This window comes from Schistocerca gregaria, chromosome X (genome assembly GCF_023897955.1).
Source record: "Schistocerca gregaria isolate iqSchGreg1 chromosome X, iqSchGreg1.2, whole genome shotgun sequence".
Lineage (NCBI taxonomy): Eukaryota > Metazoa > Arthropoda > Insecta > Orthoptera > Acrididae > Schistocerca > Schistocerca gregaria.
The window spans coordinates 183,298,765-183,370,853 of NC_064931.1; the positions used below are offsets into that span (position 1 = coordinate 183,298,765).

Genomic DNA, 72,089 nt, shown 5'->3' on the forward strand with positions numbered 1-72,089 from the left:
AACAATTTAGTTTTTTAAGGCAAACATGAAAAACCAAATCCTCTTTATTTGGACTATGTCCATCATTTTGTACCACAGAGGTAGATAAGTATCGTAAAAACATGAAAGACAGTCATATTCACAGCATCGAGCACATCATACAAATGCTGTATTTTTACATTTGCTTCTGGACCATTACAATATGAACCCAACAGAACTGATCTGCAGTCAAGCTGCGGGATTCGACCCGAGAAGTAACAAGACTGTTAAGCTGCCAGACGAATAGAACTAACGCACGCAGTAATTTCACACCTCACTGCCGAACGCCGGCGGGATACACAACGGCTCATCGTAAAAGAAGAAGAGAAAACGCTGCGCCTGGTTGGCTTCGTGGATTCTGTTGTTGGTAGGCTCGTTATCAACGCAGCAGGTGACATTTCCAGAACTGAAATGTATTTCTCGGATTCGGATAAGGAAGGAGCTAATAGATTATCAGACGACTGACTGTAAGTAATACTTCAGTGGCATCAATATTTAACTATACGGTGAAATCCTTCAATTCCCTCTTACGTTATACACAGCTTACGCCGAAAAATTACCCTGCGGTTAAGTCTAGACTTTTCATCATTCTTGTTTTCAATTATAATAGTACGTTAGCTAAAAACGATAACATGTTGCGGTTTTCGTCTAGTCGTCTAAGGAGCGTATTGTGGCAGGTATGTAGTGTATTATTTCTTTCTGCTTCAAAATTAAATGACATTCGAAGCTGTATTGCTCCTCTGCTCGTCTCTTTTTACGTGTGAACTGCAGCTAGCCACGTCATGCAGGCTGACTGTACCAGCTGACCGGCCAGTGCTGTTCAAGTTAAATGCGCCGGTAAAGCTGTTATCCTGTATTATCGCTAAGTTGATGTGCGGGTAACGCACAGCACAAAACGTACCCTTATCATCGTACTTGACAGTACTCGAGACAGCTTGGCTGCAGTCACACGTGAAACGGCAATGCAATGAGGCTCCAGCAAATACGGAAGAATACATAGTGCAATGTTTACATCAGGTTTATTCTTATGATGAACGGATTATAGAACACAATTGACGTCTGAGCTGGTCTCAACATGTTCTATTAGGTACAAACCTGGTGATCCTGCTGTCCTCGCGAGTACTTCAACACCACGAAAACGTTCATAGAGACTCATGCCATGGGTGAACGAGCATTGCGCTGTTGAAAAATGGCACAATGATATTGTCGCGTGACACATAACACATAAGGAGATTCATTGGAAGAATCCTAAGGAAATGCAATCCGAAAACAAAGGAAGTAGGTTACAATACACTTGTTCGCCCACTGCTTGAATACTGCTCAGCAGTGTGGGATCTGTACCAGAAAGGGGTGATAGAAGAGATAGAGAAGATCCAACGGAGAGCAGCGCGCTTCGTTACAGGATCGTTTAGTAATCGCGAAAGTGTTGCGGAGATGATAGATAAACTCCAGTGGTTGACTCTGCAGGAGGGACGCTCAGCAGCTCGGTACGGGCTTTTGTTAAAGTTTCGAGAACATACCTTCACCGAAGAGTCAAGCAGTATATTGCTCCCTCCTACGTATATCTCGCGAGGAGACCACGAGGATAAAATCAGAGGTATTAGAGCCCACACAGAAGCATACCGACAATCCTTCTTTCCACCAACAATACGAGACTAGAATAGAAGGAAGAACTAATAGAGGTATTCAAGGTACCCTCCGCCACACACCGTCAGGTGGCTTGCAGAGTATGGATGTAGATGTAGATGTAAATGTCAATGACTTACCGTTCTGCAGTCAGAGTTCCCTCAATCACTACCAGCAGTGAACTGAAGTCATACCCAATGGCTAGGGTGACCATACGTCCCGATTAATCGGGATTGTCCCGTTTCTTGAGACTCAAAAATTTGTCTCGACCTTTTTTAAAAAAACAAGCAATTTGTCCCGATTTTCAAGGATTATATTCAGCCATTTACAAAGTGGTTAAAATATTTTCTGAGTGTCGATTTTATAAACTATCGATTGAAACATACTACTTAAGTTGGCACCCCCTGATAATATACAGCTTAAGCACTATAATTGTTGCGTACCCTTATTTTCTTTGCTATTGCTTGCCATTGTTGTCAGCACTCAGTATCAGTTTCGTGAAGTGCTAGCACGTTGTGGCGATGCCGAAAAGAAAATCAAAATTTTCGGAAGAGCTTCAGAGGAAATTTCCTTGCTCCACTATACAGACAATGACTGTTCAGCAAAATGTAACGTGTGTAACTGTGTTGTATCCGTGTCTCATGGTGGTGCTGCAGATCTCAAGCATCATATGGAATCAGATAAACACAGGAAGAATCTTCGATCGGCAGGTTCCTCGCAAAAAATGACGAGATATTTTGTAACTTCAAATACACAGGAACAGAAAAACGTAGCTGCAGCAGAAGGAACCCTGTCATTCCATGTTGTTAAATACCACCAAAGCTATCGTTCTAATGACTGCAGTGTTCAACTAAACATAAAAATTTCCTGGTTCCAAGATCGCAGAAAATGTTTCGTGTGGAAGAACAAAGTGTGAAGCAATTATCAACAATGTTATAGCTCCGCATTCCCAGAAACAGGTAATAACTGCTGTAAATAATGTAAAATATTTTTCAATATCTACTGATGCTAGCAACCATGGGCATCAGAAAAGTTTTCCTGTAATAGTTCAGTATTTTTCTGTAACTGAGGGTGGACTGCAGACGAAATTGCTTGATCTTTATGAATTGCAGAACGAAAAGTCCGAAACAATTTCCAATTATCTTTCTCATGTTATACAGTCATTCAGTGTCATCTCAAAGTGTGTTGCATTTGGTGCAGACAATACTAAGTGTAATTTTGGGGGGTTAATGAAGAAAGAGGGTAATAATGTTTTCACACATCTGAAAGAAAAATGAAAAAACTCTAACATTGTTTGCATAGGTTGTCCAGCACATGTTCATAACACACTTCAAAGTGCTTGTGATGTTTTGCCTGTTGACATTCACTGCATTCTCATGAAGTTGTACAACCATTTTCATATTTTCTCTATTTGTGTTGCAGAAATCACTGAATTATGTGAATTTGTTGGTGTCACTTACAAAAATTTACTTTGCTTTTCCAAAACAAGGTGGCTTTCATTGTTGCCAGCCATAGAAAGGATCTCGAAAATGTATGAACCTTTGAAATCTTACTTTTTGTCACAGTCTATCTCAAAGTGCCCTGCAATCTTAAAGAGTTTTTTCAGTGTTCCAATAAATGAACGTTATTTACTTTTTGTACATTCACAAATGAGTGTTTTCCAACAATCCATTCTGAGCATTGAGAAACAGAATAATTCCATATGTGAAGTATTAGCAGCCTTAAATAAAGCTTTGACAAGTCTAAATTCAAGGAAACATGAACATTTTGCACCACTAAGTGTAAAAAAACTTCTGAATGATTGTGATGACCAATCTGTTAAGAAATTTGACATAGCAGTATCAAAGTTTTATGATGCTTCAGTAGACTATTTATCCTCATGGTTACAGGGAATAGCTGAGTTTTCTGTATTCTCATGGATGATGCTCACAGAACCACCAGAATGGTCAGTAATTGAAAATACTTTAATGTGGCTAAATTAAAAGGTCATTCTAGTAAATGACAGTCTCTTACTTGATGAAATAGTTCATATACAGTCATTTGTAAAACAACAAGTGGAAACAGACAGTGAACAATGGAATCAGTTGATGACACATGAAAAATGGTGTAGGTTTTTCAGATCTTGCCAGTGTAATGAACAGTTCAGAGAATCGCTTAATATAGCGCAGTACTTCTTTTCACTTCCTGCCCACAATGCAAATATTGAAAGAGTTTTCAGTTTACTATCGTCACAGTGGACAGATGAGAGGAATAGATTTACGATGAGGAGCGTCAAGTGTATTTTACTGACCTGTTTAAACTTCAGTAAATACAGTTGCACTGACTTCTATTCATAACTATTAGGCAAACCTGAGTTGCTGAATGAAATTTCAGCTTCGAAGAAATATGATTGCAGTGTTGAATCCACAAAACCATAAATTGCTTATGTTCACTAAGAACTTTTTTGTAGTGATTGTTACTGTATGTCTTTCTACATTCTGTGTTATAAATGTTACATTTCTTAATAACTAAATTTCTGTAAACTTGAAATGTACTTCTTTCTATTCTTTGTTTAGTTTTGTACACACACATACACACACACACACACACACACACAAATATCAGTGAAGGCTATATTTGCAGAGGAACAAGAAATGTTAGCATTAAAACATTAAAAGCGATATTTAACGAGAAATAAAAATTGTCCCACTTTTTGGCCAAGAAAATGTATGTAAGTCCCACTTTTGTCCGAAGAAAATATAGTCACCCTGCCCATGGCTCTCCACACAATGACGCCAGGCGTAACACCGCTGGGCATCTCCAAACATCTCACCGTGTCACTGCCGTACTCGTCGACGATCATTACCGGAAATAGCACAGAACCGCGATTCATCGCTGAACACCATATGATTTCATTGATCAGGGGCCCGAGTTTCCCAGTCTTGGTACCACTTCAAACACAGCCGGTTCTAGGTATTAATGGTAGCCTATGCATGGAATTGTAATTCCCTAGTCCGGCTGCTGCTAATCTCCGACCATTGATGTGGGACGGCAAATAATACTGCAGGAATTCCATTACCTTCTTGTCGCGAGTCAGGTGAAGATGGGAAGTCGTTACGACGTACTCGGTGCACAAAACAGAGAACCTCCCTTGTGGTGGTCTTACGTGGTCGACCGGTACGTTGGTGACGCGTATGTTTGCCCCCACATACCCATGCAGTCTAACATCGTGCCACTGTCCCACTGGAATGCTCCACAAATATGAATGCTGCACGATTCGACCAGCCTATGAAATGGACACCCACAAGGAGGCGTTTAGGTCTAGTAACTATACTAAACACGAACGACCCGCCAGGCTAGCCATGAGCGTTAATGCGCTGCTTTCTGGACTCGGGTAGGCGCGCCCGCACTGGATCGAATCTGCCTGGCAGCTTAACGACGGAGGTCGGTGTGTCAGCCAGCCTGGATGTGGTTTTTAGGCGGTTTTCCACATCCCACTACGTGAATACAGGGCTGGTCCCCATGTCCCGCCTCAGTTACACTGCTCGCAGACATCTGAACACATTCGCACTATTCCATGGATTACGCTAGACACAGACACTTGGGTACACTAATTCCGTCCTGGGGGTACGGGGTGGCGGCAGGGAGGACATCCAGCCACCCCTTAAATTAACCTTGCCAAATCCGATTAACCTTGCCGACCCTGCATCATTGTGGGAAAAAGACATAAGCAAAAGAAGAAGACTATACTAAACACGAACAACAGTAATGCACTTTGGTGCTCATTACATGTGCACACATAAACTGCAGGTCTTATCATTTACATACCTGCCGATGATGTGTCTTTGTACGAAGTTATATTGATATCTGACCACGACTTCTCTGCGCGTCACTTATTTTGTCAGGCTGTCTAAAATTCAAATGGCTCCAGGCACTATGGGACTTGACATCTGAGGTCATCAATCCCCTAGACTTAGAGCTACTTAAACCTAACTAACCTAAGGACATCACACACATCCATGTCCGAGGCAGGATTCGAACCTGCGACCATAGCAGCCGCGTGGTTCCGAACTGAAGCGCCTAGAACCGCTCGACCACAACGGCCGGCCCAGGCTGTCTGCTGTGTCGTAGCCATGTACTTATGTCGTATAAGTAGGGCCAAGAGGAAATACATTTTATCTGCGTGCTGAAATGTAGTTTTTTTTATTCGATTCTCAATATCGTGAATATTAATCGGTCGACTTTCCCGCTTCGCTGAAGCAAGTTGTAACACTCTGCTCCTAGAGTGCTCCGAATTGTAACGTGCAACATGGTGGCGTGTAAAGTAACTATGTCGGTCCTTGGTGGTGGTGGTGGTTAGTGTTTAACGTCCCGTCGACAACGAGGTCATTAGAGACGGAGCGCAAGCAAGGATTGGGAAGGAAATCGGCCGTGCCCTTTCAAAGGAACCATCCCGGCATTTGCCTGAAACGTTTCAGGGAAATCACAGAAAACCTAAATCAGGATGGCCGGAGACGGGATTGAACCGTCGTCCTCCCGAATGCGAGTCCAGTGTGCTAACCACTGCGCCACCTCGCTCGGTGTCGGCCCTTGAGCCGCGCGGGTTAGCCGCGGCTTCTATGGCGTCTTGTCACGGTTCGCGCGGCTCGCCCCATCGGAGGTTCGAGTCCTCGGGCGTAAGTGTGTGTGTTGTCCTTAGCGTAAGTTATTTTACGTTAAAGTCGTTTGTAAGCCTAGGGACCGATGACATCAGGAGTTTGGTCCTATAGTACCTAACCACAAATTTCTAAAATTTCGGTCCATGAGAAACACCGTGCTGTAATCGAGTTACTAAGCGCAGAAACCCTCCTTCCTGCCATAGAAGAATGAAAGCTGTGAGTAATGATGATTGTATCGACATCAGAAACTTTTGACATTGGCTTGTTCGTGTCTGTAATGAGGAAAAGGAAACAGAGGTGTTAATCTCAAGCGTTGTGGCTTAGCACGAAGTGGACGACCACGTACAGCAACCGATAAGACGCATCGGAGTCGGGTGGATGAGCTCATCAGAGGAAATAGCCGGATAACACAGACACAACTCTCAGGTAAGTATGGCATATGACGAGAGTGTGTACAGGCCATCACTGCAGAACTGCGGTACAGAAAACTGTGTACATGGTGGATGTCAAACACTCACTCCTGACATGAGACAGAGGAGCTTGGAAATACGTCAACAGTTTCTTTTGAGTTTTGAGCGTGAGAGTATTGGGTTCCTTAACAACGTTGTAACATGTAGTGAAAGCTAGGTTCAGTATTTTGGGCCGGAAAACAGGACAGCATCAGTGGAATTTCGCCACAAAGGATCAGAGACACCAAAAATGTTCAAGACCGTGGCATCAGCAGGCGAAGTCATGCTCACAGGCTTCTGGAATGTTCCAGGTGTGGGGCATTTGGAATTCATGCCTAAAGGCAGCACCATAAATTCTGCAAGGTACTGCGAGACCCTCAGAAAACTGAAAGCCCAAATTCGAATAGTTCGTCCACACAAGGAGTACTCTCTCCTTCGGCAAGACAACGCCAGACCACATACGAAGCCTGCGACATTTGCAACAATCCGACGCCTTAGTTTCACTATCATCGATCATCCTCCATATCGACCCGACTTGTCTCCATCTGATTTTCATCTGTTTCGTAAACTTAAAGAGCACCATGGAGGACTTCACTTTGATACTGATATGAACAAAGTCAAACATTATGTAGTCACATTATCAACAAACTGGTTTCTCGTTGGGAGAAATGTGTTCGTCGTTAGGGTGACAATGTTCAGAAATAAATACGTAGACAGGAAGAATAAATATTTAAAATGTTAGTAAAGATGGTTTTATTTTAAAAATATTAAGAGTTTTCACATGAAGAATTCGGAAGCATAACTGTTCAGCACGCCCTCGTAGTAGCGTAGCATACTGGATGATGTCATGATGACGTTACAAACTTTCAGGGATGATGGAGTAGGGTAAATATATCAATTTGAGGTCAGGGACCCTGGTCCGAGAACGATCGAGTCCAAAGTTATAAGCAAAAATCGTTGTGATACCTCTGAGAATAGACCTCTTTTACTGCAAGCTCTTTGCTTTCCATATTTTGAGTGGAAGTAGTATGGACCACAACAAAGAAAATGTCTGGTAAACATGGGCTCTAAAATATATACCTTAAGAGCTATGAGCATTCGTTCATCTTTGCTACTGTGAAACACAGCTCTTCTACTGAACAAGTATTCATAGCTCTTAAGGTATGCATTTTAGAGCCCATGTTAACGAGACATCCTTTCTTGTTTTGATCCATACTACCTCATCCCAAAATATGCAAAGCAAAGAGTTTGTAGTAGAAGAGGTTACCTGTACAAGGTATGAAGATCTTCGCTTGCAACTTTATACACTCCTGGAAATTGAAATAAGAACACCGTGAATTCATTGTCCCAGGAAGGGGAAACTTTATTGACACATTCCTGGCGTCAGATACATCACATGATCACACTGACAGAACCACAGGCACATAGACACAGGCAACAGAGCATGCACAATGTCGGCACTAGTACAGTGTATATCCACCTTTCGCAGCAATGCAGGCTGCTATTCTCCCATAGAGACGATCGTAGAGATGCTGGATGTAGTCCTGTGGAACGGCTTGCCATGCCACTTCCTCCTGGCGCCTCAGTTGGACCAGCGTTCGTGCTGGAAGTGCAGACCGCGTGAGACGACGCTTCATCCAGTCCCAAACATTCTCAATGGGGGACAGATCCGGAGATCTTGCTGGCCAGGGTAGTTGACTTACACCTTCTAGAGCACGTTGGGTGGCATGGGATACATGCGGACGTGCATTGTCCTGTTGGAACAGCAAGTTCCCTTGCCGGTCTCGGAATGGTAGAACGATGGGTTCGATGACGGTTTGGATGTACCGTGCACTATTCAGTGTCCCCTCGACGATCACCAGAGGTGTACGGCCAGTGTAGGAGATCGCTCCCCACACCATGATGCCGGGTGTTGGCCCTGTGTGCCTTGGTCGTATGCAGTCCTGATTGTGGCGCTCACCTGCACGGCGCCAAACACGCATACGACCATCATTGGCACCAAGGCAGAAGCAACTCTCATCGCTGAAGACGACACGTCTCCATTCGTCTCTCCATTCACGCCTGTCGCGACACCACTGGAGGCGGGCTGCACGATGTTGGGGCGTGAGCGGAAGACGGCCTAACGGTGTGCGGGACCGTAGCCCAGCTTCATGGAGACGGTTGCGAATGGTCCTCGCCGATACCCAAGGAGCAACAGTGTCACTAATTTGCTGGGAAGTGGCGGTGCGGTCCCCTACGGCACTGCGTAGGATCCTACGGTCTTGGCGTGCATCCGTGCGTCGCTGCGGTCAGGTCCCAGGTCGACGGGCACGTGCACCTTCCGCCGACCACTGGCGACAACATCGATGTACTGTGGAGACCTCACGCCCCACGTGTTGAGCAATTCGGCGGTACGTCCACTCGGCCTCCCGCATGCCCACTATACGCCCTCGCTCAAAGTCCGTCAACTGCACATACGGTTCACGTCCACGCTGTCGCGGCATGCTACCAGTGTTAAAGACTGCGATGGAGCTCCGTATGCCACGGCAAACTGGCTGACACTGACGGCGGCGGTGCACAAATGCTGCGCAGCTAGCGCCATTCGACGGCCAACACCGCGGTTCCTGGTGTGTCCGCTGTGCCGTGCGTGTGATCATTGCTTGTACAGCCCTCTCGCAGTGTCCGGAGCAAGTATGGTGGGTCTGACACACCGGTGTCAATGTGTTCTTTTTTCCATTTCCAGGAGTGTACATTTACCTTTCTCCACCATATCCGGAAGTTTCTAACATCTTCACAGAATCCCCCTCTATATCGAAGGAGCCTATTATGGAAGTCCCACTCGGTAGTGTTTACACCACAATAGCCATTTTGGGCGCTTTGTTTTTCAATTTTAGTATGTTTCTTGGGTATTTTTGCGTAATATTTAAATGGCAACATTATCAAGTGTCGCTTCACTGTACTCGTCTTTTCAAGCCCTTTCGAATGCCGTTAACAAAGGTACACTGTTTCAAATTTTTTAAAAAAATACGTTCGTTAATACCTTCGATGGTACGAGAGATGAGAGAACTAAACATACAACAGACAGAAGCGGTGTTACAATTTACGCAAATCAACCTGCATACGTAATCAAACAGCAACACATTTTACAACCAGCGCTGAAAATAATATAAGGTTAGTAATTGCGGTTAGAACAAACAAGAGAAGGCTCCGACGTTAGGCTCACGAATTTGTTTCAAACTTTGTTCACCTTTAGTAGACCATTAAAACAACATAATGTACTAGTAGCAAGGTGCACTTCTCTGGCAATTCTGGGAAAACGCAAGAGAAGTTTTATGCGTCTATTATGTACCTGATCAAAGACGCCGACTTATAAGAAATATTTGGCGTGCCCATACTGGAGGCCTAGCGCCAAGAAATTTTCTAAATTTTAGATAAAAACTGGGTGTTGTGTGATGTCCTTAGGTTAGTTAGTTTTAAGTAGTTCTAAGTTCTAGGGGACTGATGACCATAGATATTAAGTCCCATAGTGCTAAAAGCCATTTGAGCCATTTTTTTAGATGAAAAATCGTCAGTTCTAAAGATTTTTTAATCATTTTAGAGTCATATGATCAGCATTAAAACCGTGAAAACTGGACTCTCGATAACTCGACACTCCGGGAAACTAGACAAGCCTGACACATTTTTTAGCTTTGAAAAAAGAAACAAAATATAACACGCACGGTATTTCCGTAGAAAGCTAATTTAATTTACAGTAATAATCATGCTTATAGACTATTACAGAGCAGCAAATATATAGCTCTGAAAAGACTGAAATTATATTTAAATAAATCCTAAGCTACCGTTAAAAGAATAAAACATAAAATATTGGTGTCGCACAGTAGCAGCACTTTGATTAATAAGTGAAATAGCTAATTTAAGCTTATTTTGAATAAGGCTCAGTGCTCATTAAATAAAAACAATATCTCAAAGTTAATGCTTTAATACAGTTAATAAAGCATGCCTAATACTTTCAGTCAAAATATTATGTAAAGTATTATGTAAATAGTGGGTTTTAATTGGATTTTACACTCCAAAAATATTTAAGTATTTGAAAATAAATAATACAGTACGATAGTAATACAGTATTAAACTAGTACTAATATTTCGAAACTGAAAATTTAACATTATGTATGTATTTATTTAATTCTCTATTTTATACAGATTTTTAATATTGCTCTAAATGCCGTTATTATAGCTAGAGTCTCTTTAGAAAGGTGCAAATATCGACCGTCTGACTGGATTACTGAATATGAAGTCGCTGATGACTGGTCGGATTACCAATTCATCCAAAACATCTCGGTGGGCATGAAGAACAGCCAAGTTGTTCAATCGCTTCTGTCCCATTGTTGATCGGTGGTATGACTTCAGACGTCTAAGGGCGCTAAATGACCGTTCTGCTGTTGCTGTCGTGATTGCAACTACTTGGAGAAGCTTAATGCAGTTCACTACTTCACATAACATTTCTCCAACTGCAGGGTCTTGTGTAATGTACCTTCTTACATCACGCAGGTTTTTTAAGACCAGCTGTTTTTTATTAGCGATATCGGCTAACATATTCAAATGTAAGCGCAGTCTCTCAATGTCTAGGTCATTTTTTAAAAACGAAGTTGATTTTTCCAAATTTGTTTTACCTCTGTTTACTAAAAGCAAGCAAGCAACTGCAATGACCTGTGTGATTCCAGTTGAAGCAAACCGCTCAGTAATGCAAGATTGCACCGTTTCACACACTTCAATGTAAATAGCTTTGTAGTATTCCTTTGGGGTTTTGAAAGTGTACTTCCGATTCCAAGGCAGCGAAGGATCATCAGCTTGTGAAAATTTTTCTTTTAAATACAATTCCCAAAACTTCAAAACTATGACACCTTCCGTTCAATGTACAAACCAAGCCCTCAATATTTTTTCCAGATCAGGTACATTTAGATGAGGGCATTGAATTTTTTCATTGACATCCTCTACTGGGTTCATTGCATGGCAATAAAGACGTAAAAAGAAATACGTCTTGAATTGTAACATTGACTCAAGGTAGTCTGCACGTTTGTAACCTGCCTCTGTCTTGTCGTATACCAGCTTGGTCGTTGGTGCTCTCACAGCTTCTGATAAGTCCCATCCTTTTCTTGGATTTCCTTACGGTATCTATTAAGTCCTTGGCTAAAGCCATAATACCCTTCATAGACGTAAGATGGTGGAGACAGTCTACAACTACCGAGTCTAAACAGTGAGCAGTGCAGTGCACATAACATTCTTTTGGTTGTATATCCAAATCTAACAATTTTTAGTCATTTGAACTTACCTCTCATATTCGAGGCACCATCATAGCACTGTCCTGTTAAGTTATCCATTGACAAATCAAGACGAGAAAAAACTTCTTTTAAAATACTAAACAGAGTTTGTGATTTAGTGTTGGAGGTCTCGTATAAGCCAATAAAGTCTTCGTTGATGATTAAGGAATCATCGACAGTACGAATACAAAATGACACTTGTTCGTGAATCGAAGAATCACTTGTTTCACAACCATAATAGAAAAATGTTCAGTTTTCTTGATTGAAGCTGTGAGGGTACTGGTGTGTAGTATCTGTAAGTGGTTGTTCCTTGGAAGGCGACAGTGCCCAGTGGCGCAGAGAGTCGCAAGGAGAGGCAGTTGTTGAGAGGCTGTGGAAGGTGTAGGCTGCGTGAGCCAAAGGCGGTTGCGTAGCGAAGGATTTATCTCTGTGTTTAATAGTAATGGCACACAGTTTGAATAATAGCGTGTTTATGTTTGTGCAGTGTGATAAAGGAAATAAATTAAATCTTACCAGTTCTTAATGTGCCTCCATCAGTTAGTACCACACCATTGCATTTAACAATGAATGAAGTCTCGATATGCACCGTCAACTACAACAAGAGGATTGTAGCAAAATACTCATTATTTAACCCATATAATCTCCAAAGACGAAGGGAGCTTATATTTGGCGATGCGTGTGTCGGACGTCGATTCCTTCGCAATCTTCGGATCGTCAGAGAAGACGGCAGAACAAACGGTGAGTAAAGCTGCTAATTGCTACCGCGTCGCTTCGTTTCTAATTGTTTTCCACGTTGCACAGGAGAAATTAGGAAAGGACCTCTGAAGTATGTTAGAGACTGTGATATTTATAATATGATCTTTTAAATTAAGTGTTGGAACTAATTATTAATTGACAGTGATTTTTGTGAACACTGTCAACATGGCGGACACAACGCAAAACAATAGTGAAGATATTAATGAGGAGGGACAAGTTAATGCTTCAGTCAATGTAGAAAATGAGTTTGGACTTGAGAATACCGCACTTAACGTAATGGAAGATAGTGGTGTAGTTAGCTTCGATTGAACGACTCCTAGCTCAGCACCAATGAGTAGTCAACAAACGGGAATGAGTGTGAGCACTAACGATTTGATGTTGAGAGAAATCAAACAGGAAAGTAGGAACGCCAATGAAGAAATAAAGAATTTAGCAAATGCAATAGTTAACTTGCAAACTAAGCTCACTAATTCACTTAACCAGAAAGATAAGGAGCTCCAATTGGAATGTGATACCAAACTTGAAGAGCTTGAAAGTAAAATGCAAGACCTTAACACAAAAGTTAATGAACAAGGTAAACAATCGAGCACGTTAGTTAACAAAGTTCAAGAAACAGTTAAGGCTCAAAACGATGAAATTTTTAAAATTAAGAATACATGTAAAGGCAACAAAGAAACAATTGTTAAGTTAGTTCAAGGCGTACAGACACAAGGTACTGAACTGAGTGCCGAAGTAGGCGAAATTCGCCAAAAGATAATGTCATCCGATAATAGTTTGAAAAATGTCAATAAAGACCTTATACGTCAGGAAATCAATGCAGCGTTACGCGAAGTTGATAACAGTATGGTTAACGTGCCTCAAGTTATTGTAGATAATGGATTGAGCGTATGCAACTTTCAAGATTACGATCCGAAACAAGGTATCCATGCAGTTGCCTTTATTAAGCAATTTAAACACGCGTTTCCAAGACATTATACGGAACGTGAGAAAATTGATACGGGCATTAGCCACATGAAAGGCAAAGCACATATCTGGGGCATCAGTGTTTCAGAAAATTATTCACAGTACAAAGAATTTGAATCTGCATTCTTGAGTAAATTTTGGTCTCGAAAAAACAATGGGATGTAAAATCAAAGATTCTTACACCGCCGAACTACGCAAGACATTATGGAACAATGCGTGAATATATGCAGAAATTTTGGAACGACAATGCCTATCTTGATGATCCCGTCAAGGAAGAGGAATTGATGTTCATTTTGATACAGAAGCTAGCTTTCGCAGTACGTGAAAAGTTAGCACTCACTCCAAAATTGAACATGGAGCAGACCTGCCTAATGATCGGTGGAATTGATGTACTTAACCATGGACGCGAACAGCGCTAGAGAAATTATGTCGATAGTCAATCGCACGGTAATGGCCCACTGCTCACAAGAATTTAGGGCTAATGGAAGACCAAGCAGATTAGATAGAAGAGGGGACGGGAAAAAAAGAAGAAATGAGCACGACGCACCGAACAGATTTAATTACAATCAGTACTCAGATCGATCACAGTATGAAGAAAACAGAAGACAACAACGATCGCCGGAACAAGAAAGGAGCCCAGAGCGTAATCCACAGGAACGTGAACCGGTAAACCGAGACGACCCGCTCCGAAACTCAAGTTACAAGAAATGGGTCAGATGTAGCGATTAACGCAATCAAGTGTGAACGAGTAGATGATATTAAAGACGATTTGTATCGAGTGGATGAAAATAGTGTATGGAAATCTTAATGCCTTTTATAGAGGTGGAGGTATGCGGAATTATCGTAGACGCACTACTGGAGTCAGTGAACGAAGCGAGGGCAATTTCAGGAAATCTGTTTTCACAATTAAATAATCTGGTGGCATTTCCATCATTCCCCGTGAATGGTGTACTTATTGTCAGTGCTGTACGTAATAGAAGCAAACCCATTAAAGGTCAAGCTCTATTGAAGTTTAGAATCAATGAAGACGAATATGAGCAGAGCGTATTAATTGTTGGATCTCTTAATGTCGGATTGGTCCTTGGAATCGATTGGTTGACTAAAATGAGGTGCAGTATCGAATTTGAAAAGGGTTGTCTGCAGACGAGAATAAGTACTGTCGAGAAGAAGATAATGTTTATAGGATTTATTAATGAAGAAAATAAGGGCGCTGCATGCGTGAAGATGAGGCTAATGCGTTTCCGAGGAGAAGAGGAACTAGAGACTTATGATGATTCTGGGGAAGATCCTGCTCTGCGAGAGAAGAATAATGATGAAGATGCTCTGACTGGTATTCGAATCAAGATTCAAACGTCAGTGAACTTGACGGAAGCAAAAAGAGAGGAATTAATGGAAGTGCTGAGACGAGAAGTTGACCTGTTTTCAAAATTACCTGGATTAATTAAAGGATGTGTTTGAAAAATTAAAGTCAAGGAACATAAACCATTTCGCAGCAAATCGTATGCAATACCTTTAGCGGAGAGAGAAGCAGTGCACAAGGAAATCAAAAGGATGTTGGCTAATCAGATAATTGACAGATCAGACAGTGAATATTCGAACCCAATACACGCTGTAGGAAAAAGGGACGGTACAGTACGCATTATTCTTGACACTCGCACAATTAACCGCATTATTCTACCATAACGTGATCAACCTGAAAGTTTAGAATGTCTTTTGCAAAAGTTCAAAGGAGTGAAATATTTGAGTAGTAGTTACTGGCAATTATTGTTAAATGAAGACAGTGAAAAGTATACAGCTTTTCTACATAATGGAAGATCATGCCAATTTCAAAGACTGCCTTTCGGTTTGTCGATATCATCAGCAGCTTTTATGCGTGCATCAGATGATGTACTCGGAGAAGAACTGGTGAAGCACGTCACGCTATATGTAGACGATATTCTGATTAGTACCGAATCTTGCGAAGAGCATTTAGAAATTCTACAGCAAGTACTCGATGCATTTCGACGGGCTGGTGTAACAATAAATTTGGATAAATCAGAATTTGCCAAACGACAAATCAGATTTCTTGGCCATTTTTTTTTTCGTGGAATAGAACCCAATCCGTCGAAAATGGAAGCAGTGAGGAATTTTCCAGTACTGAGATGCAGAAAACAACTGAAATCTTTTATCAAATTTTGCAACTTCTACTGGCGGTTTCTTCCGGGAAGCAGTCTTCCTTCACCTGCACTTACGGATCTGCTAAAGAAAGATACGATATGGAAATGGGGTAAGACACAACAAGAAGGCTTTGAGTTAATTAAACGGCAGCTGTGTGAAGCACCGATTCTTCATCATCCTGACATGAGTGAGAAATTTTACCTTGGCACTGATTCAAGTGATAATGCACTTGGCGCAGAATTGTATCAGTTAGTAGAAGTTAACGGAGTCACTGAAAATCGTACTGTCGCCTTCGCAAGTCGTTCTCTCACTTGCTGGGAAAGAAAATATACAGTGACCGAAAAGGAAGCACTTGCAATTGTATGGAGGTTTGAAAAGTTTCGCTTTTACCTGTTCGGAAGACATACTGTCGTCGTTACCGATCACAAGACTCTTTCATTTTTATTAAATTGTAAACTGATGGACAACCGACTAACTCATTGGGCATTAGCTCTTCAAGAATATAGTTTTGAAATTCAGTATGTACCTGGACAGCAGAGTATTGTGCCAGACGCTCTGTCAAGATTGTCAGAGGGACATGAATCTGTCAATGTTGCTCATCCGAAACAAAAGGACGTTCGAATTCATTTTATGAAAGGTGTAGAAGGTGAACGTTATATCAGAAAAGTGCTGCGTAATATTAGAAGCGAACAGGAAGCTGATGAGATCCTCGCAATGATTAAAGAAAAATATGACGACTCGAATTCAGTGGAGGTAGAAGTGGTTAAATCTGGCAAATATCATAGCCTACAACATGTTGAGAACGTTAAGTTGTATAAGTGCCCTGAACTATCACAAGAAAATGTCAATTAGTATACCGTGTTTAGTTATAAATATGTTACTGATGGACAAACCTTTGGACAATAGTCGGTAGCTATTGTGAGATGTTGAAGACTGTAGTCGGTAGCTGCAGTGAGTGCATTTTATTCTCTGTGTTTGATATCGTGTGACTTTCTCGTATGTCCTGTGACAGGCGCAGCAGTGGACAACGGAGCGACGCTTGTAGCGTGTGTTTTGGTTTTCAGGAAGCAGGCAACAGTGCACAGCTAAGCGCGCAGCGCGTTAGTCTTTTGTTACCTCACGCTGCCGTAATGTTATTTTATTCTTTTCATGCCTGCCTGCCAATGACCTTCGACGCCCGGCGCGCTACGGTTTGGGGGAGAAGGAGGTGGCTGACGTCACGAACAGCTGACTGGCATCCGGCACTTGTCAACATAACGGGAACGTGCCGCCGAGGAACCGTACGGCGGAATGCGGTGATTCTTCGTGGGCGTAACAGATCTTCCTGTCTCCGGCGGCGTCGATGTCACTTTTCTCTAGCATCAAACATCGTAACTGCGTGTGACGACCAGCTCAAGTCATAGGACAGTGATAAAAGCAGAGTAACAAGTGCTGTGTTACGTACAGTGTTTGTGAGTCCTCAGCGGCGACGATGCCACTCCCCCTAGTGAAATCGTGTGAAGTTCTGCTCAGCTTATAGGTAGGGCCCCAAAAAGAGTACTCAATATTTCCTTATGGTCTGAAAAGTGCTCCAGTCAACAAAATGTCTTTTGTTTATAAATGATTCACTCAATGTAACATGGTTGTAAATGGAAAATATTTCTTTAAAGGCATGTACTGATTTTTGTAAAAGTAGTCTGTGCGCTGTATGCCAATTTACAAATTTCAATAGTTAATTGATAAAACATTTTTTGCCTGTATCCGTAGTTTTGACAGATGCATAGTGTCAATGCTTTTGTGTATATAGGTTTTACATTTGTATTAGGTTATTTAAAATTAGGCTCATTTATCCAGATTCCATTCCTTATGACAATTATGTTCTTTACTCTGATTCATGTGTGTAATTAAGAGTAACCTTGCTTGAAATTTCCAACAAAAGGGAAACTGTGTCAGTCACATTATCTTATCTTTTTTACATTTTTCTTGTTGATTGAAAGACAGTTAGTAAATTATGTGTAAAGTTCTTGCTGTCATTGAATAATTTTCAAATTGCTATATTCATTGATCATGTTTTATGTGCGAGGAGATAAGGTTAATTAACATTAGTTATATTTTGAAAGTCATTTGTTCTCAGGGTCGAATACTTATTGCAACTACTTTGACATGAAATAATAATTGGTGTAATTTTCAAATTTTGATTTTTTATTGTATAACTTTCGCTAGGACTTCTGAGTCCCCTCAAAAGGTAACCTAGCTCTAGTTTTGTTTTGGTGGGGGTGTGAGGGTACTGGTGTGTAGTATCTGTAAGTGGTTGTTCTTTGGAGGGCGACAATGCCCATTGGCACAGAGAGTCGGAAGTAGAAGCAGTTGTTGAGAGGCTGTGGAAGGTGTAGGCTGTGTGAGCAAAAGGCAGTTGCGTAGGGAAGGATTTATCTCTATGTTTAATAGTAGTGGCACACAGTTTTAATAATAGTGTGTCTATGTTTGTGCAGTGTGATAAAGGAAATAAATTAAATCTTACCAGTTCTTAATGTGTCTCCATCAGTTAGTACCACACCATTGCATTTAATAATGAACGAAGTCTCGATATACATGGTCAACTCCAACAAGAGGATTGTAAAATAATAATCATTAATTAACCCATATAATCTCCAAAGACGAAGGCAGCTTATAAGAGCCAATACCTTTCTCAACACAGACTCTCCTAGTAGATCAATGATCTCGTTTTGAATACCATCGTACGTCAACTTATACCCCGAACGCCCTAACCAATCTTCAAACTCAGGTATGTCATTCTTCCGGAGTTTCAACAACTGAAAAAAAATTTGAGTTTATATCTTCGTGCCCTCCAATTGCTAGTCTTTGTCGGCATAGAAATTGCACGATAGTAAGAATTGTCTCAAGAACTAAACGGCCTTTCTTCATATCACTATCTAAATGTTCATTCAATTGGGAGGCCACACTTTGGTTAGTGTTACAATTTAGTTTCAGAACATCTTCTTAATGCGTAAACGTATTTTTATGAAGATGGAATTTTTCGAAAGCCTTTTTCCAGTTAGAAAACCCTACAGAAGTAAATGCTGAAACGCCCCTTACAAAAATTAATGTGTTAATGTGCTGATAAACCTCTTACATTGTTTGATTTTCAAACAGCTGAGCAGAACTGAACGTACTCAGACATTTCGCATTTCGCTCTTTACCTATTCTGATCAACACTAAACTGACACACAATATTTTTAGCGCAATGCAATCTGACTTTCAATAATCCCTACAAAAGAATGGCCCTGACTAACATTAACCTTTCAGAAATCACTTACCTCACAAAAATCTTCGTGACTCGAACTACTGCAATACAGCGAGCGCCACTACTGCCAGCTAAATAAAAGATTCAAACTATTGAAGGCACTAACTACTGATAGCCATAGTTAGCAAATGAAAGATTTTGATAGAGAACAAATAATGTATTTACCTTAATAGTGTTCAAAAATCATAATATATATATCAGTTCATGACATCCAGTCTTACAAATTTACTGTCTCTGATGGACACGTCCAGATCATCCGCTCACAAAACTCCGCCATCTTTCGCCCCACATCCACCACTGCTGGCGGCTCACCTCCAATTGCGCAACGCTACGCGCTGTTAACAGCCAACTTCCCGACGCTACAATGGCGAATATTCCAACAATGCCACCCAGCCACAGACTGCACACAGCACAGCCAGTGATTTTCATACAGAGCGCTAGGTGAAGTTACCAAAATAATAACCTAAACAGCCTACTTACAATGCATCTTCTTTTTTTGAAGAAAATTGTAATATATTCTTAGTATCTGCCTCTTTGCAGGTTTTGCAAAAAACTTTTTCCGTAGATGCTTCATATTCTAGCCATGTATATTTGATCAACCAAGACTTCTGACATGATCTCCCTTACGGAAATTCCACGTTTCGGCTGTGAACGGTCCTCGCCTGAAGACGATGAAGCAATTTATGACACAATATTTGTAGGAGGTTGACTTGCAGTATCATCAACTTCCAAGTGCGCCTTTTTGGTAACAAATTTATCCACTGCAAACTTAATTCACAATACACTAAGAAACTAAAGTAAACGAATGAAATATAGTTTTTTAAAATTATCCACTAGGCCAAAAGTCGAAACACTAAACAAGTCTGCAGCATGCACTGCAGGAAACTATCCACACTGAATGACTGCGACAGCAGGGTGGGCGTCGTAATGTCTCAAAGCGTTAAGGCGACGCGCGGCTGAGGGTTCCAGGCGCTTCTGCTGCAGTCCTTTTGATGTTGCCGCGGCTGCAGCGCTGGCCCGCCGGCGCTAGACTTTTCCCGAAGGTTCGCGCACTGGGACAAATTCTAAGTGAGCCCGAGGCACCAGAACACTATCATGATTCACACCACCTGTTTTTAGTTAACCTGCTTACTACTGTAATAATTATTTGTTTTAGCTCATTACTGAATCTATTTTAAAAGGTAACTTTCGTCAAACAAGCGAAAAAATGCCAACATAATTTTGTGATTTTACAAAGCATAATATAACTAATAATTTTCTTAATTTATTGGGGAGGCTCCACCCCCCTCCCCTCCCCAAACGAATTTTTGAGGTGACTCGTGCCCCCTCAGGTCCCATGGAGTCGGCGCCTGTGTACCCGACGTAGCTGTGCGAAGGTACCAGCCATAAGACCCCTGTGTGGTTACGTGCTTAGCATTCGGGCTTTGCAAGAGGGTCGTTGATGAGCCGAAGGTTCCAGTACCGCGAGGTTGTAGGATGATACTCAACGCAAGGAGTTGGGTTTATATAAAAAGAGTTTTTCAGTGACTTGGATTAGGAGGCACGCAGTCCACTACCTGTTTGGTGGTGGTGACAGATCATTTCTCGATTTCTGGCAATACCTTAACGACCGAAATTGTGCAGTTGTCAAGAACTCAAACTACCAGCAATTTTTCTCTGGAGCGCTTTCCACAACTCCCCTCGCACGTTGATCATTCACGAGCAAACTGACATGCGATCTTTCTTTCATTTTACAGATGCGGTCCCCTCAACGCTTGTTCATACACACTTCTGAAAAGACGTGCGTCGATGTTCTGCTGATGTGTCACCACCACGCGGCATTTTCTTTCCCTCTGACGTCGAAGACGATCGCCAGTCTTTGCAAGGACATGCTGGTGCGACACAGATGGATTCATTCATGATAAAGAAGACAATAAATAAATAAATAAAAAGTAAGCATATATTATTAAAAGCAACGGCACCCTCCCTGTATCCTCCATTCCTGTTTTTTCTTTATATTTGTAGAAGTTGTTGGGGTCTTTCTCGACAGGAGCCAACACCTGAAGCAGTGGAGCTTTGCTTTTGGGGCTTCTACTTCATAATTTAGGGTAAAAGTGGCGGTGGCACTAGCTTCCACCTTTTTTTTTTTTTTGTAGTTTTAGATACTATCAGGAACGCGAGGATTAAAAAAATAAAAATGAGAAAAAATAAAAAAATTGCGGTTAGAGTCCTGCTATAAGGTTGGGTTGACAGAGGAGATAGAGAAGATCCAAAGAAGAAAGGCGCGTTTCGTCACAGGGTTATTTGGTAAGCGTGATAGCGTTACGGAGATGTTTAGCAAACTCAACTGGCAGACTCTGCATCGCGGTGTAGCTTGCTGTCCAGGTTTCGAGAGAGTGCGTTTCTGGATGAGGAATCGAATATATTGCTTCCCCCTACTTATACCTCCCGAGGAGATCACGAATGTAAAATTAGAGAGATTCGAGGGCGCACGGTGGCTTTCCGGCAGTCGTTCTTCCCGTGAACCAGACGTGAGTGGAACAGAAGAGAGAGGTTCCAACCGATTTCGCCTACACAAACAGCGGTTGACCGGCGTTGCCTGGTGAAACGTTGTTGTGATGCCTCGTGCAAGGAGGAGAAATGCGTGCCATCACGTTTCCGACTTTGATAATGGTCGGATTGTAGCCTATCGCGATTGCGGTTTATCATATCGCGATTAGCAGTCGAGATGACAGGCATCTTATCCGCATGACTGTAACGGATCGTGCAGCCACGTCTTGATCCCTGAGTCAACAGATGGGGACGTTTGCAAGACAACAACCATCTTCACGAACAGTTCGACGACGTTTGCAGAAGCATGGACTATCAGCTCGGAGACCATGGCTGCCGTTACCCTTGACGCTGCATCACAGACAGGAGCGCCTACGATGATGTACTCAACGACGAACCTGGGTGCACCAATGCAAAGCGTCACTTTTTCGGATGAATCCAGGTTCTGTTTACAGCATCATGATGGTCGCATCCGCGTTTGGCGACATCGCCGTGAACGCACGTTGGAAGCGTGTATTCGTCATCGCCATACTGGCGTATCACCCGGCGTGATGGTATGAGGTGCCATTGGTTACACGTCTCGGTCACCTCTTCTTCGCATTGACGGTACTTTGAACAGTGGACGTTACATTTCAGATGTGTTTCCGTGAGTCTACCCTTCATTCGATCCCTGCGAAACCCTACATTTCAGCAGGATAATGCACGACCGCATGTTGCAGGTCCTGTACGGGCCTTTCTGGATACAGAAAATGTTCATCTGCTGTCCTGGCCAGCACATTCTCCAGATCTCTCACCAATTGAAAACGTCTGCTCAATGGTGGCCGAGCAACTGGCTCGTCACAATACGCCAATCACTTCTCTTGATGAACTGTGGTATCGTGTTGAAGTTGCATGGGCAGCTGTACCTGTACACGTCATCCAAGCACTGTTTGACTCAATTCCCAGGCGTATCGAGGCCGTTATTACTGCCAGAGGTAGTTGTTCTGGGTACTGATTTCTTAGGATCTATGCACCCAAATTGCGTGAAAATGTAATCACATGTCCGTTCTAGTATAATATATTTGTCCAATGAATACCCGTTTATCATCTTCATTTCTTCTTGGTGTAGCAATTTTAATGGCCAGTAGTGTAGAATGAATGCAGTTTTCTCGCATTTACAGGAAATGTCCAGAGTTTCTAAGGGAAAACGCACATCGTTGATTTTTTAAAAAATATCTTCTTCTTCCGATAGTTTGAATGCAAACTATATATTACCAGTCATGAAAAATATATGGATTAAAATTAATTGTGAGCTGAGTCTAACCGTCACCTTATACATGTTCGTCTTTCGTAGATCGAACGCTAACCACCTGATCACCATAAACTCAAACATCTGGCATTACGCACAGACACATAAGGTCCATAATAGACCCGTATAACTTCTCTTGCGATTTTCTCGTAATTGCCAGTTTAGTGCACTTGCACATTATGCTGTTTTAATAGCCTACTGAAGGTGTACAAAGTTTGAAGTAAATCTATCATCCCAACGTCGTGGCCTTCCCTTATAAATTGCATCCTAGCTACTCAGTTACCAAGACGGCCTGTTGCGTCCAGATGTATTCAGACAGGAAAAGCAAATGGGTCTACAACATCCTGGTACAGAGAAAGGACATCCAGCCAGGAAAGCATTCCACTAAGAACCGTCACGCAAGCACAGGGCAGCTGTCTTTCCACGCCGCCTAGTTTACATACTGTTTTCTTGTCGCTTAGATAATCAATTTGCTATTTTCATGAGTCAGTCCACCTTGTCTCGATCTGATTCTAGTACATGTTTGCGCTGAGAGTCTGACGGTGGAGCGGCAAAGTGAAAGTTTAATGCTGTTTTCACTCTTAAAGTAACGGGGAAACAAGAAAAAGTAAGTGGAAACACACACACACACACACACACACACACACACACACACACACACCCATACACGCACAGAGATGCACAGACACGCATACGAACATGCACACACAATCTTCTGTACATAACAAAATAATGTTATCCATGTCTCCAGTCGTAAATTTTCGATGCAAATAACTTTCTACATTACGTTTTCTGCAGCTGCAGATGACAAACTGTGAAAGAGAAACAGATGTAACGAAAAACAGAGGAAAAAACCACAGGATGTTGTACCAATCAAATTTGTGGACCCACCTTTTACAAAACGGAAATTTCTATATGCACAGATATTAAGAGCAGTTTTTCTATTATTTAATAGAAAAAGGATAAAAAAACATGGATGGTGCTGTAACTTCAGTGAAAAATCTGGGTAAAAAAGAAAAAGATGTGTTTACACAAGATAAAACGCATCAAAAATCAAATTTATTTGTAAGCAGACATCGCCATTCCAGTAACAGCGCCGGCCGGTGTGGCTGTGCAGTTCAGTTTGGAACCACGTGACCGCTACGGTCGCAGGTTCGAATCCTGCCTCGGGCATGGATGTGTGTGATGTCCTTAGGTTAGTTAGGTTAAAGTAGTTCTACGTTCAAGGGGACTGATGACCACAGATATTAAGTCCCATAGTGCTCAGAGCCATTTGAACCATCTGAACCAGGATGTGTGTGATGTCCTTAGGTTAGTTAGGTTAAAGTAGTTCTACGTTCAAGGGGACTGATGACCACAGATATTAAGTCCCATAGTGCTCAGAGCCATTTGAACCATCTGAACCAGGAACAGCCAAGTAAGCTCTACAACAAACTCAGAAACACCACAGTAAAACCACATCAAATTATAAAACTAAACTCCTCTCGCACAGGCCATGAGGGCCTAAAGGTACCGACTGGCCGCCGTGTCATCCTCAGCCCACAGCCGTCACTGGATGCGGATATGGAGGGACATGTGGTCAGTACACCGCTCTCCCGGCCCTATGTCTGTTTCCGAGACCGGGACCGCTACCTCTCAATCAAGTAGCTCCTCAGTTTGCCTCACAAGGGCTGAATGCACCCCGCTTGCCAACAGCGCTGGGCACATCGGATGGTCACCCATTCAAGTGCTAGCCCAGCCCGACAGCGTTTAACTTCGGTAATCTGACGGGAACCAGTGTCACCACTGCGGCAAGGCCGTTGGCAATCAAATTATTCTGAACATAAAATTCAACAGACTCTGTCCTTCACATAATGTAATACCTAAATTCATACAAGTCAGTGTAAAAAGTGTCACCTGAAGCTCAATGCGTCAAACACAAAGCCGATATTTCCCTGTCTGAAATATGAAATTAGATACCAACGTACCAAGAAACAGGAATACAATGTCGAACTATTCAAAATTCATCTAGAACTAGGAAATTACATCAAAACCTCTGACATATTTAATGACATCAAGAATACTGTCAAGTAAAATACAGAAACACTAATAAAAAAAGAATGGGAATAATCACAACAAAAACTAAATAAACTTTAGAAACAAAACAAAACTGTCAAATACAGGAACAGAAGGCAAATAAACCATACATTCTGAAAACGAATGGTTATCTGCTATGACAAAGACCTAAATTCAATGTCAACACACATTACACATAATACAGTATTATAACAGAAAGTGAATACATAATAAAACAGCAAGAAAAGAACAGTAATTCATACTTCAACGCTGGTCTGAGAAGAGAATTAGTTGCAGAAGACATTACAAGCATAATAAAGGAAAAAATGTAACACATTGTTTGTAACAAAAATTGAAGAACAAAAAACGTAGAAAGAACGGGTCTCTCACCACAAAAGCAGACAAGAGTAACACTATTGTAATAATGAAACAGGGAGAGTACAAAAATAAAAGCTTAACATAGTAAAGGTACCAGAAGAATATGCGGATACTTCGAAAAATATCTCACATAAATTCATCAAACAGCAAATGGAATGGCTGAAAAAAAGACCCCAAGGCACCAAAACGAAACAACCTATCAAAAATTCACACCGATATGCCTAGTTGAAAATTTCAAATTTGGATCTACATACGTGGTGACAATTATTGAACTATATGAAAAAAACGTAAATTAGTTACAAACTTCGGTGTGTACACACTTTATGTAAACGCCACTTAAGATATTCGGATTTAGGTTATGACATGGTCGATAAACCTGCCATCGTTGATGATGATGTGGCGCAGACGAATAGAGAAATTCCGCTGAAGTGTCGGAACATCGATGCTGTCGAGGATGCAGTCGGGGTCCATGTCAGTGGCCTCTGGGTACCCCTGAGTCAAAATGTGATCCTCAAAGTGCTCCTCCAGGACATCAAACACTCTTCCGCTTCGATGGGGTCAAGCTCCGTCTTGCATGAACCACATCCTGTCGAAATCGTGGTCACCTTGGATAGTGGGGTGAAATCTTATTCCAAAACCTTCACATACCGTTCGGTAGTCACTGAGTCATCAAGGTATATCACACCGATTATTGGGTAACTGGACATTGTTTATCACACAGTCACCCGTTGGGGGTGAAGAGACTTCTCGATCGCGAAATGCGGATTCTCATTCCACCAAATGCGCCTATTTTGCTTATTGATGAAACCATCCAAATGAAAGTGGGGTTCGTCGCTAAACAAAACCATACATCAAAGCCCCGTTCGTCGATTCTATGGACAATAGCGTTGGTGAAACACAGCCGCTCTTCCGTGACCCTGGGGCGTAATGACTGATGGGTTTGAATTCTGTGTGGGAAGAGATGCAGGTCTCCAACAATAATTCGTCACAGTGTCTCCTGGTTGTTTCCCACCTGTTGTGCAGCTCGTTTGATCGATTTACTGGGGATGGTTCGAAACACAGCGCGTGTCTTCTCGATGTTTTCAGGCGTTTTCACCCTTTTTGGATGACCGACATTGCCAACACTGTCATCACGAACACTACTCGTTCTCTCAAACTTGCGAATCAAATTCTTGATTGTTAGCACATTTGGGCCGGTTGTCTTCAGCTTGAACTCGGTCGCAAACTTCTTTTGAGCCACATTTGGGCTGTTATTGCTCGCATAGTAGACCCTCATAAGCGCTATAAGCGCTCAAAGCATACACAACACTGAAGAACTAATTCAAAATATCAAACACATCCATATACCCACAACATCTAACACAAATAATTTGACATCACCTCCATGTACACCAATATCCCCAGCACAGGAATCGTCAACATCACCAAAAAGCAATTAGAACAGCGGAAAGACATTCCTGAACCCAATATAAAACAAGTAATAAACTTTCCAAAATTAATAACAGAGCGAAACTACTTCTTAGTAATGCCTGACGTTATCAGGAATGGAGAAAACGGTCTTTATGTGATTTATTAAATTTTAAAAAAATTTAGTAAAGTTTTTTAATAGCTACACCACATTTACCTAAGATAATTAAGATAATAAGACTAACTAGTTTCAATTGTGAGTAACGTCCAGATCTGTAAACAAGCAAAAAATGCATACATACAGAAAACTGCCTTAGGAAAACTTCTTAACAAAATAAGTATACAAGATTAAAAGGTTTGGAGGTTGTGACATGTGCTCATGTAGAAAGCAACATGAGTAAGATAAAGTTCGAAGCTAACAGCAACAACAAGATTGATCAAGGCTGTACACCTGCAGAAATACACACAAACAAACAAATATTTAGCAAAAATTTTTTCCATGCCAAATACTTTAAAGTAACAAGGAGACAACATTTCAAAGTGAAGAACCTGTAATTCACAGTAAAATACGAACATAACATGTATGAAACAAATATCCTGTGTAATAGTCTTTTGAAAGTGAACACAACAGAATTCCAGTGCTATATCGAAAAATTTAACAACGTAACAGACTGTTAAGAGATGCAGAATGAACATACCAGCTGTACCAGCAAAAATCACATCAATCATCAACTTTTAGTATTTACATAGTTGGTTACAATAGAAGCATAAAATTTTTTATCCATGCAGCACTGTAGTAACGACTGTGATGTAGGTTCACTTTAATATTTGACAGTTTTTACCTCTAATGTTTTATACTAACATTTTTTTTAATCCTGTAAAAGGGTATATATTTGTATATTATATGTTCTTCAAACACTTATCTCTTTTTAAGAAGTTTTTCAAAGGCGATTGTCTGTATTTTGGCTTTTGTGGTTGTTTACAGATCTAAAAATGGTTCTTATTTACAACTGAAACTAGCTAGTCATCTTGTTTTAATTACCTTACGTAAATGCTGGGCTGGTTTAAGCTGCAACGAGGCAAGCTACCGCTTGGAGGCGACAAGCTGAAAGGGACGCCTTAGGTGGTACAGTAGTAAGATTTCCGTACAGCATATATTGCTATTAGTAGCGACCGCTTGGGGTACAAAGTTGAGAGGGGCGCCTCAGGTGCCACAATGGTAAGACTTCCCTAAAAGAAGTTTGCTTCACGTCTGCTGTGCAGCGAGCTACCTTATTTAAGTATTAACTGTATTTTTCTTACTTGTCACTTCTTCCTCCGTGTGTTTTTGCTTTTAGGAAGCTTTAATTGTCGAGTGCTAGTAATAGCGTTCCATAGATTTCGTGCTTGTTTTGAATACAGTCAGAGAGTCCCTTTAGTCAGTCATAGTGCCAGTAGTGCTAGTGTTTGTTTTGAATACAGTCCAGAGACAGGTAGGCCTATTTTCATTGTTTTCTACAAGAAGTGGCTAGCAACCACAGTTTAGTCAACAATCAGCCGCCTTTAGTGAATTAGCAGTCTAGTTAAAAGTTGATTAACTCTCTACAGTAAATCGATTTCTTAGGATGGATAGGATGTGAGACTGTTGTGTACGGACGCAGTAGGAGCTGGCCACTGTTCGCGAACAGCTGAATGTGTTGATGGCCGCGGTCAGCCGTCTTCAGGCTGCTGCCTCGGAGTGTAGCGGCAGTGGGGAGTCTGGTGCGTCGCATGGTACACCCCAGGTGTTACATGCTTCACCCACTGTCCCTGCTATCGAGACATCTTCGCGGGCACCGGGCGCGGTTGGGCCACCCTCTCCCCAAGGGGAGTGGCGGGTTCAGCGGCGTTCACGGCGCACGAGGCGGAGGGTCAATGTGGAGGCCGGCCGTGTAGCATCGCCCGTTCTGCCTGTGAGTGGACATGTGGCCGCTCCTTCAGAAAGGTCCGAGCAGGCACACGGGGGGAGGGGATTATTAGTTATTGGGAGCTCCAACGTTAGGCGGGTGATGGAGCCCTTTAGGGAAATAGCGGAAAGGTCGGGGAAGAAGGCCAGTGTTCACTATGTCTGCTTGCCGGGGGGTCTCATCCGAGATGTGGAGGAGGCCCTGCCGGCGGCGATAATGAGCACTGGGTGCACCCGACTGCAAATTGTTGCTCATGTCGGCACCAATGACTCCTGCCGTCTGAGTTCAGAGGTCACCCTCAGTTCGTACAGGCGGTTGGCGGAATTGGTGAAGGCGGAAAGCCTCGCTCGCGGGGTGGAATCAGAGCTAACTATTTGTAGTATCGTTCCCAGAACCGATCGCGGTCCTCTGGTTTGGAGCCGAGTGGAAGGCTTAAACCAGAGGCTCAGACGATTCTGCGGAGATCTGGGGTGCAAATTTCTCGACCTCCGCTATCGGGTGGAGAAATGTAGGGTCCCCCTGAATAGGTCAGGCGTGCACTACATGCCAGAAGCGGCTACGTGTGGAGTGCACATGTGGGTTTTTTTAGGTTAGAGAATTCCCTCCCTAGGCCCGACAAGACGCCTCCTGAGACGCGGCAAGGTAGGAGTAGGCGAAATGGAACAGGGAATAACAATATTAATCTGCTAATAGTAAACTGCAGGAACGTCTATAGAAAGGTCCCAGAACTGCTCTAATTAATAAACGGTCACAACGCCCATATAGTACTAGGGACAGAAATTTGGCTGAATCCAGACGTAAACAGTAATGAAATCCTAAACTCAGATTGGAATGTATACCGCAGAGACAGGCTGGACAGTGAAGGGGGAGGAGTGTTTATAGCGATAAGAAGTGCAATAGTATCGAAGGATATTGACGGACATCGGAAATGTGAAATAATTTGGGTGAAGGTCACGGTTAAAGCAGGCTCAGACATGGTAATTGGATGTCTCTATAGGCCCCCTGGCTCAGCAGCTGTTGTGGCTGAGCACCTGAAGGATAATTTGGATAATATTTCGAGTAGATTTCCCCACCATGTTATAATTCTGGGGGTAAATTTTAATTTGCCGGATATAGACTGGGAGATTCGACCGTTCATAACGGGTGGCGGGGACAAAGAATCTAGTGAAATTTTTTTAAGTGCTTTATCTGCAAACTACCTTGAGCAGTTAAACAGAGAACCGACTCGTCGCGGTAACATACTAGACCTTCTGGTGACAAACAGACCCGAACTATTTGAAACAGTTAACGTAGAACAGGGAATCAGCGATCATAAAGCGGTTACTGCATCGATGAATTCAGCCGTAAATAGAAATATTAAAAAAGGTAGGAAGATTTTTCTGTTCAGCAAAAGTGACAAAAAACAGATTACAGAGTACCTGACGGCTCAACACAAAAGTTTTGTCTCAAGTACAGATAGTGTTGAGGATCAGTGGACAAAGTTCAAAACCATCGTACAATATACGTTAGATGAGTATGTGCCAAGAAAGATCGTAAGAGAAGGAAAAGAGCCACCGTGGTACTACAACCGAGTTAGGAAACTGGTGCGGAAGCAAAGGGAACTTCACAGCAAACATAAACATGCCCAAAGCCTTGCAGACAAACTAAAATTACGCGAAGCGAAATGTAGTGTGAGGAGGGCTATGCGAGAGGCGTTCAATGAATTCGAAAGTAAAGTTCCATGTACTGACTTGGCAGAAAATCCTAAGAAATTTTGGTCTTATGTCAAAGCGGTAGGTGGATCAAAACAAAATGTCCTGACACTCTGTGACCGAAATGGTACTGAAACAGAGGATGAAAGACTAAAGGCCGAAATACTAAATGTATTTTTCCAAAGCTGTTTCAGAGAGGAAGACTTCACTGTAGTTCCTTCTCTAGATTGTCGCACAGATGACAAAATGGTAGATATAAAAAAAATGAGTCAAATGGCTCTGAGCACTATAGGACTTAACGTCTTTGGTCATCAGTCCCCTAGAACTTAGAACTACTTAAAACTAACTAACCTAAGGACATCACACACATCCATGCCCGAGGCAGGATTCGAACCTGCGGCCGTAGCAGTCGCGCGGTTCCGGCCTGAGCGCCTTAACCGCGAGACCACCGCAGCCGGCGGTAGATATCGAAATTGACGACAGAGGGATGGAGAAACAACTAAAATCGCTCAAAAGAGGAAAGGCCGCTGGACCTGATGGGATACCACTTCCAGTTTACACACAGTACGCAAAGGAACTTGCCCCTCTTCTTGCAGCGGTGTACCGTAGGTCTCTAGAAGAGCGTAGCGTTCCAAAGGATTGGAAAAGGGCACAGGTCATCCCCGTTTTCGAGAAGGGGCGTCGAACAGATGTGCAGAACTATAGACCTATATCTCTAACGTCGATCAGTTGTAGAATTTCGCAACACGTATTATGTTCGAGTATAATGACTTTTTTGAAGACTAGAAATCTACTCTGTAGGAATCAGCATGGATTTCGAAAAAGACGGTCGTGTGAAACCCAGCTCGCGCTATTCGTCCACGAGACTCAGAGAGCCATAGACACGGGTTCACAGGTAGATGCCGTGTATCTTGACTTCCGCAAGGCGTTCGATACAGTTCCCCACAGTCGTTTAATGAACAAAGTAAGAGCATATGGACTATCAGACCAATTGTGTGATTGGATTGAAGAGTTCCTACATAACAGAACGCAGCACGTCATTCTCAATGGAGAGAAGTCTTCCGAAGTAAGAGTGATTTCAGGTGTGCCGCAGGGGAGTGTCATAGGACCTTTGCTATTCACAATATACATAAATGACCCTGTGGATGACTTCGGAAGTTCACTGAGGCTTTTTGCAGATGATGCTGTGGTGTATCGAGAGGTTGCAACAATGGAAAATTGTACTGAAATGCAGGAGGATCTGCAGCGAATTGACGCATGGTGCACGGAATGGCAATTGAATCTCAATGTAGACAAGTATAATGTACTGCGAATACACAGAAAGATAGTTCCGTTATCATTTGGCTACAAAATAGCAGGTCAGCAACTGGAAGCAGTTAATTCCATAAATTATCTGGGAGTACGCATTAGGAGTGATTTAAAATGGAATGATCATATAAAGTTGATCGTCGGTAAAGCAGATGCCAGACTGAGATTCATTGGAAGAATCCGAAGGAAATGCAATCCTAAAACAAAGGAAGTAGGTTACAGTACGCTTGTTCGCCCACTGCTTGAATACTGCTCAACAGTGTGAGATCCGTACCAGATAGGGTTGATAGAAGAGATAGAGAAGATCCACCGGAGAGCAGCGCGCTTCGTTACAGGATCATTTAGTAATCGCGAAAGCGTTACGGAGATGATAGATAAACTCCAGTGGAAGACTCTGCACGAGAGAGGCTCAGTAGCTCTGTACGGGCTTTTGTTGAAGTTTCGAGAACATACCTTCACCGAAGAGTCAAGCAGTATATTGCTCCCTCCTACGTATATCTCGCGAAGAGACCATGAGGATAAAATCAGAGATATTAGAGCCCACATAGAAGCATATCGACAATCCTTCTTTCCACGAACAATACGAGACTGGAATAGAAGAGAGAACCGATAGAGGTACTCAGGGTACCCTCCGCCACACACCGTCAGGTGTCTTGCGGAGTATGGATGTAGCTGTAGATGTAGATGTAGAAGTATCAGAAGCAATAGCGACTGCTTGGGGTACCAAGCTGAGAGGGACACCTCACGTGCCACAACTCTAAGACTTCCCTACAGGATGTACACACAAGCGGGTCGTAGTGAAATTGCCTGCTTATGGAATATCGTCTCAGTTATGTGACTGGATTTGTGATTTCCTGTCAGAGAGTTTGTAGTAACTGACGGAAAGTCATCGAGTAAAACAGAAGTGATTTTTGGCGTTCCCCGAGGTAGTGCTATAGGCCCTTTGCTGTTCCTTATCTAGATAAACAATTTTGGAGACAATCTGAGCAGCCGTCTTGTTTGCAGATGGCGCTGTCGTTTATCGACTAATAAAGTCATCAGAAGATCAAAACAAACTGCAAAACGATTTAGAAAACATATCTGAATGGTGCGAAAAGTGGCAGTTGACCCTAAATAACGAAAAGTGTGAGGTCATCCACATGAGTACTAAAAGGAACTCATTAAACTTCGGTTGCACAATAAATCAGTCTAATCTAAAAGCCGTAAATTCAACTAGATACCTAGGTATTACAATTACGAACAACTTAAATTGGAAGGAACACATAAAAAAATGTTGTGGGGAACGCTAACCAACGACTGCGTTTTATTGGCAGGACACTTAGAAAATGTAACAGACCTACTAAGGAGACTGCCTACACTATGTTTGTCCATCCTCTTTTAGAATACTACTGTGAAGAGTGGGAGCCTTACCAGATAGGACTGACGGAGTACGTCGAAAAATTTCAAAGAAAGGTAGTACGTTTTGTACTATCGTGAAATATGGGAGAGAGTGTCACATAAATGATACAGGATTTGGGCTGGAAATCATTAAAAGAAATGCGTTTTCCATTGCGACGGAATCTTCTCACGAAATTCCAATCACCAACTTTCTCCTCCGAATGCGGAAATATTTTGTTGACACCGACCTACATAGGGAGGAACGATCACTACGATAAAATAAGGGAAATCAGAGCTCGTACGGAAAGGTATAGGTGTTCATTCTCTCCGCGCGTTATACGAGATTGGAATAATAGAGAATTGTGAAGGTGGTTCGATGAGCCCTCTGCAGGCAATTGAATCTGATTTGCAGAGTATCCATGTAGATGTAGATGTAGAATAAATAGCAACTGCTTGGGATACCAAGATGAGAGGGGCACCTCAGGTACCACAATGGTAAGATTTCCCTACAGGACATGTCACAATTAGCAGTGATCCCTTGGCATACCAAGCTGAGAGAGTCACCTCACTTGCCACAATGGTAAAACTTCCCTAAAGGACTTATCACAATTAGTAGCGACTGCTTGGGATATCAAAAATGGTTCAAATGGCTCTGAGCACTATGGAACTTAACATCTGAGGTCATCAGTCCCCTAGAACTTAGAACTACTTAAACCTAAATAACCTAAGGACATCAGGCACATCCATGCCCGAGGCAGGACTCGAACCTGCGACCGTAGCAGCCGCGCGGTTCCGGACTGAAGCACCTAGAACCGCACGGCCACCGTGGCCAGTACTTGGGGTACCAAGCTGAGTGGGGCGCATCAGGTGCCACAACTCTCAGATTTTCGTACAGGATGTTTTGCAATTAGTAGCGACCACTTGGGTAAAAAACTGAGAGGGGAGCCTCACGGGGTATAACCCAAAGATTTCCCTACAGGACGTATCGCTATTAGTAGTGTCCGCTTGGGATGGCAAGCTGAGAGGAGCGCCTCAGGTGGCACAGCTCTAAGGTCTCCTTACAAAACATATCGCAATTACACTCCTGGAAATTGAAATAAGAACACCGTGAATTCATTGTCCCAGGAAGGGGAAACTTTATTGACACATTCCTGGGGTCAGATACATCACATGATCACACTGACAGAACCACAGGCACATAGGCACAGGCAACAGAGCATGCATGTCGGCACTAGTACAGTGTATATCCACCTTTCGCAGCAATGCAGGCTGCTATTCTCCCATGGAGACGATCGTAGAGATGCTGGATGTAGTCCTGTGGAACGGCTTGCCATGCCACTTCCACCTGGCGCCTCAGTTGGACCAGCGTTCGTGCTGGACGTGCAGACCGCGTGAGACGACGCTTCATCCAGTCCCAAACATGTTCAATGGGGGACAGATCCGGAGATCTTGCTGGCCAGGGTAGTTGACTTACACCTTCTAGAGCACGTTGGGTGGCACGGGATACATGCGGACGTGCATTGTCCTGTTGGAACAGCAAGTTCCCTTGCCGGTCTAGGAATGGTAGAACGATGGGTTCGATGACGGTTTGGATGTACCGTGCACTATTCAGTGTCCCCTCGACGATCACCAGAGGTGTACGGCCAGTGTAGGAGATCGCTCCCCACACCATGATGCCGGGTGTTGGCCCTGTGTGCCTCGGTCGTATGCAGTCCTGATTGTGGCGCTCACCTGCACGGCGCCAAACACGCATACGACCATCATTGGCACCAAGGCAGAAGCGACTCTCATCGCTGAAGACGACACGTCTCCATTCGTCCCTCCATTCACGCCTGTCGCGACACCACTGGAGGCGGGCTGCACGATGATGGGGCGTGAGCGGAAGACGGCCTAACGGTGTGCGGGACCGTAGCCCAGCTTCATGGAGACGGTTGCGAATGGTCCTCGCCGATACCCCAGGAGCAACAGTGTCCCTAATTTGCTGGGAAGTGGCGGTGCGGTCCCCTACGGCACTGCGTAGGATCCTACGGTCTTGGCGTGCATCCGTGCGTCGCTGCGGTCCGGTCCCAGATCGACGGGCACGTGCACCTTCCGCCGACCACTGGCGACAACATCGATGTACTGTGGAGACCTCACGCCCCACGTGTTGAGCAATTCGCCGGTACGTCCACCCGGCCTCCCGCATGCCCACTATACGCCCTCGCTCAAAGTCCGTCAACTGCACGTACGGTTCACGTCCACGCTGTCGCGGCATGCTACCAGTGTTAAAGACTGGGATGGAGCTCCGTATGCCACGGCAAACTGGCTGACACTGACGGCGGCGGTGCACAAATGCTGCGCAGCTAGCGCCATTCGACGGCCAACACCGCGGTTCCTGGTGTGTCCGCTGTGCCGTGTGTGTGATCATTGCTTGTACTGCCCTCTCGCAGTGTCTGGAACAAGTATGGTGGGTCTGACACGCCGGTGTCAATGTGTCCTTTTTTCCATTTCCAGGAGTGTAGTAGCGACTGCTCGTGGTACCAACGCTGATAACCTCGATGTTGAGCACCCACAAATTCCTCCTTCCTTGGGGTACCAAGCAGCGAGCGACGGCTTAGGTGTCTCAACTGTAAGATCTCTGTATAGGACATGTCACAGTTAGTAGCGACCATTTGGGGTACCAAGCTGTGAGAGGCGCCAGGGGCACCCAAGTGGAAGGCTTGTATACATACAGTGCATATCACAGATAGTAACGAAAGATGGCGCTGGTGAAAGTGTATGGGGAAAGGGGCAGGGAAAGAAGGGGCGGCAAATGGTAAGTTGTTTGTGTGGAAAAATGTTGTCGAAATGGCCCTGCGTAAATGCAGTCCAGGCATTAAAAGATACTTGTAAATATAAAAATGGTTCAAATGGCTCTGAGTACTATGGAACTTAACTTCTGAGGTCATCAGTCCCCTAGAACTTAGAACTACTTAAACCTAGGTCATCAGTCCCCTAGAACTTAGAACTACTTAAACCTAACTAACCTAAGGACATCACACACTTCCATGCCCGAGGCAGGATTTGAACCTGCGGCCGTAGCTGTCGCGCGGTTCCAGACTGTAGCGCCTAGAACCGCTTGGCCAACCTGGCCGGCAGTATTTTTTTTTTTTAATTTTAACTGAACTGTTACCCATTGGACAACCAACTATACCCACAGCAAGATGGGCTTCCCATGGGATCTACAGTTAGTAGCTCTGAGCACTATGCGACTTAACATCTGAGGTCATCAGTCGCCTAGAACTTAGAAGTAATTAAACCTAACTAACCTAAGGACACCACACACATCCATGCCCGAGGCAGGATTCGAACCTGCGACCGTAGCAGTCGCGCGGTTCCGGACTCCGCGCCTAGAACCGCTAGACAACCGCCGCCGGCTACAGTTAGTGGACTCCTAGCGAGCAGCGAAGGATTAGCCGAACGGTCTGGGCGCTGCAGTCACGGACTGTGCGGCTGGTCCCGGCAGAGGTTCGAGTCCTCCCTCTGGCATGGATGTGTGTGTTTGTCCTTAGGATAATTTAGATAAAGTAGTGTGTAAGCTTAGGGACTGATGACCTTAGAAGTTAAGTCCCATAAGATTTCACACAAATTTTTTGACTCCTAGCCAACATCTTCCATACCCACACTGATTGCAAAATATTGAAACCACACTAACAATCAGAGGACGCCCACTCGTCATTGCCGAATCCGTCCAAATTCATGGTACATGTAGGGCGCGGCAAGACATGAAAGTGCCCCGAGTGGAAACTTCAGATGGCCAAGTGTTTAGGAAATAAAAGGAATTCTGATACGGATCTATCACCATGTGCATCTTATCAATTGTCCCTGTGATAATATGTGTAGGAAGTGGTGTTTGGCTCAGCGGTGAGAGAACGGATTGGTATTGAACGGGTCGCGGGTTTGACTCCGCCCACCGGCAAATACTTTTGCGCTCAATTGGCAATGCGTACACTTCTGACGTCACAATTAACTGCAACATCAGCATGGGACAACAGTCTTCAAAACGAGTACGTTGTCCTCAATGGTGAGTGTTCATCGGAGGTGAGGGTATCATCTGGAGTGCCCCAGGGAAGTGTGGTAGGTCAGTGTGGAGCTGACTGCAGTACAGTTTTACTGCCGCCAACTTACATTTCGCGGAAAGACCACAAAGATAAGATAAGAGAGATTAGGACTCGTACAGAGGCATATAGACAGTCATTTTTCCCTCGTTCTGTTTAGGAGTGGAACAGGGAGAGAAGAAGCTAGTTGTGGATTGCGGAGTATGTATGTAGATGTAGATGTAGATGACGCGCTTTATCTTGCAAACTTGAGGTTGTGAACTGTCCATAAGGTGTAAACACGAATAATCGTATACAGTGAGTTTAATTTGACCTTGGCGGCGCTGTCAACACAAACACCAGCCCCAAAGACGCCGGCCTGAAAGACGGGCAGCTATACAAAGGCCGCTACCAGACATCAGATCACCTTTCAACACGCATTCAGGTCCCATGTACGTACTGTGCTGCCGACTGTATACTGTGCTACCAGTACTAGACTCTCTCTCGTGGATACTCGCTCTGGACATTGTTATTTTCACGCTTATTATGACCGTGCTTTGAACTGGTATCGCTGTTCGTGTTGTTAACTTTGTCGTTGACGTGTGTCTTAATCGTCAGACAACTTCTTCTATTGACTTATAATAGTTAAGGGACATCGCTAGCCAGGTAACTCATTCACCTGCTCGCTCCTGACTGGGTAGCGTGACTATTGCGAGATTAGTGTCCGAACATTCAGGGAAATATTGCAATCATTGCAGACAAAACAACTGTACCATGAGACACTGGAGGAAAATATTGTGGAAAGATCGAAAATGTCGGGCAAAAGTGAAAATGGTAACATGCCTGGAACGTCGGTACTTAAAGAACAAGAGCCAGAAGATAATAGCCACCACAGCGATGCGTCGAAGCGACGACTGAAGACGGCGCTGGATTTATGATTGCAGAATTTGACCGAAAAGCATCTGATAACATCAGAAAGTTCCACGCTAATAACCGAAGAACACATGGCAAATAAAATACACCAAAAAATACTAGACATTTTATTCGAATATACGTTTGTGTGCGACGAGGAGTTGATTAGGTCCTATGACGTCGCCGAAGAACGTGAAGATGATACGGTCAAAATTATTGCTTCCCCTGTTTCTTTGATGAATATCACCCCGCTACATGTAATTGACGAATTGCAAAAGAATGGAAGTATCGATTTACATACACGACGTATGTAGTATGCGCCAAACACTGCTTCCTAAACACATTGTCAGAGGGACACTTGATAAGGTGCACATTGTGATAGATCCGAACCAAAATTCCTTTTATTTCCTAAACGCTTGGCCATCTGGAGTTTCCACTTGGACACTTTTTCGCCTCACTACGACCTACATTTACCATAAATTTGGACGAATTTGGCGATGACGAGTAGGCGTCCTCTCCTTGTAAGACACGAACAATACAGGACACGCAGTCGCAGCAAACAAGTCAACAATGATATGAACACAGTCCACTCAAAAATTAAATTTAATCATAAAAGCAGAAAATGACAAAAGTTAAATTTCTTTGATCTGCAATACACAGACACGACAACCAACATCAATTTTCCATATTCAAGAAGGTCACTACCAGCAGCACAGCCATACACAAAGACTCAAACCACCCGATTACGCACAAATACGAGCCAATTTTCAATACATTCTGAACAGACTGAACAAGACTCCATTAAAAGAAGGTAACTAAAGAAATGAACTACAGTTAATCAAACAAAGAGATATGAAGAACTGATATGACACAAACGTTATGGACAAAATAAATTACAAAATTAAAACAAAAAGGAACACCTAGCGCACAAAAACATACACGTCATCACCAACATTAAGACACACACACGCAGAACACAGACATGCATAACACAAACGCACGTGGCAAGAAGCACTCGCAACAACCTGAAAATGATGCACTCAATTACAACAACAAAGCAGCTCGCAGGATGGGCAACATACTAAGAGAAAAAGGCTAAAAATAGCCTAAAGAACAGTGAACTCAATACGGACAAAACTAAGGACAACCAATATCAACACTGACAAACACAACACATCTGTTATTTATCATGATATGTCTGGACTGCAGTTCAATTTTTATCGCACAGACAAGCAAAAATTTCAATATCAAGTACACAGAAGAGCACTAAAAAGTAACACTGTCGCTGTACATTCGCAGAAAACTATATGGATATGGTCCACAGAGCGACATACACTCCTGGAAATGGAAAAAAGAACACATTGACACCGGTGTGTCAGACCCACCATACTTGCTCCGGACACTGCGAGAGGGCTGTACAAGCAATGATCACACGCACGGCACAGCGGACACACCAGGAACCGCGGTGTTGGCCGTCGAATGGCGCTAGCTGCGCAGCATTTGTGCACCGCCGCCGTCAGTGTCAGCCAGTTTGCCGTGGCATACGGAGCTCCATCGCAGTCTTTAACACTGGTAGCATGCCGCGACAGCGTGGACGTGAACCGTATGTGCAGTTGACGGACTTTGAGCGAGGGCGTATAGTGGGCATGCGGGAGGCCGGGTGGACGTACCGCCGAATTGCTCAACACGTGGGGCGTGAGGTCTCCACAGTACATCGATGTTTGTTGTCGCCAGTGGTCGGCGGAAGGTGCAAGTGCCCGTCGACCTGGGACCGGACCGCAGCGACGCACGGATGCACGCCAAGACCGTAGGATCCTACGCAGTGCCGTAGGGGACCGCACCGCCACTTCCCAGCAAATTAGGGACACTGTTGCTCCTGGGGTATCGGCGAGGACCATTCGCAACCGTCTCCATGAAGCTGGGCTACGGTCCCGCACACCGTTAGGCCGTCTTCCGCTCACGCCCCAACATCGTGCAGCCCGCCTCCAGTGGTGTCGCGACAGGCGTGAATGGAGGGACGAATGAAGACGTGTCGTCTTCAGCGATGAGAGTTGCTTCTGCCTTGGTGCCAATGATGGTCGTATGCGTGTTTGGCGCCGTGCAGGTGAGCGCCACAATCAGGACTGCATACGACCGAGGCACACAGGGCCAACACCCGGCATCATGGTGTGGGGAGCGATCTCCTACACTGGCCGTACACCTCTGGTGATCGTCGAGGGGACACTGAATAGTGCACGGTACATCCAAACCGTCATCGAACCCATCGTTCTACCATTCCTAGACCGGCAAGGGAACTTGCTGTTCCAACAGGACAATGCACGTCCGCATGTATCCCGTGCCACCCAACGTGCTCTAGAAGGTGTAAGTCAACTACCCTGGCCAGCAAGATCTCCGGATCTGTCCCCCATTGAGCATGTTTGGGACTGGATGAAGCATCGTCTCACGCGGTCTGCACGTCCAGCACGAACGCTGGTCCAACTGAGGCGCCAGGTGGAAATGGCATGGCAAGCCGTTCCACAGGACTACATCCAGCATCTCTACGATCGTCTCCATGGGAGAATAGCAGCCTGCATTGCTGCGAAAGGTGGATATACACTGTACTAGTGCCGACATGCATGCTCTGTTGCCTGTGTCTATGTGCCTGTGGTTCTGTCAGTGTGATCATGTGATGTATCTGACGCCAGGAATGTGTCAATAAAGTTTCCCCTTCCTGGGACAATGAATTCACGGTGTTCTTATTTCAATTTCCAGGAGTGTATATCAAAAACAGCGTAAAAATTCGCAGATGCAAGGTAGCCCCCCACAAAAACTAATAACTGAGGAACACTACCAACTACAGAAAACCATAGTTAAAGGAAAAGAAGTATTGCACTAATACACAGCTCTCTGCAATGGAACACTGTTCTTTGCCCTCAAAGATATGTTAGACGACCCAATCCCATAATCACACACACACATAGTGTCAGATACACCTCTCAAAGCCTAAGGCCAAAACAAGATTCAAAATTCGCTTCCAAAACACATTCACTTGTCTGCCATATTGTCTTAGAATCTCGTAAACAATGAACTCAAGCAAAGTTAAAACTGCAATTTGTACAGTAAAAGTAATGGGGAAACCAAAAATCGTAAGTGGAATCGTATTGCACATAGACGTACAAAAACACACACACACACGTCTTACACACAGAATAAAATAATATTAACCATAACATCCCCAGTCGCAAATTTTCGATGTAAGTAACTTTCTACATTAAGTTCTCTATGGCTGCAGCTGTGAAACTGGGAAAGAAGAACATACGTAACGAAAAATACAGAAAGCCACAAAACACACAACGTATGGTAACAAGGTTGTGTTGTTGTTGTGGTCTTCAGTCCTGAGACTGGTTTGATGCAGCTCTCTATGCTACTCTATCCTGTGCAAGCTTCTTCATCTCCCAGTACCTACTGCAACCTACATCCTTCTGAATCTGCTTAGTGTAGTCATCTCTTGGTCTCTCCCTACGATTTTTACCCTCCACGCTGCCCTCCAATATCAAATTGGTGATCCCTTGATGCCTCAGAACATGTCCTACCAACCGATCCCTTCTTCTGGTCAAGTTGTGCCACAAACTTCTCTTCTCCCCAATCCGGTTCAATACTTCCTCATTAGTTATGTGATCTACCCATCTAATCTTCAGCATTCTTCTATAGCACCACATTTCAAAAGCTTCTATTCTCTCCTTGTCCAAACTATTTATCGTCCATGATTCACTTCCATACATAGCTACACTCCATACAAATACTTTCAGAAATGACATCCTGACACTTAAATCTATACTCGATGTTAACAAATTTCTCTTCTTCAGAAACGCTTTCCTTGCCATTGCCAGTCTACTTTTTATATCCTCTCTACTTCGACCATCATCAGTTATTTTGCTCCCCAAATAACAAAACTCCTTTACTACTTTAGGTGTCTCACTTCCTAATCTAATTCCCTTAGCATCACCCGACTTAATTCGAGTACATTCCATTATCCTCGTTTTGCTTTTGTTGATGATCATCTTATATCCTCCTTTCAAGACACTATCCATTCCGTTCAACTGCCCTTCCAAGTCCTTTGCTGTCTCTGACAGAATTACAATGTTATCGGTGAACCTCAAAGTTTGTATTTCTTCTCCATGGACTTTAATACCTACTCCGAATTTTTCTTTGTTTCCTTCACTGCTTGCTCAATATACAGATTGAATAACATCGGGGATAGGCTACAACCCTGTCTCACTCCCTTTCCAACCACTGCTTCCCTTTCATGTCTCCCGGCTCTTATCTGATTACTGTACAAATTGTAAATTGCCTTTCGCTCCCTGTATTTTACCCCTGCCACCTTCAGAATTTTAAAGAGAGTATTCCAGTCAACATTGTCAAAAGCTTTCTCTAAGTCTACAAATGCTAGAAACGTAGGTTTGCCCTTCCTTAATCTAACTTCTAAGATAAGTCGTAGGGTCAGTATTGCCTCACGTGTTCCAACATTTCTACGGAATCCAAATTGATCTTCCCCGAGGTCGGCTTGTACTAGTTTTTCCATTCGTCTGTAAAGAATTCGCGTTAGTATTTTGCAGCTGTGACTTATTAAACTGATAGTTCGGTAATTTTCACATCTGTCAACACCTGCTTTCTTTGGGATTGGAAGTATTATATTTTTCTTGAACTTTGAGGTTATTTCGCCTGTCTAATACATCTTGCTCACCAAACGGTAGAGTTTTGTCAGGACTGGCTCTCCCAAGGCCGTCAGTAGTTCTAATGGAATGTTGTCTACTCCAGGGGCGTTGTTTCGACTCAGGTCTTTCAGTACTCTGTCAAACTCTTCACGCAGTATCATATCTCCCATTTCATCTTCATTTACATCCTCTTCCATTTCCATAATATTGTCTTCAAGTACATCGATCTTGTATAGACCCTCTATATACTCCTTCCACCTTTCTGCTTTCCCTTCTTTGCTTAGAACTTGGTTTCCATCTGACCTCTTGATGCAAGTTGTTCTCCTTTCTCCAAAAGTCTCTTTAATTTTCCCATAGGAAGTATCTATCTTATCCCTAGTGAGATAAGCCTCTACAGCCTTACATTTGTCCTCTAGCTTACCCATTTTCCACTTCCTGTCGATCTTATTTTTGAGACGTCTGTATTCCTTTTTGCCTGCTTCATTTACTGCATTTTTATATTTTCTCGTTTCATCAATTAAATTCAATATTTCTTCTGTTACCCAAGGATTTCTACTAGCCTTCATCTTTTTACCTACTTGATCCTCTGCTGCCTTCACTACTTCATCCCTCAAAGCTACCCATTCTTCTTCTACCTTATTTCTTTCCCCCATTCCTGTCAATTGCTCTCTTATGCCCTCCTTGAAACTCCGTACAACCTCTGGTTCTTTTAGTTTATCCAGGTCCCATCTCCTTAAATTGCCACCTTTTTGCAGTTTCTTCAGTTTTAATCTACAGGTCATAACCAATAGATTGTGGTCAGAGTCTACATCTGCCCCTGGAAATGTCTTACAATTTAAAACCTGGTTCCTAAATCCCTGTCGTACCATTATATAATCTATCTGAAACCTGTCAGTATCTCCAGGCTTCTTCCATGTATACAGCCTTCTTTTATGATTCTTGAACCAAGTGTTAGCTATGATTAAGTTGTGCTCTGTGCAAAATTCTACCAGGCGGCTTCCTCTTTCATTTCTTACCCCCAGTCCATATTCACCTACTACGTTTCCTTCTCTCCCTTTTCCTACTACCGAATTCCAGTCACCCATGACCATTAAATTTTCGTCACAAGGTATACATGCAAAATACTTTGAGATGTAGGGATTGCAGTTCAATATATATCAGACAGACAAGCAGAAGTTTCAATATTAAGTAAACGAAGAGCACTAAAAAGTAACAACTATCGTCCTACATTCGCAGAAAACTTATACACAAAACTTGTGTGTTCTCAAATTTGTGACTATTTCTATTAAAGAACTGAAATTTCTATATGTACTCGTAGTAAACAGCATATTTACTGTTACACTACTGGCCACTAAAATTGCTGCACTACGAAGATGTCGTGCTAGAGACGCGAAATTTAACCGACAGGAAGAAGATGCTGTGATATGCAAATGATTAGCTTTTCAGAGCAATCACACAATGTTGGCCCCGGTGGCGACGCCTACAACGTACTGACATGAGGAAAGTTTCCAACCGATTTCTCATACACAAACGGCAGTTGGCCGTCGTTGCCTGGTGAATCATTGTTGTGATGCCTCGTGTAAGGATGAGAAATGCGTACCATCACGTTTCCGACTTTGATAAAGGTCGCATTATAGCCTATCGCGATTGCGGTTTGTCGTATAGCGACATTGCTGCTCGCGTTGTTCGAAATCCAATGACCGTTAGCAGAATATGGAATGGGTGGATTCATGAGGGTATTACGGAACACCGTGCTGGATCCCAACGACCTCGTTTCACTAGCAGTCGAGATGACAGGCATCTTATCCGCATAGCTGTAACGGATCGTGCAGCCACGTCTCGATCCCTGAGTCAACAGATGGGCACGTTTGCAAGACATCAACCATCAGCACGAACAGTTCGACGACGTTTGCAGCAGCATGGACTATCTACTCGGAAACCGTGGCTGCGGTTACCCTTGACGCTGCATCACAGACAGGAGCGCCTGCGATGGTGTACTCAACGACGAACCTGGGTGCACGAATGGCAAAACGTCATTTTTTTCGGATGAATACAGATTCTGTTTACAGCTTCATGATGGTCGCATCCGTGTTTGGCGACATCGTGGTGAACGCACATTGGAAGCGTGTATTGGTCATCGTCATACTGGCGTATCACACGGCGTGATGGTATGGAGTGCCATTGATTACACGTCTCGGTCACCTCTTGTTCGCATTGACGGCAATTTGAACAGTGGACGTTACATTTCAGATGTGTTACGACCCGTGGCTCTACCCTTCATTCGATCCCTGTGAACCCTACATTTTAGCAGGATAATGCACGACCGCATGTTGCAGGTCCACTGCTGCCCTGGCCAGCACATTCTCCAGATCTCTCACCAATTTAAAAGTCTGGTCAATGGTGGCCGAGAAACTGGCTCGTCACAATACGCCAGTCACTACTCTTGATGAACTGTGTTGAAGCTGCATGGGCAGCTGTACCTGTACACGCCATCCAAGCTCTGTTTGATGGCTTGGTTCAAATGGCTCTGAGCGCTATGGGACGAAACATCTGAGGTCATCAGTCCCCTAGAACTTAGAACGACTTAAACCTAACTAACCTAAGGACATCACACACATCCATGCCCTAGGCAGGATTCGAACCTGCGACCGTAGCGGTCGCTCGGTTCCAGGCTGAAGCGCCTTGAACCTCTCGGTGACAGCTCTGTCTGGCTCAATGCCCAGGCGTATCAAGGCCGTTATTACGGCCAGAGGTGGTTGTTCTGGGTTCTGATTTCTCAGGATCTATGTACTCAAATTGCGTGAATATGTAATCATATATCAGTTCTGGTATAATATATTTTTCCAATGAATACCCGTTTATCATCTGAATTTCTTCTTGGTGTAGCAGTTTTAATGGCCTGTAGTGTATTTGACAGAAAGAAAATAAATAACCCACTGATGATGCTGTTACTTCATTGTAACGTGTCTGTGTAAAAAGAAGAAAAACTGTTTGCTCAAGGCACATCTTAACCCTCAGAAAGAATGAGCGGAAGTGTCAAGTTGTTTAGAATGGCGCCTGAAACTATTGCACACCACGCTTATCCAGAATGACTCTCAGCAAAAGTGGCTACGAGACTGCTGTTAAACCAGTAGAGTCTAATAAGTATATGGCCATCACTGTAGGACAGTTTGAAGGGACAGTCCACCAAATACTACAATTTGCTAGAGAGCACGCTAGCGACGATGTTCACGTACCCATTGCAGTCCGGGACGGTTGTGGCTCCTGGCATATGTGTCAGCAGTCCAGTCGGCAACGGATGATGTCGACACAAACAGGCACACGTTCCAGTGTCGAGCCAGCACTGCGGACGAGTTCTGCAGTCCTTTAAGTTCGGCGCGCACTAACGTTTTTCAGTTGGCGACAAAATTATTGAACGATTATCATCGACCCAGGGGCTCAGACAAATAATTTTGTGTCTGGCGCCGCATGTGTAGGTTTTAGTCGGCCAACTGAATTACATTTTGTAGAAACAATGTAAGAGAGCAGTTACAAATTGACGTCGTCAACGCAAGCTCCAAATTTCAAATGAGTAAACTCTAGCTTTCTGAAATGGTAAATATATTTATTTCGTATATGTTATCACATTACGGCAACTTAGAGGATTTCAGTGCTTGAAACACTACAACGAACGACAGTCTAGTCGCTGATAGCAGGCTGAGAAATTGTAAGTAAAATATCAAAGCTGTTGATCTATATTCTGGTGTTGTTCCAGAATTTCGACAAATGAATCTCAGTTCTTTGCAAGACTTACTGTATCGACCTGTCGCTTGTCTTGTACTTGTTATTGGATTTAGCTAATACTTTAGCCGGCATTTCTTTTGTCAAAATTTAGTAGAGTGTAAACACTTGCTACCACTTCAAACTCCATATTTATCTGAAATGTTGTGCGTGTCTCAATTGCCATACTGAGAGGCGTTGGATTACGAGTAGTGGCCATTTGGTGTAGATCGCCAGTCGAAGCAAATGCTGGCCTAGCTTCTTATTTCATATCAAACAAAACGTATGAACATTTAATGCACGAAAAATTCTGGGACAATGTTGATACGGTTTCTAAGATGAGATATACAGCTTTCCCTCCCAGCTGAGGATCACTGAGGATGTGGCAGGTATTCATCATGTGTGGATCCCGAAAACAGGGCAAAAGCAAAAAAGAGAGTTCTTCTGTGTTGTTTTACTGCGACATATTTGCGTTTTTAACAATCAACGTCTCTAACCGAATGTAAGTACCTTCCTCAGCTTGCGCTGTTCTTTAGGTGGCTGAACACTATCTGAAAAATGCGCCGTCTTTCTAGGTGGAAAGAGGCTGCCAGACGTTTTTCTGAAAAAGAGAATCTATTGGATAATATATGAAAGGCTGACATGGGTAGAAACTTCGTATGAATATTTCCTGGCATCCCATACCTCGACCTCCATCCTTAGTTATGTAGTAACGAGGGCATATATATGAAAACCTGATGTACACTATCCACTAACGTCCCCCTTTTTTTCCTTTTAGAATAGAGTGGCGGAACCTCATGCTACACAGAGACGCGACCTGAATTCATTTTACTGAAACGATGAGCGTTCTGCATGGAAAAATTACGCAGCCATAAAACTCAACATATTTCATTTTGTGTGACAGGCAGCTACGAAAGCTTGTAGAGTTATCTAAACTGTAAAATAGCTTGCTTCCTATGTTAGTGGTTGTGCTGTAACCGCTTATAAATCGTCTGTGCTTTTGCGAACACCATTTTTCGATTTCTCTCTTTCGTCTACATCTACATACATACTCCGCAAACCACCGTACGGTGCAAGGCAGACGGTACCTTGTGCCATGATTAGTTATTTCGTTACCCGTTCCACTCGCAAATAGAACGAGGGAAAAACGACCATCTAAATGCCACCGTGAAAGCCCTAATTTCTCGCATCTTATCTTCACGGTCCTTCGCAAAATGTAGTTGGCGGCAGCAGAATCGTTCAGCAGTCGGCCTCAAATGTCGGTTCTCTAAATTTCCGCAATAGTACCTTGCGGAAAGAGCATCGTCTTCCTTCCAGGGACTCCCATTTGAGATCACGAAGCTTCTCCGTAACCCCTGCTTGCTGATCGAACTTACCGATAACAAATCTAGCAGCAGGCCTCTGAATTGCTTCAATATCTTCCTTTAATCCAACCTGGTGGTGGTCTCAGACACTTGAACAATACCCAAGAATGGGTCGCTCTACCTTTCTATACGCCGTCTCCTTTGTGGATAAGCCACACTTTCCCAAAATCCTCTCAATAAAGCGAAGTCGATCATTCGCTTTCCCCGCTACCAACCTGACGTGCTCATTCCGTTTCATAGCGCTTTGCAACGTAACGCGAAGATATTTAATCTAAGAGACTGTGTCAAGTTGCAGCCTCTTAATGACGTATTCGAACGTTGCAGGGTTGTTTACCCCACCTATCCGCATTAACTTACATTTTTCTACATTTAGAGCTAGCTGCCATTCAGCACACCAAATAGAAATGTTGTCTAAGTCGTCTCGTACATTCCTACAGTCACTCAAGGACACCTCCCCGTACACCACAACGTCATCAGCAAATAGCCGTAAATTGCTGCCCACAATGTCCCTCAGGTCATTTATGTATATAGAGAATAAAAGCGGTCCTATCACACTTCCCTGGGACCCTCCTGACGATATCCTTGTAGTTGATGAACACTAGCTGTCGAGGACCACGTACTGGATTCTATTACTTAAAAAATCTTTGAGCCACTCACATGTCTGGGAACCGAAACCGCATGCTCGGACCTTCAACAGTCTACAGTGGGGCACAGTGTGAAATGCTTTCCGGAAATCTAGGAATATGAGATCTGACTGTTGTCCTTTAGCTATGGTTTTTAGGATATCATGTGAGAAAAGGGCAAGCTGTGCTTCGCACGACCGACATTTTCCAAATCCGTGCAGATTTGTGGGTAGAAGCATTACTGTCTCAAGGAAATGTATTATAATCGAACTCAGAATGTGTTAAAGAATTCTGCACTGAACAGACGTTAAGGATGTTGGTTTGTAATTATGCGGGTCACTCTTTTTAACTTTCTTATATACAGGTGTCACTTGCGCTTTTTTCCGTTCGCTTGGGACTTTTCACTGGGCGAGAGATTCGTGATAAAAGCAGGCTAAGGAACCGATGCTGCAGAATACTCTCCGTAAAACCGAACTGGGATTCCATCTGGACCTGGCAACTTATTTGTTTTCAACTCTTTCAGATACTTCCTTACGTCACGGATGTCAGTTTCTATGCCCTCCGTGAGGGAATCGGAACGACCGGTATGTTTATACGATCCTCCCGCGTGAATGATTTCTTAAACGTGAAATTTAAAACTTCAGATTTCCTGTTGCTGTCTTCTATTGCCGCCCCAGAGTAGTCAACGAGTGACTGGACAGCTTACTAATGTCACATACGACCAGAATTTTCTCGGGCTCTCGGAAAGATCTTACGCTAACGTATGACGGTGGAAGATGTATGCTTTTCACATCGATTGTCTTATGAACGCACGAATTTCTGCTAGCTATTGCCTGTCTACACTTGCGCACTCTTTTTTTGAACCGCGAGTGCAACAATCTTCCTGTACTCGGCATTTTTCGAAGTTGATTATTAAACCGCAGAGAGTCCTTTTCGTTATTAATCCACTTACTTGGCACATAATCTCCAGAGCGCGATTTGCAGTCTGTTTAAACTTTGCCCATAATCCGTCTACCTCCGTCATACTGGAGCTAAATGATTTCCATGCATTGTCTAAGTGGGATGCTAACAACTGCTTATCTGTTTTTTCTAGTATAAACACTCTCCTGGCCTTCTTCACGGATCTATAAGCGTTAGTAACCACCGTCGCTATGATGACATCATGATCACTAATCCCTATTTCTATCCTGACACTGTCGATAAGGTCAGGCCTGTTTGTAGCTACAAGGTCCAAAATATTTCCACTGCATGTGCGTGGTCCAACTAGTGTTCAAGGCAGTTTTCGGAAAGTTATTTACATACACTGGTATGCCGCCTGTTTCACTTATTCCAACAACACGTATCAACTATAACCGAGGCGTTTTCAAAAACGACGTGGGTAATGAGAACAATACACTGAACAGTACAGGGCAATAAAGTCTCTAACCGAGAAGACGGAATAAAAACTATTTGCATGCGAAACCACATGTAACATTTCCTGTCTGCTGAGAAAGATGCAGCCCATCTTTGCGTGTCTGCATTTCGAAGTTCATGTTCGAAGCGAGAATGTGTTACACATATTTGCAGAAAGCAAACACATGGCTGATGGCTGTACTTGTGACGATAAGCTCTGTTTCCCCAGCCGGAAGCTACACAAAAGGGACTTTCACTCCATTTCCGCCTCTGTGCTCGATGCAATTAACTGTTGGGGACGGGACAGCTCCGCTACTTATTCGAGACAGAATATAAAATACAATTACTAATACTTTGAGCTTTGGTTCAATTAAAGATTTTGGCCTAATTTGGCATTTCAGTTCTATCCGGATGATTGAAATGTGAGAGCAAAGTGAAAAAAAAAATAATTCTAAAATTACTGCCAGAACTTCGGACAGGAATTCATTGGAAAATCGTGCGCTTTCTTTAGCGTAAAAAAGAATTACTACTACAGCTATATTTTTCACTGACTGATAACGAGCTAGCGACCCTTAACCTGCTTTACTTCAGCAGGTTTTCTGTCTGATACAAACAGAAAATATGACAACTAGCTATTAAAGTCCTGTGAACATACAGGATGGTTTTCCACTTAAACATAGCTTAAATTACTAACTTTTTGACTGCTTACGTTATTATGCGAACTGGTGACTCAACTGAAGAGCTCTTTTCTTAGCACCGAGTTGGTTAGGGCAGTGGTACGACAATGAATTCGCAATCGGGAGGCTCCCGAAAGTTCAAATCCTCGCCAGTAATCCGGCTTTAGGTTTTGCGTTGTTTCACTACATCGTTTATGACAAACGCCGCAGTGGTTCTTTTGAAAAGGGATGGCCGATTTCTTTCTTTATCCTTCCACAATTCGTGATTGTGCTTCGTCTGTCTTGGCCTCATCGTCGACATGACGTTATGTGCCAATTTTCCTTCCTTCCTTTTATTATCTATAGTAAGGAACTCAAAATCAATTATTCGTAATAAGCAAATAAATTCAAAATAATATTTTCCTTTGAGGAACACGGACACGATATTAGGCAGGTGTACCAGTTTCCTTCGCTCTTCAGTGCATCTGAAAGATGTTCAAGCCTAATGATACCGTGTAGATCGACGACGTCTGTCAATAATCACATAAAAGGCAATCCAAATGGCAAGTTGAGCATATACCAGAGTCTGGATCGAGTAATACTGTGAGTAAGCGGTGTCAGAGAGCATGTGCGTAAATGCAACACGTGCGAATAGGATTTCTATTTAAAATTTCATTCCCCCAGTTTCATTGTGCTTCGTGAACTCAAATGGGAACCCAGGAGGGATGACGATGTTCTTTTCGCAAGGCACTACTGTGAAAATTTAGAGAACTGGCTTTTGAGGCCGATCGCAGATCATTTTAATGCTAGAAACGTACATTTTGCGTAAGGATCATGAAGACAAGGTGAGATACATTAGGACTCGTACAGAGGCTCTGAGACAGTCGTTTTCTATTTCCGAGTATAGCGGGAAAGGAAATGATTAGTAATGGTACGTGGTACCCTCCGTCATACACCGTATGGTGGCTCGTGAGGTATGTATGTAGATACATGTAGATTATGGGAGCGACCAAGTAACTTCCGACGATTTTCAGACTAAATATATTTTTAAAACTTCTAGCACTACTTAAAACACTGAAGGAGATTAAAAATTAAGGGATAAAATAAATAAGCTCTGTTGCTGAATCAAGACAATGTTCACGATCTGATGGCTGTACACTGTGGATGAATGAGCAGCTGCTCTTAGTAAGTTCATGAGTACATGGGTGGATGAGGAAGGAAGATTAGGGTCCCGTCAACGACATCGTAAGAGACAGAGTTAAATCTCGAATTGAGCGAAGATGAGGAAGGAAACTAACTGCGTTCTTTTCAATGGGACAATCCCAGTATTCCACTTGGTGATGCAGAAAAACCACGGTAAACCCAAACCAGGTTGATTGGACGGCGATTTGAAGAGTCTCCAGTGTCTTATCACTGCATCATTTCATTCGGTATGGGTGAATGAATGGGTACGTGGAATTCGAAGTAATATAGGAGATTGGTTGGGTTTGTGGGTGGTAGGAAAGGGAATTATTTGTGGGTGTTCGATATGGAGTGGAAGTTAGAGGGGGGCGGGTTGGTAGCAAAGCCTTGATTCATGGAAGGGATAGGAAAAGGAGGACTGTGGTGGCTAGGAAAGTTAAATTTCTGGATCAGGAATCAGGAATTTGTTAAAGTTATATTGCGACAGGATATGGAGTGTGTAGAGGTGCAGAGAAGGAGGCATGTTTTTGAAGAGGGGCGGAGGCAGCACTCGTTGAATGAGTGAGGTACCATGGGATTCTGCTGATCGAGGCGAAGGGGACTGCCGAACCGTTCTTTAATCTCGGGCGCTCATCAGAGGGGTGACCTATGTGATACGTCATTGACAGAGATAACAGCTACTTCTTCGGAAATCATATTGATACCGTGTGGTTATAATTAAAGCGCACATACTCCCGGAGGCCCTGTGTGCACTGTAATCGCACGGCAGTGAAACTTGGTAGGTATGCTAATGCGTTAATACGGAATCGATTTACGCTGGAAAACGAACTGATTCCACTTGTGGCCATCATGCGTATATCTAGCACTGTGCACTGTCTGGATGACGGTATAATATCCACGACAGCCATAACATGAGTGAACACTATGGCTGTCGAGAAAAGAGACCATGCGCTGTTAGTGAAACTGTTTTATCTATACGGCAGCAATTACAGTGCTGCACTGAGAAAGCATCGCCGACTGAAATGTCTCAGGAGAGGCCCGATGTCATTAACTTGTTTAAAGAAGATGATAATGAAATTCGAATGCGGCACCTGGAAGGGTGAGGCGTCCTATGCTTGCGCAGAGTCACGAGAATTGTCCATCCTATAGTCAACAGCACGGAAAGTTTTGCGGTCTATTTTCCACTGGTACCCGTACAAGATCCAGGTGCAGCAACTATGATGATGATCGGCAGCAACATTCTGAATTTTCTTTTCGCTTTCAGGCACGGATCGCAGTTGGTGACATTTGGCCGGGCAATATTCGGTGGAGTGAAGAGGCACATTTTACGCTACAGGGTACAGTGAATATACAGAAGTGCCGAATTTGGGTACTGTTAAACCGCGAGTTGTGCACGAAGAGCCATTGCACTTACCGTATGTGGGTGTGTCCTGTGGAGTCACAAATACCTTTATTCACGGTCCGTTCTTCTTTGACGAGAATACGCCAGAGGGCCTGTCAGGTGTACCGTGACGTCAGCATGTGATTCGTCCTTTGGATGAGCACAACCGTGTGGAAACCACTGTTTTCATGCATGTCGCTAGACCAGTGAAAGGTCTGTTTAATGCAACCTTCCACAAATGTGACTTCTCCAGTGGTTTTGCAGATGCATACCATGCAAGATCACCCGATCTAAAGCCACGTGACTCTTGGTTCTAGGGATGTCTAAAAGTACGCGTTCTCCAGTGACACGTATGGTCTCTGGCTGATCTGAAGGCCAGTACACAGGGATGTGTTGCTCAAATGCCACCGGAAATGTTGCGAGCAACTGTTGATTACGTCGTTTTAGGGATGCAGCATCTCATCAACGTTCCCGGTGCTCGTATTGAACAAATTGTGTAAGCCTCGGGTAATAATTTTAAAAAGTCAACATTATGCCTTTCGCATTTGTTTTGCCTTTTCTGCCTACATCCATATTCTAATCTATTACATATGGAAACATTTCTAGACGTCTTTCTTGCATTCATCGTGTCAAATTTGCACCTGGTGGCCAAAATTGGAACTAGTTTTTTTTCCAGCGTATATCGGTTCCGCATTAACGCATTGGAGTATCCACAACTTTTGCTTGCAATGCAATTATTACATCTTACACTAGACCTCTGTGAGTAGCTGCACTTTAATTATAACCGACCAGCATTTGGCGGTACAAAAAAAAAAAAAAAAATATCCGCAAGCGATGCCACTATAATTACTACTCTTATTTTTATTGTGTTTATATCACTTGGTATTTTGCTATAAATTTGTCTACGTAGGCACGTTTATGTACATGAAGTGCTCTTTGACTCCTGGAGAGAAGCTTTAACGGAGAGATTAAATTTATAGGACCCTTTTCTTCTGCTCACATGAGTGTAAGACCGACTGGCAGGTGCTTGTTGGAATGCTATCAAATAGCGACAGATTTCATTCTAATGCTCCACTGCTTCGTCAGGAAAACAAATTTTCGTACGGACATCGCTTGTAACAAATATCGAATTTTTAAGAACAACCGTGGTATCGTCAAAGGAAAATTTCTAGTCTCAGTGTTGTAACTCCACTTCGATTGCCAACAGAGAGCAATAGTTCATTCAATGTGAATGATTTAATCAATTTACACCTATGTGCCAACAATATTGTGTTATTTAGCCCGTCGAACTGCAACCATTGATACGCCGCGACGTGAGTCGGTCAAGTATCTGGACAGACGTCCATAATTACTAGGTTAACATGAACTGACCTTCCGATCATGTCCTAAAATCTGTCAGTTGCTGTAATGTCAAGTATAGGAGATCATAACAATTGATTAAACTGTTCAGAATGCCCTTGAGGCAGACAGTGAACGATCCTGGTCCAATGACATACAGTCAGTTCCACAAGAAAGTGTACGCCGTTATCTGTATGAAATAAAAGATACTATTATAAATATATGTTCACATGAAAATACATGTTATTGCTAACTGCGCAATTACCTAATAGTTATTTGAAGCCTATTTGACTATTTTTCGACCGTGACTGTCTCAAGAAATATGCAAAGGTTTGTTTTTAAATTACCACCACCAGTCACAAACTTTGTCAACTATTGTATTACTTATTTATTTAGCGACATGTTTCGAGGGAATACCTCATCTTCAGGCTAAATGGCATTACAAAAACAACTTTACAATAAGGTTATACTGATGTTACATAGTCTTTTTATAAATGCTGTGGTCATCCTGTGAAAGAAGAGAAAACTTAGTAAGAGGCGATGCCACTTTGGAAGCTGGACTGATGTATGCACTAAAATGTTTTGTAATGGTCACTCACCTTGTTCTTCTGGCGTGTCAGTCTCATTGTGATGCGCTGAGGTGTTTCCACTTCCGTGGCTCTCTTCGCTTTCTTGATTTAGTGAAAATTTATGAACAATTTTCTCAAATAAAGCAACAGCCCCCCCCCCCCCGTAAAAAAACTGAATAAAATTATCATATAAAAAAGCCATAGTGGAAGGCGAACAAGTGATAAATGAATACACAGCTCTCTGCAATGGCACTCTGTTCTCTGCCCTCAAAGAATTATTAGACAAGATCAACCAATAGAGCTCTCATCCCCCTCCCCACCATCACAGCCTTCCGCCCCCCCCCCCCCCCACATACACACAACAGAAAAAGAAAAAAATCTTAAAACCTACTGTCACACTCACTCTCTCTCTCCCTTTTCACACACACACACACACACACACATACACACACACCTACATACACACACACACACACACACACAAAAGAAAGAAATCACAGACACCTCTGAAAGATTCAGAACAACCGCCAGGAACACCTTCAACTGTTCCACTGTCAGCCATCTTGTTTTTACACTTTCAATTGTTCCACTGCCCATCAGTTTTTGTTTTTACAGCTTGTAAAGCAGTGAAACAGTTACAGTGACAGTGACAGTGGCAACTCAATATATAGTGTTCGACAGTGATGAAGATAATTAAAAGGAAACATTATGTAAATAGACACACACACACACACACACACACACACACATAGAATTAAATAATTTCAGGCACAGAAATAACAACTTTTCAAATCGCAATTTTGGCTAAACAATTTATCTGATTTAAGATATAAGTGGTTGCAGACGACAAACTGTGGAATAAAACGGTATAAAACGGTCACTCTACAGTCGCAGGTTCGAATCCTGCCTCGGGCATGGATGTGTGTGATGTCCTTAGGTTAGTTAGGTTTAAGTAGTTCTCAGTTCTAGGGGACTGATGACCTCAGAAGTTAAGTCCTATAGTGCTCAGAGCCATCTTTTGAAAATGGTCATTGTAGAAACACAACACATCAGGAAAACCACACTATGTGATTAAAAGGTATGAATTCGTAATTTGTGTGTTTTTTCATATATCTGTAATTACAATTTAAAAACTAATAGCTACATGTATACAAACAGCAAAGAACACTCTTTATCTTTAACAGATGAAAAATAAAAGCCCACTGAAGATCTAGCAACTGTAGTGAAGCATGTTTGGGTTAAAAAACAAAATTGTGTTTTGCTAAAGGCGGATCCTACCCAAAAACATACGTCTTCAAGGCATGTTTGAAGTGCATTTTCATTCGGAATGGTAGTTCTTTGACGGTTGTTCGATAGATAGCGGAAAAGGTGAAATCTGATGGCGCAAGATCAGGTGAATAAGGCGTGTGCGGAATAACTTCCCAACCTAATTCCTGTATAGTATATTTTGTCAGTCTAGCAGAATGCGGCCGGCATTATCACGGAGCATCATCACTCCACGCTAACTCCCTGGTCGTTATCCTTGGATTGCGTTTGCAAGACGTCTCATTTGTTGACAATAAATGTCAGCAGTGATGGTTATATCTCGGGGGAAGTAATCCGTGGTGCAGCACAGCGTCGCTGTTCCATCAGATGCATAACATTCTTTTTGTACGGGGAGTTGCTGCTTTGTTTGGGCTCAACCAATCTTTTATTTTCCTTATTTTAGCATAAAGGTACCATATCTCGTCAGTAGTAATGATACAGGATGAAAATGGTCGGTGTTGCTCAGGAGCCAAATGATGACGAGCAAGCCGAAATGCTGATTCTTATAATTTTGACTTAGACCAGGTGATACCCATACACCCGATTTTTTAACCTTCCCCATTGTAAAACGAGAAAACCATTTTGTTGCCGTGCTCTGTCCAATGGCACTATCACCATACACGGTGCAAATGTTTCTGGGGGAATCCGCTGCTGTCAACCCTCAACTGAACTCCAACAGAATATTTCTGAAATGTTCCGATTTCTTCAGTTGGCACTCCATTTTTTAACGTCCACAGGTCCACTCACTATCTCCAAATGACAAAAAGCTGTTATATGTGTAGGATGTCAAACAGGTCGACTTGGAGCAGGAAGGGCACCACAGGACATTTTAATTTCCACAGTCTATACTTTTACAAATAAATTCAGAAAACTTTGTCAGGATGACCAGGAAGGATTGACGATTTACACTCATAACAGTGGAAGTTCAAAAACACAACAAAATAAAGTTTTATTTTATATATGAAATGTCAACATTTTTTCACCTACTGTTGGCTGCATTTGTTGCTATAGCTACACATTTCTTCATAAGTAAGAGAGATTCTTCGTTGAATTCTGCACAGCATACAAACCATACTTACAGGAGTATTAAACTCTAGAAATTTTCCAATTTTAAAAATTGTGGTCAAAATTGAGATAATTAACTACACTATGCCATCAAAATTATCCAGACACCCGCAGAAAAATACGTTTTTCATATTAGGTACATTGTGGTGCTGCCACCTACTGAAAGGTACTCCATATCAGCGACCTCAGTAGTCATTAGACTTCGTGAGAGAGCAGAATGGGGCGCTCCGCGGAACTCACGGACTTAGGACGTGGTCATGTGATTGGGCGTCACTTGTGTCACGCGTCTGTACGCGAGATTTGCACACTCCTAAACACCCCTAGGTCCATTGTTTCCGATGTGATAGTGAAGTGGAAACGTGAAGAGACACGTACCTCACAAAAGCTTACACGCCGATCTCGTCTGTTGACTGACAGAGACCGCTGAAAGTTGAAGAGGGTCGTAATTTGTAATAGGTAGACATCTATCCAGACCATCACACAGGAATTCCAAACTGCATCAGGATCCACTTGCAAGTACTGTGACAGTTAGGCGGGAGGTGAGAAATCTTGGATCTCATGGTCGAGCGGCTGCTCATAAGCCACACATGACGCCGGTAAATGCTAAGCGACGCCTCGCTTGGTGTAAGGAGCGTAAACATTGGACGATTGAACAGTGGGAAAACGTTGTGTGAAGTGCACGAATCATTGCACACTATGTGGCGATCCGATGGCAGGGTGTGGCTATGGTGAATGCCCGGTGAACGTTATCTGCCAGCGTGTGTAGTGCCAACAGTAAAATTCGGAGGCGATGGTGTTATGGTGTGGTCGTGTTTTTCATGGAGGAGGCTCGCACATCTTGTTGTTTTGCGTGGCACTATCACAGCACAGGCCTACATTGATGTCTTAAGCACCTTCTTGCTTCTCACTGTTGAAGAGCAATTCGGGGATGGCCATTGCATCTTTCAACACGATCGAGCACCTGTTCATAATGCACGGCCTGTAGCGAAGTGCTTACACGACAATAACATCCCTGTAATGGAATGTTCTGCATAGAATCCTGCCCTGAAGTCTGTAGAACACCTTTGGGATGTTTTGGAACGCCGACTTCGTGTCTGGCCTCATCGACCGACATCGATACCTCTGCTCAGTGAAGCTCTCCGTGAAGAATGGGCTGCCATTCCCCAAGAAGCCTTGCAGCACCCGATTGAACGTATGCCTGGGAGAGTGGAAGATTTTGGAAATTTGTGGTAAGGTCTTATGGGACGAAATTGCTGAGGTCATCGGTCCCTAAGCTTACACACTACTTAACCTAAATTAAACTAACTTACGGTAATTACGACACACACACACCCATGACACCCATGCTCGAGGGAGGACTCGAACCTCCGGAGTGGGGGGGGGGGGGGGGGGGGGGTTGTATGCTGTGCAAAATCAATCGAAGAATCTCTCTTGCTTATGAAGAAATGTGTACCTATAGAAACATATGGCAGCCAACAGTACGCGAAAAAATGACGAAATTTCACACATAAAAAAACTTTATTTTGCTATGTTTTTGAACTTCCACTGCCATGAGTATAAATTCTCAATCCTTTCTGATCATGCTGACAAAGTTTTATAAATTTGTTTGTAAAAGTATAGACAGTGGAAATTAAAATGTCCTGTGGTGCCCTTCCTACTCCAAATCGAACCGTTTGATGTCCTACACTCCCCCGTTACAGGGTGTATTTGTTCTGTTGTTCCATGGTAACGCTTTTCACATTCTCTCGTTCTCCGTAGGACGCAGCCAAATACGCTGCTTCTTTAGGATATAAAATTTTGTCTTACAGCCGTATTCTGCTGACGTGGTACGCAGTGACCTCCTCGTCTTCCATCGGTTGAAGAAACCCTTATGTGGCAGGCACTCCCAAAATGACGACAAATGATTTTGGAGGTGAATGTTTCATAACAGCAAAACTGCTGACTTCTGTCGCGGTTTATCGTATCGCGACATTGCTGCTAGCGTTGGTCGAGATCCAATGACTGTTTGCAGAATATGGACTCGGTGGGTTCAGGAGGGTAATACAGAACGCCGTCCTGGATCCCAACGGCCTCGTATCAGTAGTAGTCGAGTCGACGGTCATCTTATCCGCATGGATGTAACGGATCGTGCAGCCACCTCTCGATCCCTGAGCCAACAGCTGGGGACGTTTGCAAGACAACAACCATCTTCACGAATAGTTCGACGACGTTTGCAGCAGCATGGACTATCAGCTCGGAGACCATGGCTGCGGTTACCCTTGACGCTGCATCACAGACAGGAGCGCCTACGATGGTATACTCAACGACGAACCTGGGTGCACGAATGGCAAAACGTCATTTTTTTGGATGAATCCAGGTTCTGTTTACAGCATCATGATGGTCGCATCCGTGTTTGGCGACATCGCCGTGAACGCACGTTGGAAGCGTGTATTCGTCATCGCCATACTGGCGTATCGAGCGGCGTGATGGTATGGAGTGCCTTTGGTTACACGTCTCGGTCACCTCTTGTTCGCACTGACGGCAGTTTGAACAGTGGACGTTACATTTAAGATGTGTTACGACCCGTGGCTCTACCCTTCATTCGATCCCTGCGAAACCCTGCATTTCAGCAGGATAATGCACGACCGCATGTTGCAGGTCCTGTACGGGCCTTTCTGGATACAGAAAATGTTCGACTGCTGCCCTGACCAGCACATTCTCCAGATCTCTCACCAATTGAAAACGTCTGATCAATGGTGGCCGAGCAACTGGCTCGTCACAATACGCCAGTCACTACTCTTGATGAACTGTGGTATCGTGTTGAAGCTGCATGAGCATCTGTACCTGTACACGCCATCCAAGCTCTGTTCGACTCAATGCCCAGGCGTATCAAGGCCGTTATTACGGCTAGAGGTGGTTGTTCTGGGTACTGATTTGTCAGGATCTATGCACCCAAATTGCGTGAAAACGTAAATCGCATGTCAGTTCTAGTATAATATATTTGTCCAATGAATACCCGTTTATCATCTGCATTTCTTCTTGGTGTAGCAATTTTAATGGCCAGTAGCGTAGGATATTGCAGTGTTTCCGGACTAAACGTTTGAAGTGTAGTCTTCATGCAATTGGCAGTGTGTTGACTTTACGGCGCGTCGCAGTGTCTGTAAAGTGTCTTCATATTGGAGTCCACTGATTGTGGTTTCATGCTCGAGGAACTCGACGAGCAGAGGGCCCTTAAAGTCGAAGAAAAAAGTCATCACGACCTTACCGGAACTTGTGTGAACAGCGTTTGATTTATTTGGCAGCGGAGATGTTGGTTGTTCCCACTGTTGGCTTTCACATTTGCCCTAGGGGTAGCGGGATGCTGTCGGACGGAATTATCCTCTTGCACGATAACGCTCGCTCCTATGTTGCCAGTCGGACGAAGGCTATGCCTCGGATTTCGCTGGGGAACACTGCAAGATCCTCCGTACAGTTCGGATCTTTCACCGTGTGATTTTCACGTCTTTAGCGACCTAAGAAAGACATATATGGATATCAGTAGCAGTAGGACGAGAAAGTGCAAGAGTGGGAGTGGAACTGATCGTCCGTCTCGTCTCCCAGTGGGATAAACGTCTTAGGGCGTGTGGTGATTACTTTTGAACGGAAACATCCCATGGTCCGGTTGTGGTGGGTGTTCGGTTTTCGTGTGACAGACCCTCAAAGACGACTCCTAATACCATTTGCCAGGCACTTAAGTTGTGATTTGCAGGGTATCCTTATAGATGTAGATCAGCAAGTCTCACGGTCACAGCTCGATTTTTTAGATGTAATAGTTAGAACTTTATGACAGTCCGTCGTACTTTCATCTCAATCACTTAGCGCGTTTTGATATACAGCGTGGTCATAAACAATACGAAAAGCGTGTAAGTGTGTTGCAGTGGAGGTTGTTCAAAAATGGTTCAAATGGCTCTGAGCACTGTGGGACTTAACTTCTGAGGTCATCAGTTGCCTAGAACTTTGAACTACTTAAACCTAACTAACCTAAGGACATCACACACATCCATGCCCGAGGCAGGATTCGAACCTGCGACAGTAGCGGTCGCGCGGTTCCAGACTGTAGCGCCTAGAACCGCTCGGCCACTCCGGGCAGCAGTGGAGTTTGTGCTGAGAAATTATTATTAAGGAAAAAATTCGATACGTTGTCGTGCTGAACGAGAGGATGCTCCACATGTGGACAAACTCTTCGAATTCGAAACTCGATTACAGCACGCTATTTCTCAAGACACCGACATAGTTACGTTAAACACCGCCATGTTACACCCTACAACTCGGAGCCCTCTAGCGACAGATGGCTGCAGATATAAAGACATGGAAGAATAGAGATGTAGAGTGTCAATAACGTTTGTTTTATTTAGAAAGCTCTAACAGTCTTCACATAAAAAATTAAGTCGCCTTACTTTTCAAAGACGAAGCAAAATCACAAATAAAAAACGTTCTAAAACTTCGGTTATTTGTACGTGACTTACTGATGATTGTGTAGAAGAAAAGATCGTATGAGCCATCTTTTCTGAAGTACATCAATTCCTCTGCTGCCACATGTGGCGTTACAATGCACACCACACTAATCTCAGCATTAACATCATTGAATCCCGCAGATAAGAATCCCCAGAGAAACATATTTCTTTTCCATTACCAATAGTGTTAACTGCCTTTTCCATTTTTAGGAAGTATTTCTCGTGTATTTTTGTGGTACTTTGTAAAGGAAATATACATAAACTATCACACTGTTAGAACCCCGTCTCTTCAGCTCTAGTGTTATTATTCTTTCGTTGTTTACAGTCCAGTTGTTTATACGAGCATTTTATTACTGTTATTCATGAAATCCTAGCGTCAGATCGGTTATTTTTTCCATTGCCACCGATTACTATCATCTTCTTTGTCATCCAATTTCTTGTTTTCTTCATTTATGTCTTTAAATCTGAGAACAATTTCTGTTCTTTACTTCTTGTTGTCTGAAGATTCCAACTTATAAAACTCATTTCTCATTTTATGTCGCAAGTTCAGCGTAAAATACGGTTGTAGGTTTCCCGATGGACTTTTAGTTATTTGACGGCAGTGTTTAGAAGAACAAGGTACAGGTCCTTTGCTACAATATGTGCGCTGTAGATTCAGGGTTTGAACTTTCCTGTGAGAGGTAGGCGTGAGTTCCCCTTCCCTTTGTTGTGGGGCACACTACGTTTGGCTTCCCCGCTAAGCCTCATCAGCCCGGGAAGCTTTGCCCATCGTTAATCTTGCTCTGCACAAAACACGCAAACGCTCGCAAGCAGTGTTAGGGACGCCTTCAGTAAACTGGTGTCCGCTGGAAAGTATCTGGAAACTCTCCTGCCTTTTGCACCAGTTTTCAAACTTACACAGTCAATCGCTGCTTCTACGCCTAGGTTAATGAAATTAAATCACTGCCGCTTCTGGTTTTCAAGAACAATTTTTCTGAATATAAACATCTCAAACGTAATGCCACATTTAGTTTATTCATTACTCAGCACTCTGAAACCTATTGGGCATCTAATAAGTAAATGCCCTGTACGCACCCATTTTTAATAGCGTAGTATTTTGGATTACTCTCTATCTCCAAAGAATTTAGCAAAACTGGCGCTCAGTAAAACACAGTAATCTATTTACGTTTATCACATTTTCACGTGGTGTACGAGTGATGGAAATTAACAAAAAATCCTATAAATGACTCGCGGAACAAAATAAACTGGATATGCACCATTACGTGTAATAATCTTGATACTTACTTTAGACCAACCAAACGGTGGCTTGCTTCATTACAGAAGTGAATAAGCTAAGTGTTGTATATCGTTAGAGATGTTTATATACAAAAGGAGTTCATGGAAATCAGCAAAGACGCTGATTTTATTCCATAGAGCTTGTAGTGACGAATTCATGTACAATTGTTTTTTTGGTGGAAACCAAAAGTACAAGAGGCAGTCAAATGAAAAAGAGACAAATGGGAAAAAGTACGTAAACTGTTTATTAGTTCAAAAGTAATCACCATACCTGTTAATATACTCTAAGACAAAAAAAGGCGACACTCGCGAAGGAATTATCCGAATAGGACTGTAATCGGTAGATGTGACGTAATGTGCAGACAAAGAAATAATTATATTTTCTGAAAAAAGAGAATTATTTATTCAAAAGGAAGAGCTTCAAAAGTTGAGCAAGTCAGTAATGGTTTGATCCACCTCTGGGCCTTATGCAAGCAGTTATTCGGCATGGCAATGATTGACAGAGTTGTTGAATACCCGCCTGAAAGATATTGTGCCAAATTCTCGGCCGGTGTGGCCGAGCGGTTCTAGGCGCTTCAGTCTGGAACAGCGCGACCGCTACGGTCACAGGTTCGAATCCTACCCTGGGTCATGACTCCTCCCCCCTCCCCCCCCCCCCCCCACTCCGGGACGGAATTAGTGTACCCCAGCTGTCTGTGTCTAGTGTAATCCATGGAATAGTGTGAACATGTTCAGATGTCTCCGAGTCATGTAACTGAGGCGGAACGTGGGGAACAGCCCGATATTTACCTAGGGGGATGTGGAAAACCGCCTAATAACCACATCCAGGCTGGCTGGCACACCGGTCCTCGCCGTTAATCCGCCGGGCGGCTTCGATTCGGGGCCAGTACGCCTACCCGAGCCCAGGACGCAGCGCATTTGCGCTCTCAGATAATCTGGTGGGTGAAATCCAATATCATGTCTGGCTGCCTATTCGTTCTAGCTCATTTAGCGTTACCTGGGGTGCAAGTGTAGTATTCCACTACAAACGCGAGCTAGTTTACACATTTTTAAATATATTTAGTGTGTAAGTATTTACACTATGTGATCAAAAGTATCCGGACACCCCCAAAAACATACAGATCCAGCACTTGCATAGGTCTCACTCAAACTCCAGATATCAGTGATCCCCAATGATTTACCCCTTCATTTTAAGCGAGTTCAGTTTCCAATCAATTTTTCCTTTGCGACACCAATAAACCAGGGTCAAAGACAGAAAGATAGGGGAAGAGCAGGTATGGAGAACGAAATAAACATAGAGGAGGGGAAGGAGGAGAGGGACATAACAAGGGGAGGAGACGGAGATTAGGGCCCTCATTCAATTCCCATACATATTTAACAATTGAGAAGCATTGCTGGGTTGGCTAGTGTAGAATAACTGCGTCCAGCAGACTGTTACAATTCTACTGTTTTAAATTTCACGCAACGTTTTACAAAAATTCTAAAAATTCTGAACACAGCCATTGACAAGTTCTATGACCTGATAATAGGTAAGTAGGTACATACACTATGTGATCAAAAGTATCCAGACACCCCCCAAAACATAGGTTTTCGTATTATGTGCATTGTGCTGTCACCTACTGGAACGTACTCCATATCAGCGACCTCAGTAGTCATTAGACATCGTGAGAGGGCAGAATGGGGCGTTCCGAGGAACTCACCGACCTCGAACTTGGTCATGTGATTGGGTGTCACTTGTGTCATTCGTCTGTACTCGAGATTTCCACCCTCCTAAACATCCCTAGGTCCACTTTTTCCGATGTAAGAGTGAAGTGGAAACGTGAAGAGACACGTACCTCACAAAAGCTTCCACGCCGATCTCGTCTGTTGACTGACAGAGACCGCTGACAGTTGAAGAGGGTCGTAATTTGTAATAGGTAGACATCTATCCAGACCATCATACAGGAATTCCAAAGTGCATCAGGATCCACTGCAAATACTGTGACGTTTAGGCGGGCGGTAAGAAAACTTGGATTTCATGGTCGAGCGGCTACTCAGAAGCCACACATGACGCCGGTAAATGCTAAGCGACGCCTCGCTTGGTGTAAGGAGCGTAAACATTGGACGATTGAACAGTGGGAAAACGTTGTGTGAAGTGCACGAATCATTGCACACTATGTGGCGATCCGATGGCAGGGTGTGGCTATGGCGAATGCCCGGTGAACGTTATCTGCCAGCGTGTGTAGTGCCATCAGTAAAATTCGGAGGCGATGGTGTTATGGTGTGGTCGTGTTTTTCATGGAGGTGGCTTGCACCCCTTGTTGTTTTGCGTGGCACTATCACAGCACAGGCGTACATTGATGTTTTAAGAACCTTCTTGCTTCCCACTCTTGAAGAGCAATTTTGTGATGATAATTGCATTTTTCAACACGATCGAGCACTTGTTCAAATGCACGGTATGTAGCGGAGTCTTTATACCACAATAATATCCCTGTGATAGACTGGCCTGCACTGAGTCTTGAACTGAATCCTATAGAATACCTTTGGGATGTTTTGGAACGCCGATTTCGTGCCAGGCCTCACCGACAGACATCGACATCTCTCCTCAGTGCAGCACTCCGTGAAGAATGGCCTGCCATTCCCCAAGAAACTTTCCAGCACCTGATTGAACGTATGCCCACGAGAGTGGAAGTTGTCATCTAGGCTGAGCGTGGACCAACACCATACTGAATTCCAGCATTACCGATTGAGGGCGCCACGAATTTTTAAGTCATTTTCAACCAGGTGTCCGGATGCTTTTGATCACATAGTGTATGTTCATATGTTGCAGACACAAGACGCCACCAACTTCAAACTGCCTCTTATTTTCTGCTAATGGGGGGGCCTCTAAATATCGAGGCCCTCGAGATCTCCCCCGTCCATTATACGCTGCTGGACTCAGCATGCGTCGGACAGACCGCTTTCTTTTGCGTTGCACGGATAGTGTCTCGCCCTCTGAGCAGCGTATCGTGTATCAGATCTTTGGCCGTTCATCCTCATCACTAGGACAACTTCAAATTCCTTACGAAGTTTATCGTCTCTAACTCATCGCTTTTACAGGAGTTGCTCGCATTTATGGGACTGTATCGCTGACAGCAATCTGCTTAGAATTACTGAAACGTTTTATGCTCACGTATTACGAGCTTTTTTTTTTCTTAAGACTAGCCATATCCGCTGTAGGATTCAACATAAATTTCACAAACAGCGATCTTGTCAAATTTAGCTCTCTGTGTTCGGCTCTGTAATCGATGTGGCCAAACATATCTGCACCGTGGTTAATGCTGCGTTTCGTGACTTTCAGAAAGTATTCAACACATTTCCGCACTGTTGTCTGGTGGACAAAATGCCACCTTACTGAATATCGTTCGACTTTTTATTTGGATTCAGGGCTTGTTATACTGAAGTGTCTAAGAAATTGGCATAGGCATGCGTATTCAAATAGAGACATATGTAAACAGGCAGAATACGCCGCTACGGTCGGCAACGGCAATACAAGACAACTGTCTGGCGCAGTTGTCAGATCGGTTACTGCTGCTGCAATGGCAGGTTATCAAGATTTAAGTGTATGTAAACAGGCAGAATATGGCGCTGCGGTCGGCAACGCCTATATAAGACAAGTATATGGCGCAGTTGCTAGGTCGGTTACTGCTGCTACAATGGCAGAACATCAAGATTTAAGTGAGTCTTAACTTGGTGTTATAGTTGCCGCACGAGCGATGGGACACAGAATCTCCGTGGTAGCGATGAAGCGCGGATTTGGTTGGTTGGTTGTATTGGGGAAGGAGACCAGACAGCGAGGTCATCGGTCTCATCGGATTAGAGAAGGACGGGGAAGGAAGTCGGCCGTGCCCTTTGAAAGGAACCATCCCGGCATTTGCCTGGAGCGATTTAGGGAAATCACGGAAAACCTAAATCAGGATGGCCGGACGCGGGATTGAACCGTCGTCCTCCCGAATGCGAGTCCAGTGTAAGTGCGGATTTTCCCGCACGACCATTTCACGTTTGTACCGTGAACATCAGCAATCCGGTAAAACACGAAATCTCCGACACCCCTGCGGCCGGAAAAGACCCTACAAGAACGGGACCAACAGCGACTAAAGCGAATCGTTCAACATGACAGAAGTGCAGCCCTTCCACAAATTGTTGCAGATTTAAAAAAAAAAAGTTCAACTGTGTGTGAAATCTTATGGGACTTAACTGCTAGGGTCATCAGTCCCTAAGCTTACACACTACTTAACCTAAATTATCCTAAGGACAAACACACACATCCATGCCCGAGGGAGGACTCGAACCTCCACTGGGACCAGCCGCACAGTCCATGACTGCAGCGCCCTAGACCACTCGGCTATCCCGCACTTGCAGATTTCAATGCTGGGCTATCAACAAGTGTCAGCGTACGAACCATTCAATGAAACATCAACGATATGGGTTTTCGGAGCCGAAGGACCACCCGTGTACCATTGATGACTGCACGACACAAAGCTTATGCCTCGCCTGGGCCCGTCGACATCGACATTGGACTATTGATGACTCGAAACATGTTGCCTGGTCTCGTTTCAAAATGTATCGAACGGATGGACATGTACGGGTATGGAGACAACCTTATGAATCGATGGACCCTGCATGCCAGCAGAGGACTGTTCAAGCTGGTGGAAGCTCTGTAATAATGCGGGACGTGTGCAGTTGGAATGATATAGGACCCCACATACGTCTAAATACGACTCTGACAGGTGACACGTACGTAAGCGTCCTGTCTGATCACCTGCATCAATTCATGTCCATTGTACATTCCGACGGACTTGGACAATTCCAGCTGGATAATACGACTCACCAAATGTCGAGAACTGCTATACAGTGGCTCCAGGAACACTCTTCTGAGTTTAGACACTTTCGCTGGCCACCAGACTCCCCAGACATGAACATTATTGAGCATATCTGGGATGCCTTGCAACGTGCTGTTCAGAAGAGGTCTCCATCCCCTCGTACTCTTACGGATTTACGGACAACTCTGCAGGATTGATGGTGTTAGTTTCCTCCAGCAGTACTTCAGGCATTAGTCGAGTTCATGCCACGTCGTATTGCGGCACTTATGCTTGCTCCCGGGGGCCCTTTATGACATTAGGCAGGTGTACCTGTTACAAATAAATAGGAACAAAAATACACGATTATCGATTACACGATTAACGCTCAATCACTGGAATCTTTCGCAACTGTAAAATATTTAGAATTTTTGGCCTTGACTTAAAGCGGAATGACCACATTAAACTAGATGTATGAAGGCTAGAGGGTGGAGCTTTATTGGAAGGATCTAAGGAAATACAACTCATTTACAACAGAAGACCGAGGGAGGTGGCGCACTGGTTAGCACACTGGACTCGCATTCGGGAGGACACCCATTCAAACCCTAGTCCGGCCATCTTGGTTTAGGTTTTCCGTCATTTCCCTAAATCGCTTAAGGCAAATAGCGGGATGGTTGCTTTTCTGAATGGGCACGGCCGACTTCCTTCCACATCCTTCCCTAATCCGATGGGACCGATGACTCGCTGTTTGGTCCCCTCCCCCAAATCAACCGTCCAACCACAAAAGAAACAGGTTACAAAACCATCGTTAGCCATATTCTTCACAGCTGTTCATCAATCTGAGACCCTTTCCAGAAAATTTTAACAGAGAAGATCCTGACAAGACTATTATGTTTCATTATGGGGTAGTTTACAAAGGACGAGAATGTCTCGAATATGGCTCTCCAACTCCAGGAATGTATGTGCGTCATGGGGAGGGTTAGTGATAAAGGCATGGTCGGATGTCAATGTAACTTAATACGTGTGTGCACCATCGGCATGTATGTAAGCCACTAGTTGCAATATTTTCTGAGACAGGTAGAATGGCCACCAGAGTGCAGTAGTGTTATACGTGTTGAGTGGTGTTACTAGGCCTGGTAGAGTATATAAGGGGCGTTAACAGCATCAGTGATTGCTGTGAAGGATACTGTTATGCCATGTACTCATGTGGGACAGCATTGTGAGCACCTAGCAGATGTCCTGATTTAGGTTTTCCGTGATTTTCCTAAATCACCTCAGACAAATGCCGGGATGGTTCCTTTGGAAGGGCACAGCCGGCTTTTTTCCCCATCCTTCCCTAATCCTATGGGACCGATGACGTTGCTGTCTGCCCCCACTCCCTTCCCACCCAAATCAACCAACCCATCTGGCAGAGTTTAGGTCTGCAATTGTGCAATAAGTATCCAAATTTAAAGGGCATTCGGATGTGACAGTGGTCCCATGATGGACTGCAAGAGAAGTGAGAGCAAGCATACTCGTCGGCAAGGTTCCGGTTGACCACGTCTTTCCACCAGAATGAGGATCGCTGTATTGTGCACAAAGCAAACTGGAACCTTTTTTACATCTGCGCCTGCCACATGAGAACAACTAATGGGCCTTATGCAACATTCATTGCCATCCCCCACCATTTGTCGGAGGTTAGCACAAGCCGCTCTTGGGAGTTACCGTCTCGTATGTAAGCTGCTGTTAACACCACAACACGAATGCTCGGTTTCGAGTGGTGTCGTGACCAATAAGTACGGACTGCTGATGAATGGCGTAGTGCTGTGTTCAGCGATGAATAGTGGTCCTGTAATATCCCAGTTAAGCATCGCCAGTGAGTGCGGTGTCGATCTGGTGAGGCGTCCCATTGTCCTAACGTTTTGGAGAGGCATTGAGGATGTAATTCCTGGCGTCGTGGTGTGGGGAGCCTTCACGTATGGCTTAAGGGTGACGGTAGAAAACACTAAATTTTTTTTATTACGAAATTTCAAATGGTTCAAATGGCTCTGAGCACTATTGGACTTAACAGCTGTGGTCATCAGTCCCCTATAACTTAGAACTACTTAAACCTAACTAACCTGAGGACATCACACACACCCATGCCCGAGGCAGGATTCGAACCTGCGACCGTAGCAGTCACACGGTTCCGGACTGCGCGCCTAGAACCGCGAGACCGCCGCGGCCGGCACGAAATTTCAATATATATATATATATATATGGTGGATAATTATTCCCCAAAATATGCGCGAACTCCAGAAAGTATCGATTCTGTGAGCCTTTGAAGCCGAACGTGCACGGCACGCCTCGCCATTAGAGATCCGGTTTTGTGCTCAAAAAAATGATTCAAATGGCTCTGAGCACTATGGGACTCAACATCTTAGGTCAAAAGTCCCCTAGAACTTAGAACTACTTAAACCTAACTAACCTGAGGACATCACACACACCCATGCCCGAGGCAGGTTTCGAACCTGCGACAGTAGCAGTCCCGCGGTTCCGGACTGCAGCGCCAGAACCGCACGGCCGCCGCGGCCGGTTTTGTGCTCACTTTACCTATTTATACCGATCTGAGTAACCCTGATTTGCTGGAGCGTTACTTGGGCGCTTTTACTCAAAATGTAAACGAAAGTTTCAATAGTCTCACTTGGATATACACTCCTGGAAATGGAAAAAAGAACACATTGACACCGGTGTGTCAGACCCACCATACTTGCTCCGGACACTGCAAGAGGGCTGTACAACCAATGATCACACGCACGGCACAGCGGACACACCAGGAACCGCGGTGTTGGCCGTCGAATGGCGCTAGCTGCGCAGCATTTGTGCACCGCCGCCGTCAGTGTCAGCCTGTTTGCCGTGGCATACGGAGCTCCATCGCAGTCTTTAACACTGGTAGCATGCCGCGACAGCGTGGACGTGAACCGTATGTGCAGTTCACGGACTTTGAGCGAGGGCGTATAGTGGGCATGCGGGAGGCCGGTTGGACGTACCGCCCAATTGCTCAACACGTGGGGCGTGAGGTCTCCACAGTACATCGATGTTGTCGCCAGTGGTCGGCGGAAGGTGCACGTGCCCGTCGACCTGGGACCGGACCGCAGCGACGCACGGATGCACGCCAAGACCGTAGGATCCTACGCAGTGCCGTAGGGGACCGCACCGCCGCTTCCCAGCAAATTAGGGACACTGTTGCTCCTGGGGTATCGGCGAGGACCATTCGCAACCGTCTCCATGAAGCTGGGCTACGGTCCCGCACACCGTTAGGCCGTCTTCTGCTCACGCCCCATCATCGTGCAGCCCGCCTCCAGTGGTGTCGCGACAGGCGTGAATGGAGGGACGAATGGAGATGTGTCGTCTTCAGCGATGAGAGTCGCTTCTGCCTTGGTGCCAATGATGGTCGTATGCGTGTTGGCGCCTTGGAGGTGAGCGCCACAATCAGGACTGCATACGACCGAGCCACACAGGGCCAACACCCGGCATCATCGTGTGGGGAGCGATCTCCTACACCGGCCGTACACCTCTGGTGATCGTCGAGGGGACACTGGATAGTGCACGGTACATCCAAACCGTCATCGAACCCATCGTTCTACCATTCCTAGACCGGCAAGGGAACTTGCTGTTCCAACAGGACAATGCACGTCCGTATGTATCCCGTGCCACCAAATGTGCTCTAGAAAGTGTAAGTCAACTACCCTGGCCAGCAAGATCTCCGGATCTTTCCCCCATTGAGCATGTTTGGGACTGGATGAAGCGTCGTCTCACTAGGTCTGCACGTCCAGCACGAACGCTGGTCCAACTGAGGCGCCAGGTGGAAACGGCATGGCAAGCCGTTCCACAGGACAACATCCAGCATCTCTACGATCGTCTCCATGGGAGAATAGCAGCCTGCATTGCTGCGAAAGGTGGATATACACTGTACTAGTGCCGACATTGTGCATGCTCTGTTGCCTGTGTCTATGTGCCTGTGGTTCTGTCAGTGTGATCATGTGATGTATCTGACGCCAGGAATGTGTCAATAAAGTTTCCCCTTCCTGGGACAATGAATTCACTGTGTTCTTATTTCAATTTCCA

General features: G+C 43.9%; 1 pseudogene; it reads right to left on the reverse strand.

Moving 5' to 3' along the window:
• Positions 1-24,689: 24,689 nt before the first annotated feature.
• LOC126299820 (5S ribosomal RNA) lies at positions 24,690-24,807 on the reverse strand (annotated as a pseudogene).
• Positions 24,808-72,089: the final 47,282 nt, after the last annotated feature.